Below are 72,089 nucleotides of genomic sequence, written 5' to 3'. Positions count from 1 at the left end.
GTAAATAGCAAGGTACAAGGAAGTACTTCTTTGCCGATTAAGGATAGGCCACACATACGGCACCCACTCTCATCTCTTGACTGGGGGCGATCCTCCAACTTGTGTTAAGTGCGGCAATAATCTCACAGTCCTCCATGTTCTTATTCAGTGCCCTGCAATAGAAACAGAGAGGAAAAAGTATTTCCCTGCTGCATATCGCGAGAATTTACCCCTTCACCCTGCCTTTTTTCTTAGCGATGAACCGCTTTTTAATCTGCAAACAGTCTTAGAGTTTTTAGCCGAAACGGACACCCTGAAAATCATCTGGCCAGGCAACTTTTAAGCACACGACTAACAGCCCTGCATTCAAGGGCTCTCTTAAAACTCTGGTATCAGTGTTATGTTTCACTGCATCACCGTTTAACGAATGACCATTGCCATAGTCCACATCACGTCTAGTCACCGTCATTATTTTAGCAGCTATATATTCCATTCCACTTACAGCGTAAGTTTTTTTAGGCCCTTTTACAGCCATATCACATCTACCATGCTGATTTCATTGTGCATGACATCGTCAACATTACCACCTGTCATGGCGCTCTTTCGTCAAACCTGGCCCTTGCGCCATAAAACACCACACATCATGATCATCGCCTATGCCCGGCTTCGTCGTCGTTTCCTGACTCTTGCGGGGAAGACCCACCTCACCCGGTCGAGATCGTATCAGTCGTCAAAAGGAAGTGCAGGCAAGCAATATATTAGCTTAATGATCCTGCTTGTAATGTTGATATGCCGCTCACAACCTATCACTCTTGAACGCTTGAGCTGGCGAAAGGGGAGAAAATGACAGCGGCAGGTCATCTACCAGGTCATTTTGTTGTAAAACGCGGCCTATGAACTTAAAGTTGGATGTTTTGCACACAGAATCACTTCGCTGGCCGTGATTGAGCAGGTTCATTTCTTTACTTATTTACGAACGCTCTTTCGTCCCCTGCAGAACACGCGACACCTTCACTATCATTCTATTTGCTTGAAGCGTGTGTAAGTTTGGCTCGCTGTCTCTTCACGATTATTTGAACAGCCAACGTCCCGGAGGAGCCCTGCTTGTTCTTTCTAGCAATGTTTCTTTAATACGTAAGCCGCAGCGTCCGGTAGCATCGAAGCAACAGTGTCATCCATTAGCCGCACATACATCATCGGAATCTGCGCGATCTTCCTGCCGGTCATACGCTCGAAGACGTGCTCCTTGAAGTTGCGCTGCCACACAACTAATGCGGGTGAAACATTTTCTCAGCACGGCGGAGGACAAGCTCACATCTCTCGGAAAGTTCTGGGTCTCAGCGCATCGAATCCAATGGTAGTTTCGCCGTGGCTTGCACGTCTGTAGCCGAACTTACAATTCGGTGCCAAGCAAGCCCCCGGGCTTATTTCCTCCTGCACAGGAACACTCCCACTCTGTGCCGAAGTCTCATGTGCTCGGTGTTCACGAACATCACCCGCAGGAAATTACAGGAAATCGCAGAACTGTCGTCAGTGTGTTAACAGACGATAAAAGTGACCACTTTTGAAAATTACTCGTTGGAACGAAAAGCAGCGCACTTTTCTGCAGTATCTTAACATAACTTATCCATTTTCGTTCAGGTTTTACTGTGAAAAGCGAGTATTTAAACATAACGGGCGCGAAACAGCAACACAATCACCAGCATGCGACGCGGATTTCGGTATAGGCCTCTGACCGCAGCGCCACTCCTGCTGTCATGATACGGAAAAGGAATTAACTACACCGGTCGGCACACCTACCTAGAGTGTACTAAAATCACCTACCAGTCTAGAAGTAAAACTGTGCGATTAACATTCCAGAATTCGCTTTTGGCGTGTGTTGACGGTCCTCGCGCGCGCTTTGTGCCGGTTTGAATAACCGTCACAGTCGACAGCCAAGAAGACGGCAGCGCTTTTCAGCTGCTGCACGCTACTACTTTCCACCGCTTCACAAAAGCACGCCGCCGCCTAAGACACTCGGGGAAAGGAAGGCCACACAGACAATGATGTCTTCTTGTTCGATGCACTCCGATGCCTGCGACGTCTACCTCTGCCGCGCGCCGATCCAGAACACGGTTTCTGCAAGCGCGAATATGCTGTCGTACTTCGCTTCAGCGTCCAAAAGCGTTTGCGGCGATTCGTGGGAGAAGCACTGGCTGGTGATCTTCGACTACCGCGAGGACGTGGTACTGATCTGCGATGCAGACATGGACCACGCTGGAGACCTGACGGCTCGCAAGTGCTGGAAGAGGCGGTCAGTCCTCATGGATTCCTACTCGTACAACGTCAGCACATACTGCGGGGCGGGAATTATGCAAATATATATGCTAGCAACACTAGGCAGAAGAATTGTGATTTGAGATCTTGTGTGTCTTACAAAAATTGTCCCATATGATATATTTAATTAAAACTAGAAGCACGAAATTTACAAACCCGTAGCACGGTATCAGAAGTAGATATCGTAGTTCTGTGAACTGCATCTATTACAGTATTTGATGCGGACACATTTGCTGTATGAATGTTTGTCTGACTTGACTGTCTTACAACGTTTACAAAGGCTTTGCCAGTTTACTACACCAATATGAGCCACGATGTACTTGAGACCCACTCATATTGCACCAACTTTGTGCGCTTTAGCTGTAGTATGATATGTATAGTTCACAGAATTGTGACGTATATTTCTATTGCCAAGGTATAGTTATGTACACCATGGTTTCGTTTTCAGAAAATATGGAATTTTGGACCGCGCTTTACAGCCTCCAGTGTATAACCAAAATTTGCAATGGGGTCGCGTGAGGGGACCTTTAATGAACCCAATCAATTTATTTGACCATTTCTCTCCGTCTTAAAGTGATTGTCCTTATTTTTCCATTTTTCCTGTTTAATTGCGGAAAGGTTTCCGAAGATTAGTTCCGAACACTGCATTACTTCATTTCTCAGGCAGCCCTAGTGTCGCTATGGGACGTTCAACTCTATTAGTGCAATGATAAATTGCGCGCTTTACCTTCCGCAACATGCGCAGCGGGCTATGGAAGACGCTCTAGTAAAATGGCACAAAATTGATTTTTTTTTCACTCGAGATTACTTAACGACCACCTAAGGCTGAGCGCTTTTCAGTGGCATAGCCAAGGGGTGGCCAACAAGACGTTGACAAGCAAAACAACACAAGGCGTGTGGGGGGCATATGTAAGCGAGCGAATTTTACGATCGCGCCTTTTTGCAGACTTCAAGAGCTGCGTAGTATTGCAATTGATAGCGACGTGAGCACCATCTTATCTAGCGGACGGTGAAATATAACCATTTATTGTTCATGATAAAACAAAAAGAGAGTTGTCTTCTTTTTATTCGCCAGACGTATATAAGATAAATTTTTGGTCTTAATGCTGTTGAATGAAATCAAGCTGCTTCTTTTTAATAGAAAAAAATTCGTACTCTGTTTTGTTCTCTCTTCACATAGTGGAGCTTCAAACGCTGCTCCCATTAACGCCCTTGCTGTATATATATATATAACGAGCCAACGAGAGAACTCGCACATTGCTCTGCAATTTCCGGTGAAGCATGCGCCATCTGCGAACCAACTTACAGGGGTCCCGAACCACCTATTATCGAAGCCTAGAAATGCATCTGAAGTTAAATTACATTATATCAGAAATACTTTGCCGTGAAGAGTTCTTCAATGCGTTGAGCAGAAGCGCAGTAATCGGCAAACACCGCGGTGCTTCCGTTTTAACTGATTTGCAGTGCGAAGTCTACGGCCATAGAGATAGGAGAAACACTGAGGCCCTACCCTTTTCGCGAGCTAGGGGAAAAGTGTGGAAGAAGTCGCGCGCTAATTTTTCTCGCTGTAGCGTTGTTGTCGTTCCAGAATGACGGCTTTGTTATATGGTTGTGTGCGCTCACACGTGCTGCTCCGTAGGTTTCGTACCGTGGCAGAGCCGTCGTGTGTGCAGGGCTGCATTAATCTCCGCGTTTGTTTCGGTGTGTTAGCTAGACCGTGCTCTCCCAGCTGTTGCTGCTTCCAGGTGGGACTGGAAGTAGTAAAAAAGCGTCAAATGAGCGCGCATGCAACACCGTACACCGCGCCGCGGACGAAGGACAATGGAGAATACAATACCCGTCTTGGGTGAATTCATGCGAACGTGTTACCGCAGGCTGAAACCGCTGTGCTTCACAATATGTAGGATATGCCGGCGTCCCGAGGCTGTATCACTTTCTCTGAAGGCTATAGCGATACAAGGCTGGTGGATGAGCAAATTTATTCATCCTCGAGGAAAGCTGTACGTGTCGAAGTGCCCGTAATACGTACGGACAGTTACAGCAGCGCTCCGCAAACTTGGCCACACAGATTCGTTCCATTCCTTAATATGTCGGTCAATATTTTTGCAGCCAACTATTGCGCACGTCTTCAATCCATATGATGATCGAGCACGGTGTGTTAGCGAAAACTCAGTTGCATTTCCGACAGCTGACCGCACAGAAGCAACGTGGAAGCGGTAATGGTTTTGTATTCGTTCGCTGTCGCTGATGCGACGTGCGGTGTGCCGCCGAAAGGGCCATCTCGTTTCTCTAAAACAAACTTCTCCGCGAAAAGTATCAACAGATTGCTCTGAAATTTAGGGAAATTAAGGCAGATAAAGCGTAATGAATGAAACTACAAGAGCGTCTGAATCCACAAGCACGAAGATCAGACAAATTGCAGCGCCAGAGCTCTCTCGGGTAGTTACTGTAAGAAACTCTATGGTCGTGACAATGATTCCCGCAATGTAACTAAGACATTCCGCGCAGTCACGTAACCAAGAAAGAGCGAAATGATGCTAGCGATTCGTCGGCTTTCAGGGAATAGAAGCATATCTGGGCGGGGCGGTGTAAAATAGGTAGCACGAAATCGTAGCGCACTGGACTTGCACACACGATCTTGCGATGATGATGGTAACTTATTGGCATCGCCTAAGAAACGGGGCGGTGCCAAATAGTCACCTGCCTGCTTGATTTGATCAGGTATGCTATACATGTTTTTCATCCTAGCAGTTTTGCATACATCTCCTTGATCTCCTTTTTTTTTTTCCTCAAAACTTCTCTCCCTATCTTGTACCGCTACCTATGCTGGTAGCTGATCCGGTCGTATAAATCTTTCCTGCTTTTTTCCCAAGAACTCTCTGAACGTCTCTTACTTATCTCGACTGCTGACCGATTGGTGCTTCCGTCCACGTTAAAACCAAGTTGTTCTGGAAGGCGTACGTTGCGTACTTGTCTCGCTGGGTGAATCCCTTCGCATTCCACTATAGGATGTGCTCAGTGGTATCTGGATATTTTCTGCAGCATACACATGCCCCAACCCGCCGTGGTTGCTCAGTGGCTATGGTGTTAGGCTGCTGAGCACGAGGTCGTGGGATCGAATCCCGGCCACGGCGGCCGCGTTTCGATGGGGGCGAAATGCGAAAACACCCATGTACTTAGTTTAGGTGCACGTTAATGAACCCCAGGTGGTCGAAATTTCAGGAGTCCTCCACTGCCGCGTGCCTCATAATCAAAAAGTGGTTTTGGCACTTAAAACCCCATAATTAAATTAAATTATTAGCCAGATGATTTGACGAGATACGAGACTGTTAGCGCCGATGTTACTGTACCAATTGACGGCGACGACGTGACGGCACTAGTAGACACTGGCGCGAACTTTTCAGTCCTACCTGAATAACTGGCGGACAGACTTCGAAAAGTGAAAATGAAATGGGCAGGGCCGCACATTAGAGGTGCTGAAGGCCAGCTACTGACACCGACTGGCAAGTGTACTGCAAGGGTGAACATAGGGGATTCGTCATTCGTCGTAAATTTTGTCATTCTACCCGACTGCTGCAAAGATGTAATCTTAGGTATGGACTTCTTACGCGAGTACGGTGCCGTCATCAACATATCAGAAGGTATACTAACCTTTTCTGGGAACTAAAGTGCATAACTGCAACGGAAGTCCTTGCGCGTCATAGACGACGTGACCGTACTACCGTTATCTTGCCGTCTTGTTTCCGTCAAGAGTGACAGAGAGCACGGTGGGGAAGGTATTGGCGAGCAGATAATTACGCTATTGCTCACTCAAGGTATTGGCACGCCGAGAAGTCTCGCCAAAGTAATGCATGGGCAAACAGAACTACTGCTAACAAACTTCAGCAAGCAACGACGACACATTGCAAAAGGCGCAGCAGTTGCTTACCTCGACGAGACTGCGGAATTCGGCGAATGCTTTGCATTGCAACAAGGAGAGCAAGACGATTCCGCACCGTTACCTGTTCTTGACGTGAGCGCGAGCTTATCACCAGCGGAAAGGCAGCGCCTTGTGGACCTGCTTCACCAGTTTCGCAATCGCTTCTCGTCGACATCCAGAGTTGGTCGGACCCCGCTGACGAAGCACCGGATTATCACGGAGGAGACAGCGAGACCAATCCGACAATACCCATACCGCTTAACTACTTCTCTTCTTCCTCATACTCAATTTTTCTTCTAAACTTCTACAGGCTTGCCTCCGATTTTTCTTTTAATAATTGGTTTTTCTATAAATTTTATTTAGGATTGCATAGGCTTCCCCTATTCATTTATTTTGATTGGTTTACGCCTTCCATACCTACCTGGTGGTGCGGGCTCCCCACATAGACTGCCGTCTTTCTTTTTGACCATCACTACCGGCGAGACCCACGGGCTTTTTGATGGATGGATAATGTCGTCATCGAGGTGCCTGAGCGATCGTTTTTCAGTTGACCTGCAATAAAGAGGCCTGCCCTTTTTATCAGTTCTTGCTGTTTGTGAATCGTGACAATATAATCGATTTCCTTAACTCTAATGATGTTCTAACATCTGCCCAGCATGGTTTCCGTCGTGGTTACAGCACTGTAACGCGATTAGTCGATTTTGTTAATGATATCGCGTCTAACCTAGAAATAGGTAATCAAGTGGATGCCACTTTTATTGACTTCTCTAAAGCTTTTGACTCTGATTCATTCTAAACTACTGGTAAAATTAAACGCCATATTCAATAATCCCTATCTTGTTTTTTGGATAGCCATTTTTCTTCGTTATCGCTCACAATTTGTTTCTTTTAACTCAGTGCAATCAACTCCTGTCGACGTTACGTCAGGCGTTTTTCAGGGATCCGCATTAGGTCCTTTATTATTTCTAATATACATCAGTGATTTACCTCGAAGCACCTCAACTAAAATTAGACTTTATGCAGATGACTGTGTATTACACTAATCTACTAACTACATCGATGACTACCACCGTCTTGGCCAATCCCTTATGTCTTTCTGCGCTTGGTGTTTGAAAACGTGGCAATTGAACAGCAACTGTGGTAGAACAGTCGTGATGGCATTTGCCAAGGGACAGAGCCCCCTCTCGTTCGATTATTCTCGGAATGGCATCCAACTTAAAAGAGTGTCTCAATGTAAACACTTAGGTGTCATTCTAACAGAACATCTTTCATGGTCTAAACATATTGATTATGTAAACGGAAAAAGCCCTAAATAAATTAGGTTATTTGCACCAAACTTTAGCTAAGACCCCCGCGATACTAAACTGCTATTATATAAAACGGTAATTCGCCCTGTTCTCGAACATGCATCTGTCGTTTGGTTCCCCTACAAACAATGTGAAATAAGCTCGCTCAGTAATGTTCAATGAAAATCTATCCTCTTTAACCTTTTTCTTCAACAGGATTTTCGAGTGATCTGAAAGTAAGCAGAGATACTGTTTCGCCAGATTTTGTGATGCTGCTGCTTCACTCAGCAATAATCCAAACGGCCCTTCAATCATCATGCTGGCTGTGGGCAAGCAAACACTGTTCTTCTCCCCGCGTCCCGACTTCCTGCCTGATCAACGCACATTCCTCGGTAAAATTCGGAGGTTTTACAAACGCAGGGTGGACAATGTCCATTGTCGCACGTGAGTCCCTAAGTACTTCACACGACATTCAATTCACTGCTAGGTCGCGAAGATAGGGTTCTAAGAAGGCCAATTTGTCATCGCCGCCGTTCACAAAAAAATATAAAAAACAAAAAACCATTCTAGGCTTCCGACAGCCGATCGCATGGTGTCCATGCTCCTGACAACGCAAAGAGCCGACCAGTTTTCTAGACTGAAAAACCTTTTCTGATTTCCTTTCTTCTTTTACTGCGGTGTTATTCCCTCCTGAATTATCGGGTTGAACGTCTTATGTCCCTCCTCCAGCCCTTTCGGGGTGAGGGGGGCGCCTGTTTTCCTCTTTACTGAATTCAGTGAATGGCTTGCCACGCCTTTTCTTGGATTCGCGACATGCGGAGAATTAATCTGCTAGAACTGCAGCACATTCCAAGTCTTTTTCGCCCGACCTCTCTTGATCTTGAATTCACAGGCGCATCTTTACACTCAAGGACCCATAGAACTGCTCCATGCAGATTTACTCAACAACCTTGTTGTGACAACAAAAGGCGTCTTCCCCTTTTAGCCACTGAATCAAATTGGCTTTCTGCTTGTAAGTGAAATCTTGAAAAGACTCCACCGGTGTTCTTGCTGTCTACAGAAACCGACTACAGAAAGCCTCCGCTGAGAGCCGACATTTCCTTAGCAACGCAGCTTTTACTTCATGATAATCACCTGCATCGTGCCTCTTTAGCCTTGCAGTTATTTCTGTTGCTTTACAAGGAAGGACGGTCAGAATCTGTTGCGGTCAACTCTCTAGTGTCAACCTGTTTTTCTTGCAGGTTCGTTCAAAGTAACGAGAAGCAATCCCATGTCATTGTTTACCTTGTACGACAGCATGAGATCCTTTATTTTTTTTCCTGCTTCACCTGAGCGTCTTTCATTTATTAAGATGTTATTTGCCTATTGCATGGCCAGATCCCGCTGTGCTAGTTCTCTTAGCTTTAGTTAGTGAGCTCTCTGTTCCCCTCCTTCCTTCTTTCTGCAGCTTCCCTTTGACTAGCTCTCTGCTGCTCTCCTTCCCTTGTTTGTGCAACTTCCCCACTGATCAGCTCTCTGCCTTTCTTCTTCCGCGTCTTGTTCAGCTTTTTTGCCAAATTTATTCTGCAGCTCTTTGCATTTCTTCTGCAGCGTTTTGTTCAGCTTTCTCAGCTCGTTTCTTTGTCTCTTCCCTTGATTCTGAACTTCCGTCCCCAAGAGCCCCGCACTTCTCAATCGCCTCAATAAGCTGCGGCTTTCTCTGACTTTTCCCGACCTCAATTCCCAGCTCTTCACAAATTAATAACTCTAACTTTCTCCATTTGCTTAAATCCAGGGTCAATCCCGAACGAGGACTTTCTTACTCTGCTGCTACGTGAAGTGGCTTCCAACAGGAGCCTGCACGAACAGAAACCAATTTGCAGTTTTGGAAGACACACGAGCTAAAACTTGGCAAATTCACAAAGAAAGTCAAGCGCTCACCATTCTGCTGAAGCCAGGACGAAGAGTGGAGTATCCCGTCGCTGCCAACCAGTTGATACGATCTCGACCGGGTGAGGTGGGTCTTCACCGCAAGAGTCAGGAAACGACGACGAAGTCGGGCATGGCGATGACGAAAAAAAGTAGAAAACATTGTATTCACTTCATTGGTACGTGGATGTTACTCATCCGAGTCTCGAGCGGTTCTGATTAACACGGGGGCAACCACGGCATTAAATAACCCCTGGCAGTCCTGTGGTCGTAGACGACTTCCTCTGGAGCTTGTGGTAGTATTAATGCTTTCGTCAGCTTTTGCAGTTGAGCTCTTGTCGTTCGGTTTGCCTTCTCTTGTTCCATGATTTTGTGTCAGCTAGGGGAAAAAAGGGTGATGTCGTTTCGGAGAAGAGTAGCAATTATGTCGACATGGAGACGACCACCTGAACGCTTATCACACTTGACAGGGCGTGGTCCAGGCTTACCGTAACCGCCTTTTCGGGGACGAGGCAAATCATCTTGTCATGGGAATGTACGCCTGAACGTCTCTCACACCCAACAGGTCAATTATAACACGACCAAGAACTTGGCTCCTGAGCCCACTTTCGAAAAGAAAAAGCCCCGTACGCTATGCTACATGTATTGTGATTGCTATGATGCAGTGCAAGGTATCATTCAAAGCCATAATTAAAGAAAAAGCTTGGTGTTGCTGGTTTGCGTAGGTGACCGAAGAATTATTTACCTAAATATTTATCGCATTCAAGTACACGTATATACGATCATCACGACTACAATCTATTACTTCGCATGCTATAATCTACTCCTCTCATCATACACCATCGAGCAACGTAAGGATCTGGCTTCTTTTTCTACAAAAACAAGTTTAGTTGTATTGTAAAAAGACATTGCTAAATTATATTTCAACTGTGTCTCGTTTCTAATGCCGCCGCGCATCACTTCTGCGTTTTCGAGCTCGTGAGCAGTGCATCCACGCGGCGTCTAAGGCCAATTCGTATCCGGCTTTACCAGAAGACGTAGACACCACTAAAATGAGTTTCATTTGAGTGAGTATCAAATATGTATTTTTTCATAAAAGAATATACTCGTATGTTTCAAAAATGGTGCCCGAAATAACTGATATCAATGATTCCATGTTTTCTCTGTATTCAATAAAGAAAACATGACACGAGCTTTAGAACTATATCAGTTAGAAACCAGCAATGGAGTGCATGCCGCTGATATGAAAAATATAATGGCCATGAATAAACAAGTTCAGGACAAATATTTTAACGAAACTTTGTCATTCAAGAACCTCGTTTACATTTTTGTACACTTGCAACGGGCTGAGAAAAAACTTAATAACGCTGTCCTTTGTTCAAATCCATTGTCACCAATGCTTTCAACGGTCGTGTATTGTAATTGCGCCTGTGTTATGGTCGCTACAGAGAGCAAATATAAAAAGCCGTTCAGCAATATATACGAGGGCGAGCCAAATGAAAGTGAGTCAATGCGAATATATGATAAAAGGGGTACCTTATTTAAAAGTAGTCTCCATGAGCATTTAGACATTTGTCCCACTGACTAACGAGTCGCGTTATTCTCGTCTCATAAAACTCATCGGGTTGCTGCTTCAAAAAGTCGGTAACTGACGCTTTCACGTCATCGTCCGACACGAATCTGGTTTTCCTGAGCTGTTCTTTCAATTGCCCCAAAATGTGGAAGTCGCAAGTGGACAGGTCTGGACTGCATGGCGGATGTTGCAGCGCTTCCCACTTGAACTTTGCTAGTTTTATATTAACCACATCAGCGACGTAGGGACGGCCATTGTCGTGGAGCAAGATGACGCCATTCGTCAATTTTCACGTCGTTTGTTCTTGATTGCGACACGCAGCCGACCCGGCGTTTCACAATATCAGAAGCGATTGATAGTCTCTCCAGGTTTAGTAAATTCGATCAGCAATGGCGCCTGACGATCGAAAAAAATATAACACCTTTCCGGCAGAAATGGCGGTCTTTGCTTTCTTTTGGGCTCGTTAATTCAAATGTTTCCACAGTAAGCTTTGCTGTCCTGTTTCAGGCTCGTAGTAGTGGCACCATCCTTCGTCCCCGGTCACAATTGCAGACAAAAAGTCGTCACCCTCATTGTGCTACCGGATTAGATGAGTCAAGGCAGGGCCGAACCTGTCCGTCTTCTGGCGGTGGTTCAAAATCTTGGGCATCCTATGCGCACATAAGAGCCGATAACCGAGAGGTTCATGAATTATGGTGTGACCAGAACCGTGACTGATGTTCACATGCCCTACCAGTTCATCGATGCTTATCCTTCGTTCTTCTCTAATGAGCTCATCAGCTTTTGCAATTGTGTTGGGAGTGATTGTATGGTGGTTTTGGCTCGGTCATGGATCGTCTTTGCAACTTTCACGTCCTTCTTTGAACCGTTTGCTCCAATGCTTCATAGTGTCCAATAAAATGCTATGTTCAATGTACAGGACAGCCACACGGCGGCTAATTTCTTTTGGGGAAACACCTTCAGCTGTGAAAAACCTCACGACACCACGCTGTTCATCTTTTAGAGTATCCATTATGTCACGCAACAATATTCAACCCAGTGTATGAGACCATTAATGAACATGTATCCTCACACTTGCATGTCACTTGTAAATGAGAGATGCTTGTGTTCTATGCGCATGGTTCGCAGATAACGAAGAGAACCATTATTGCTCCTGGTTGGTTGCCTCACTTTCAAGACTCGCCCTCGTACATTAAAAATGTGAAGATACAATGAAATATACAAATATGAAGATGCAGCTTCATAAAGAGCAAAAGAGTGTCACAGGAAAGAAAATTCCCTGCACGTATACACAAGATCTCTCAACATATTTAAATATACATGTCTCAAATAAATCTACCTATCTAAGGAAAAGGTAGTGTATATAATGTGCCAAACAAGACAAATGAAATGTTGCGCAACCACAGGTTCAGAGATCACAGCCCCTCTTCCCTCCACTCTCCCTGATCTATCGCGCGCGACAGGAGGCGGCGCGCTTCCTCCACGCTTTTCTCCCTTGAGCGCACGATACTGAGCCACCATCGTTGGCCCACCCATGCAACCCCCACCCACCTACGCTTTCACTTACACATACAACACGCGGCGCATGCTCACAGTGTTATCGCCCTTGCACTTTATACGGAACACGAGGGCGACGGCGATGGCAGTAAAATATAATAGGAGAATCCGGCAACTGAAGTGTCCCGTGGCCCATTACTTTCCGCAAAAGAAGTAGTAGTAACAAACTCGAACTTTCTACATGCAACAATTTGCTGCCCCGCAATGATGTCTTTTTTTTCTTTTGTGGGGTGTGGTCACGGAAATGAAAAAAGAAACGCAAAGGAAAGCATGTTGGCCACAATCGAATGTCTACTTTGGGCACTTAATGTGGCTACTGAAAGAATATCGAAGAAAACGTGAGACGCTTGGTCCACAAAGAACCATACGCATACTGCTCGATATCCTACACCGGCCTGAGAAAATTTTCCAGAGAGGTTGCGGTTACCGAACGCGTTGAAATCCGTCGATTCCCCGCGGCAGGGTTGCCAGGTTTTCGGAAGATAGAGTAGCCGGAAAAGTCCGAAAAGTAGCCAAAAAAATCGCCAACTGCGGAAAAAGCTTGAATTGGTAGCGAAAAATCTAGCCACGGTGCGACAAATGAACATTTGCCCATTTTTAATGCGAAAATAAAGAACAGGCCAGAAAGACCTGTAGTTGCCTGCTGCGCTGATGACAAAAACATAACAGAACAAAACTGTAATCACCTAATATTCTATCCTAACTTAATGTCTGACCAACTGATGTTCTTTGATAATTTCTGCCGCACACTTGCGTGCTGTCTCACAGCCGAAGTTGTATTGCCAGTTTCAGTAGAATTAACTTGCGGAACGCGGTCCTTGCACAGATGCTTATATTAACGCTATGCCACTATGACTTCATTCTAAACGTCCCCGTGCGAACTCTATGACGTCACACAGGTTCTCCGCTTCCTGGTAAGCAGTCGCATAGTCAGATAGACATTGGCACTTGTAATGTCATGGCTGCCATGACATGTTTTTCGTATTGCAGTCGTTTCTGACGCGAAGGACCATGGTCTTCGAGATTCTCTATAGAGGTAATAGTCGTTGGGGTGATATTAGGACACCACCTATTGCTTCCATCCTTCGAAGGACGCAAGAGCATTGTCTATAAGACTAGTTAATTCCTGTTACTCGGAGGGAGCTGCTTGGGCCTGTTCAATTATCCGTCAGTGACAGTCCCGAAATGCCCGAGACGTTGATTGCAGCCAATGAGCGTTGCATATGATGCATCTCGGGCTGTCCGGGGGAGCCCAAGATGACAAGTCGAAGAGGCCCACCGAACATATGGTGGCTAGGACATATTTTCAGCTCCGGAATTCGCTTCCGGAGCTTGAAAGACACATAAGCGTGGCCTTGAAGATCTGACGTTTCGAGGGGGCCGTCGTGGGCAGTGTGATTCGGCCACTACCTATACCAACTACCGCCTCCAAAAGGAGCCATAAAGTAGCGAAGTCCCTAAACACGATTTTCGGTCGCCAGGAGCTTCTAAAGGTAGCCAATTTGGCCAGAAATCGCCAAATCTGTTAACCCTCCCCGCAGTGATGACGGCGAGCGACCATGCAGTGTTTCTTTTTCTCGTCTGCCAGCCAGAACGCGTCGAAAACTCTGCCCGGCGAAAATCCACTCGGCCAGAGAATAACGAACGCGCATCGACGTGCGCCGCGCGATGGTAGGGGCAACACGAGAAAAGCGCATGCGCTCTGGCGGGCTCCGGCAGGCTGCGGGTAAAGAGAACAGAAAAAAAAAAATTGATGAGGCTCAAGTGTCCTCGCGAATAAAAGTCAAAGTAGAAAAATAAATTAGAATGTAGTTAACTTTGGCGCCTTTAGTGTTTTGACATGGTTGCTTTGGCACAGGTGAAAGAAAATGTTGATATTATTTTCTGTGACATGACGGCAAAAACAGCCCACCACAACGCTTTGTCTCATAGGACCTTGTTGCGTGCTCTGTCAACTTGTCTGATAGTGTGTTGATTTGGCTTGTCTCGTCGTATGGTCCGATGTAATACTTTAGAAAAGTCCAGGCACCTTTGGCGTCAAATGTTTATAGCAACATTAAACCCACAATAAAAGTTCCGAAATTGAAAATCTAAAGCGCGATTTCGGAAATGTCAATGCACCTTTCCTATCAAAAGTTAATGAGAACTTTATACTCATAAAGTGTCAGAATGAAAATCTATGCGCTGCGTAGATTCCGCGGCCTCCAAGATATGCCGCGATGAGCCCGCTCGTCATCCAAACTTTCTTGGAAACTGTGTTCGGATTGGGGCTCCTTGCCTTATGTGACTCCTGGTAAATGGGCGTTAGCGCGAAATCCCGCCCGATTTCGCAGTGTTCGCGTTGAAATGTCTTTTCGAGCGTGAAAGGACATTCTAGACAAAATCCAGAATGATTTCCAGCGCCGGGGTTTGTTTTGGTAGGTGGTTCATGACAGCACGAAAAAATTTCGGGGGGGGGGGGGGGAGGAGGGCTGAAGCCTCATAAGCCTTTCTACTAAACTTTTTTTTTTGGTGACGTAATGACGGGTGGCAGCAGCGGCCTCCACTTGTGGTCGTCTGCTGCCACGTGCGTGCACCCAGCGCCGGCAAAAAACTTGTCGCTTTGGTGCGCTGCTCCTGCTGCGCCGAGAAGGCCCGTCAAGGTGCAAACACTGCAGCACTCCTGGCGGCAAAGGGATGAAGCCCGGACGTAGTTGCAGTCGGCTCTCTCAGAAGACAGACGGCGCCGTTCAGGCACCTTATCTGTTCTTCCAGAGTGATTTCGACGTTGCTCGTGATCATCGACGAGGGTGCTGAGCATCTTCCGGCTGCGCATGCGCGTGGCATAGCCACACTGATCGCAGGAACGGGGCGAGCAATTAAATGCATCATGACGTCATGGCGTATCCGCCTCCTGAATGCTGAAATCAATTACCAAATATTGTCATAAATTAATTATGACGTATGCTGCGCTTGATATTAACATTTCTACGTTTCGATATTCAAGCAAATGTGAAAAAATAGAAATAGGTCAAACAAACGTCATCTCACGACGCTTCTTGTGGAAGCAGCAGCGCCATTATTAGAAATGAAATTAAGCCACGATGAAAATAAGGAATGCTTTATTCGCGTTTTGTTGGACTCACATGGTTACTATTGTTTAAGAAGTACGCTTCTCGGAGGCTGCCAAGAGGGTAAATTACCAAAGAATAACAAAAATCCTGTTTTACAGCATGTAACTTTTCAAAACAGGGGCGGCGACAGATTTGCACCTTTGCCGCCTGTTTTATTTGAAATATGGTAACCTTATTTTCATGTCCGTAAAAGTAAGGTGTCACAGTGATGTTATTAAGCATTTCTTTTCGATCATGTTTCACAATGCAAAAATTTAATTATGGGGTTTTACGTGCCAAAACTACTTTCTGATTATGAGGCACGCAGTAGTGGAGGACTCCGGAAATTTCGACCACCTGGGGTTCTTTAACGTGCACCTAAATCTAAGTACACGGGTGTTTTCGCATTTCGCCCCCATCGAAATGCGGCCGCCGTGGCCATTTCATAATGCAACCTTCCGCATTGTACTGAAGGTTGCCAGTTGAAAGTAGAGTGTCGTTTACTACTTGTTTATTATGTGTGTGTTTTTAGCATTTCCTTCCCGAATAGCAGTTTTGTAGGCGCATGACTTCGTTTATTTAACTCCGATCCTATTGAAGCAATTTTTGAAATCGACAGCAAGTATTGCATTTTTCTTTTAAATTCTGTATGCACTTGTGCCCAGTGGTCACAAGGCGGCAAAAACGGGTTTAAGGAAGTGAAAATTTTTATAGCACGTCTGGAAGTTCTTAGCTCGTCCGTAAATAGATTAATTAACCTAAACCGTACAGCAGGTTACCAGAGATATGGTCAGCAGCAACGGCGCTGATACCGACACTTTGCCTAACCAGAATGCGTTATAGTTCTTATGTTTTATCTTACATGGGTATTCTCGCAGAACCAAAATTTTATGAAGGATTTCTGAAGGATTTCCGTCGCTGCCGACGCCAGCAGCAAAGTACAATATGCTAGTTCCTGCAATGATACGCATGTGTGCTGTGTAGTTAAAGCTCTACGCCGCCCAGGCGGCCGCTCACGCCTGCGCCCCCGATTACTCCGGCAGCCCGGTACTACGCAAAAGGTTTGGGCGCAAGATAATCTCTAGACAAGCGTCTTCATCGATTGACGTGCGGCTGAGGTGCAGCGAAGCGGAGTCTGAATCAGCCGCGAAGGAATACGGCGCCATTCCTGCTGGTCTTGTTGCTCCTAAAGGAGTCCCATGGTCAAGACGAACGTAGCCACCCTCCAGGCGCAATAGAGCAGCGCAGACTCAATGCCCACTAACACGGTTGGCTCGATGACCTCCTCGACCACGGCTTGGGCGTCGCGCTCACCCGGGGGCGTCTGTATGCCCAGCCAACGAAGCAGCTCCTTGGCCCACTTCTGGCAGTTGTTCTTCGTCAGGTGGTAGCGGCCCGAGTCGCACATCTCCTGCATGACCACGTCGATGCAGGTCTTCGGTAGGCGGAGCTTTCCCAGGTACTTCTGCAGAAGACAAGCGAGTAAGCGGAAATAAATGGAGACGCCTTCTCCGGTGACCGTTTTTCACGCTGCTTTAAACTGTCACAGCCTTATCGACCAGTGCTGGTGGCGCCTTCGTGTTACTGGAACACTCTCGAATGTTGTCGCCGATTCCGTAGCGAGGTGACTATGTATAATCAAGATTACTCGCGAGACGCGCATAGCGGTGTATAGCCGTGAGCAAAAGTAACGACCTTTGCCAAGTGCTTGCCGAACTAAGCCCCCTGAACAGAACTAAAAGTAGCGACATCCCTTATTGCCCGACCTCTCCTTCTTGTCTCCTCGCTGCTCGCGCTTTCCCTTATCGCTAGCCCGAGCAGTTTGTCTAGACGTTCATTTGTGGGAGCGCCCGACGTTTGTGCACACGCGCGACTATAGAGCGGGTGGAGAGAGAAAATCTGGGGCTTTTTCTCCTTGAATATATGACTCTGCCTAAGCAGTACGAGGGAAGTTTCATAGCGCGTGTTGTATGCGTTTGACCCCTAGGCATGCCGGAATCGCGGAGTGGGGTCGAGTTTCCTTACGCTCCGCCGCTGCTAGCGCGCGCGGTGAGGTGGTGGCCATCACGGACGCCCCATTTGGTGATCGGTGTGTTTTTTACATCTCAACACCACCAAGGGTGTTAACTGAACGTTTACCCCTTTTCGAACCACCGCACCTCCCAACCAGACGTCAGCGCGGCGTGGACAACGAATAAAAGCGCTCTCCCGACCATTACCTCGAAACCGGCGGAAAGTATGAACGGTAGGGAACCACGTCGGCCAACGGACAGGCGCAGGTAATTACACGAGTCAAATCACAACCCATCCCTCGGCACTTGTCCAGCCGCCAAGACAGCGTGTAAATCGGCTGCTGCAGCGTTCCACGAAGGGACCTCAGCCCTTCCTTCACCTTGCAGGGTGAGCGAAGAACGGTGTGGACAACAACGAACGAACCAGGTGTCGCCGGAAGATTTTCTTCTTCCACAAATTCTAAACCAGTTTCTTCGAGGCGGAATTACTGCGGGTCATGGATAGCGTGCGCATGGTATCGCAACGGAGTCGGCGATGGTCATTTGCTGCGGGACAGTCTTCAGATTTTTTAGTAGACTCACCTAGGGAAGACGACAGGTTTAAAAGCAGATACCTTTCGAGATTGAGCAGAGTGTCCTGATGTGAACTGAGACCTTAACTTGCTCCTGCATGGAGTGGGCTTCCGCACTCGAGCCGTGTAACTAAGCTAAATAAACCCTTTTTTCCTGCATTCTATGTAACCTGACGTCGTAATCGATGGGCTCGGTCCATTCCATATCCCGGACGCCACATTAGCCGCAACAGTCTCAAGGGACGCCGGACATGCTTTCTCACGCCTGCGGCGCTGGTGCTGAGTCAGTCATGCCAGATTAAACCTTTTTTCCACCTTCCGGCGCCCTACCTTCAAAAAAAAAGGACATCGCCGATTCTTCCGGGGGGGGAGGGGGGTGGAGAGGGAGCGCTGGCAGGCTTTTCGCATGCTGCTGCCCACGACTTTTCAGGAGCATTCTTGAGTGGTCCCCTTTGAGTGAAATAGTGCACAGCGCCTTAGCAACCGAGGTTGAACGCCACTGAATGATCTCACACCGCGAGGATTATTGGCTTTGAGTCTCGCCCAGGTTAAGTTAGCTCATGTTTAGGTTACCTTAGGTTAGGTTATTATTTATTTATTCATCATACCCTCAAAGCCATTACGGCATAATAGAGGGGAGTGGTTACAAGCAAAGTGGATAAATTCAACAAACAGGAGTTACTAGTGCAGAAAATTATATATATATATATATATATATATATATATATATATATATATATATATATATATATATATATATATATATATATACAAAACTATATAACAAATTGCACCTAGATATACAATGTTAGCTATGGCGTTTGTGAGTACAGGTTGAACAATGTGAAGCAAAAGGTTCCTAGTTATACAGTGCTAGCTATGGCATTTTTGAATAATTGGTGATCTGCGATAGCGGCCATCAATCGCATTTTTGCAGGTGAGGGCTCTTGTATGCAGTTATGAAATGAGACTTCGAACTGAGGAAGGTGTTGGAACTGTTGAGTGCGCAGTGCTTGTGATGAAGAAATGTCATTGCTCTGGGTCTAGCAGAGCGAGCGATTCTCGGACGCTGATCGTGTTTATGACGCTGTGGCTCCGATACATCACCGATGACAGAGCAGCCATCTCAAACGACTGCTGCGATACGCACTCCTCAGAATTGTCGTCCCCCTCGGCGCATCGACACCTTGCAAGCAGCTACAGTGACGTGCCGATAATTATTTACTGTGAGCTACGTCGCCACAATGCAGGCAATGAAACCGTGCTGTGGGGCCATCTCAGCCCGAGAAGATATATGCATAGCCAGCGACAGTCAACGCTTTGTTTTTGATAGTAGTGCGCAGTACATCACCGATGACGGTGCGTTATGCGTGTTTTATGTCGGTGGTGAATATTGTTGATGCCTCTCAGCTCGGCACCGCGTCGCTGTTGCCGAAAGATAAGTTGGGCGGGGCCCAACCGTGGTGGGTGCGCGCACATGAGTAATACCCGTGTCACACGGGCAACTCGGATCTCCTTCAAACTTCCTTCCCTTAAAGGACCGCAAGGGAGTTTCACCTCAAAGGAGTTAGCTCCGTGTCACACGGCCTATAAATGAGTTTTTGAAAGCTGCCGCTGGGGACCCATTAGACGCTGCTCACCTCGTACGCAGTCATGAAAGAAACACGTTATATATTGGTAAAATGTTTTGGCTACTTGTCTTTTCTTACAAAATCGCGTTGACCAAAAGAACAAAATTGGTGCAGTCAGAGCAAACGCAGCAGCCATTTCGAGAACGCCCGGTTCGAGAGTCGAATGTAGCTGCTCAACTCAAATATCTTTGTCAGTGCTCAAATGCTACATTATATGCAATAAAAACAGTTATAATTGCTGGTAAAAGTGAAATTAATAAAAATGAGGGTGATTTCTTGACTCGAAATTCAAGCACGCTGGGAACAAGAGTACTCCCTTCAATCTGCAAGGGAGATCTTGCATCTCCTTTCGCTAGGAACTTCCTTAAGCTTCCTTTGCTAAATGACTGCCGTGTGACACGCCGCGCATCTCCCTCGAGATTAAGGCGTCCTTGGTTGAAGGGAGTTAAAAAGACTTTAGCCGCGTCCGTGTGACAGGGGTATTACATGCCTCGCGCGGGGCGTGACCTCTGACTTTGATTGACAGGCGAACTCGTGCTAAACTCTTACATCGCGAAACCCCCTCCGAGTTCAACTCGGGAACATATCGGCGGCAGCAGCAGCCTGTGTTATTACATCCAGCGGCAGCAAGCGCCAGTATGACCGTCTGGATCCGTTAACGTACATGACCGCCGTGGAGTTTCAGCGTCATTTTCGCCTGTCGAAGACATTAGTGCGCTGGCTGTGTGACGAGCCAGGCGAAGACTCTCGTCTATGGGGACAGCGTGGCGGGCTTCATTCGCTCACCGTCGAAAAGCAAGTCCTCTGCGCCCTCCGTTTCTACGGGACCGGGAGTTCTCAGGAAGGCGTCGGCGCCGAGCGTTACATTGGACGTCATCAAACTACTGTGAGCCTGTGTCAGACATGTCTGATGCGCTTATTGATGCGACAGTGCGGAATCGGTGGCTGGATTTCCCGAAGACTGCGGCTGAGCGGGCATTCATAAAAGAACGCTTCTTACTTCGCGGAAACATTACGAACGTAGTCGGGTGTGTCGACGGAACGTACGTAGGAATTAAGGCGCCTTCAATGTCAGCGTTACTGTGATTAGCATTGAAGCAATGTGCCAAATTGCCAAATTTGTCACTTCTGTGTAGCCACTTAATTATTGTGTTACCGACATCATACATGTTGCAGCCTATGATACTGACTTTTTAACTGGTTGCTGACTTTTTGCCGATTGTTCTACTTGTCTCAGGGTGCCTTCCAAATGGCTCACTTTTTGGGGAAAGAGGTTAATGAAGTATAAATAGATAAATGGATATCACAAATTGTGTGAAGTACCCTGTGGATGCTAATCTCATAAAGAACTTGGGTTTTTTTATGAGATTACTTAGTACTTAGTACAAGTTACTTAGTATGCATAATGCTGAATTTTAGTCATGCGTCATCTATCGGCCGCACTATGAAACAGCAAGGCATTGCACAATTCGTTGCAGTGCGAGATGCGGATGTCACGCCAAGCCAGTTATGCCTATGCATTTATGGCGAAATGAAAATGCATTGAGAATCTTAGTGTGCTGGTTTGCATGAAGAAAATACTTCAGAGTGTTTGCTGTGTTCACTGTTGGTGCATGTGCCAGTGGTTCAGTGTATTTTCTTTGGGGGGGGGGGGGGGGGGGCAGCGTGATTCTGTATGGACAAATGTTATATTTTCGTCTCATAATGGGGCTCTAATTCTTCAGCAGTAGAACAATGCAGATCCAGTGCTCTGCAGAACTCGGTGTGCGTGAAGATGTCATGAACCACCAAGGCAAAACTACATATTGGGAGAAATGTGGTGCAGATGCCAATGAAAAGTGGGTCTTTAACCCGCCATGATAAAAATAAACATTGCAGAGCAAATAGACCTTTTGTGCAGCTTTAGAGCAATGATTACACAAACCGTGACATGCTCAAACGTGTAAAAGCCTGCTGCAATGCCAAAGTAGGATGAGCGATGTGCAGCATATTTTGCCATTGAACATGTCTTGTAACTGCTATTTTTATTGTAAGCCTCGCTGTCATGCCTGTCTTTCGCAGCACTGTCTTTCCATTGGTGTCATGATGATAATGGTAACGGCAGCAGTAAGGCTGGTTAATGCTTTCCCCTTTGATTCCTGCACGTTTAGTGGTACAGAATATGGCACGTGCATACACCTGTGGAGCAAAATTTTACGCTTGTGGTGAATTGTTGGAGAGCTAATGCGTGTTGTAACATTTCAAAGATGTGCGCCATTGTGGCTTAATAACTAGAGCATTGGTGAGGTTGAAGACAGGATGTATTGGTATAGAAGCTTGAACTTAAATTGCATAACAATTCGACGGGACACAAAGAAGAGAAATACACACAGCAGAACGCTCTGCTGTGTGTGTTCCTCTTCTTTGTGTGCCGTCGAATTGTTGCGCGATCCAACTTCAAATAGAGCATTGGGCTTCTTTGGGGCAGGACCGAGGAAGTGTGAGCTATTCGACACCATGCCAGTGCCTTGCCACACAATTATGGAAGTCTGAAGGTTTGCAAACAAAGCTTTGCTTTCAAATCAATCTGCTCATGTAATACAAGCATTGATTGAAAGAACCGTCATACAAAAATAATGGTGAAATCGATGGCCTTTGAAAAGTAATTTGTATGTTGACACTAATGACATAATAGGTGCCGCACCGAACTCGACCATTGTACTGGACAGAGCAGTTTGTTTCCTATGTGAAGCACAAGCTTCCATTACATCCTGTGCATATAACCAAGCTCAGTTTGTTTTAACGTGGCACACAACATTCACTGTTTCGTTCACTGTTTTTGATTCTGAAGAAGTGCCAACAACCACCTCTTTTTCAAGGATGTCATGGGAATATTTGGCGAGACCTTTTTACAGCCCCTCATAATGGAAGTGTGGCCGGCCAACTTTGCTCGTGTGCCTTTATAGATTTCTGTTCCTGATCGCTGTGTGCAATCAAGTTGCTAAAGTCTATGCAACCAGTACAAGGCATTACGTGATTCTATAGTCGGATACAACTTTAGGAGGCCGCAGAATCTGCACTTCAAAAGCAGGTGAACACAAGCCTTCACCAATGGGCACACACACTACACTGACGTCGTGCCGCCGGACGCACTAATACCCGCTCATTGGAGAGGGACTATTTCTTTAGACGTGGAGGCAATCGGCTGCAGCGCTTTGGTCATCTGGGCGGGGCCTCTCCTGTCTTCTGAAGTTGTATCCGACTAGAGGATGCCGCTTTTCATACAACACAAAAGGACAAAGTGTACAATTATTTGGCCTATGAAATGAATACATCACAAGTGAGCTATGCATGGGCTTAAGCTGTGTGAAAATTAGTACATGCAAATATATGGCATTGTTAACATTGTTAAAGAATATGTGGTATTGAACATGCAAGTAATGGCACGTTTAAATCGGGGAGTGTTGCATTCATATGCACAGTCTATAGGTGATAGCATTATTAAGCTCCTTCTGTTTCCTGTCTTTTCATTGTGAATTACACACACCATTCATCTTGCGGCTAATCAACACGCACTGTGTTCTTGCACATAGAAAGAACAAACAGCACAATGACATGTATGCTGCATTAGTGTATTTTTCATTTACATGGTCCAAGAGTGGCACGGTTGTCTTATGTTCTTGCCCATGTTGAAGAGACGCAAGTGCATGTTACAAGTGTCCCAATATGCAGAGCACAATGTTTACTGCACTAATTTTATTCATGCTCTTGAATAATAAACAAAATAATAAACTGAAAGCTCCTTTATAAGGTGTGTTCTGGGGGCTCGACTGGAAAGCAGTGAGTGCAATGATCCGCTGTTGCAGAGCAGCCCTCTGGACCTTGCCACACTCTCAAGAGCATGTGCCTGGCGCTCGCCTACTGCCACCAGGCGGTTGAGTGCCGCCAGCAGCAGAATGTTTTGCTGCAAAAAAAGTGGATTGTTGGAATGAATCAACCGCATATAAACCATTATTTACAAAGAAAAATGCTCATTGCACTATTGGTACTAAATTCCCTTAACTGTGGAAGCCTTTAGTGTATGCATATTAAAACAATTTGTCGGGACAACGTTGCTTTATTTTTCATAACGGGTTGTCTTTTTCAGAGCCAATTGTAATGTTTATTAGTGTGCCAGCAGCTGAGGTGTCCTCGCACCTTCACGAGTCTCTACTGTCAGCACCACAAACCTAGTTTTGTTGACTGCAAAACCAATGCCGCTCCCTATAATCATGTCTTATGCGAGCTGATTGCATCCTATGCCTACAAACATATTTTTGTCCCATTACGCAATTTTCTACCATCCTCTGCTGCAGTTCTCTCTCCTTCACATCCATTCTGTCACGATTATGTAATCACCTGTTACGAATCGCCCGCCAATTCCATTTTCTTTCTTAATCTCAACTAGCATAGTTGCCACAGTTCACTACGCCACTGTCTTCCTGCCTTAATGCTATCTCCAACAATTTTTGTTACTTCGCTTTCTGCACAGTCCTCGACTTTGTTTCATTGTTAACCTCCAGGTTCATGTCCCATATTGCATAAGCGTAGAATGCAATGATTCTAAAAATTTTTCAAGGATATCGGTAACGTGGCGATCACGATTCGGTAAAGCCTCCCATGTGCTGTTCAACCCATGAAATTTTTGTATAAGTTTTCTGCTTTATATCAGTACCTGTTATTGATATTTCACCTGGATAAAGATACTCTTCCATAGATTCTACGGGCTGAATGTCACTGATGAATTTCTATTATCTCACCAAGTTAGTGAAGTTACCTTTATCTTTTCCATATATTCGCGGGCCCACGCGCATGTAAAAGCACGAACACTCATTGGTTCTCAATGCCTTTTTTAAACTGCTGGACATTAAGTTCGTTACTACGAAAGTGACTTAATCCGTGCACTATTGTTACGCTAAATATGAAACCGTAGAGATATACTTATCTGCAGCTTGTCGATGTCTCCTTCACTGTGTTGGTTGCAAGATCTATCGTCGGCACCATCTCCTTGTCGCATCGTAGCCATATCGGCTGTCTTCCTTTTGCACACACTATGCAATATTCGTGACGCTCGCAGTCACGCGGAGTAGAGGAACTCGGCGCACTCACAGAAGCAGCACCGCATAAGTTATTCAGGATTGTGCCGTGAACAGTAGGTGCGCGTTGCGATCTGTAAATCGCCGAAGGTATTGGCGGTCTTTCGGGGTGCACGGAAAGATTGCTCACGAAGGAACAGAACTGTCCAAGAAATAGTGGTCATCGTCGAGCCTGATCACTACGTCGCGCACTGCAAGCTCGTTGTACGAGTTTGTTTACACTGGGCCTCTTCGATGTTTAGCCGCCATGCTCGCCCAATGAATGTATGTGATGACGCCACCACAGCGTTCCCTCGTGGTATAATGCGAAGCGTACTAAATTACAAATTAGGCGAATACACATTCAGTGTACATCTTGTAAGCTTTAAAATACTTTTACACCATGTTAAGCTAACTAATAATGCTGTACTAAATGCAGTTGTTTTATAACTCGCTTGTGCATATAATGCACTCGGTGGAACGACAAACAAGTGAAAGAAGGCGCGACCATGCACCGACGGTATGATCACGTGAGCCCCAGTTTGTCGACCGCCCAGAAGGCAACGCCCAAGGAATGCTAGCCACCCAGAGTGAATATAGATAACCCAATGAAACTGGAGGCTTGTCGAAACATAAACTGTGTCTCGGTACCATTTGTGCTTTCATCTTGGGGTGTCGCCAGAGCTCGCGAAGATCCCGAGTTTCGCAAAACTCGGCGCATCCTGCATAGCACCCCTGGATCCCAGATTGAAGCAGCATACTCAAGTTTAGGTCGTATAAGAGTTTTATAGAGGATTAATTTTAAGGAAGAAGGTGCTTTGGAAAAGTTGCGTCGTAAGTAACCTAGCATTCTTTAGCGCTACTTATTATATGGGTGATGTGGGTACTCCAAGTAAGATCAGAGGTGATGTGAAGGCCAAGGTACTTGTAAGTTGTTACCAATTCTAATGGAGCGTTATTAAGGGAATGCACAGGTGGTTCACTGGTAGTTCGAGATACACGCATGAATTTACACTTGTTAACATTTAGTTCCATTAACCATGAATTGCATCATGCAGAAACGCGTTAAGGTCAGCTTGAAGCCTGGTTACATCCTCGTCGCGAGTTATTTCGGTGTAAATTACGCAGTCGTCAGCAAATAGGTTAATTTGAGATGAAACACAGGAAGGTAAGTCGTTAATATATATGAGAAATAGGAGGGGCCGAAGCACGGAGCCTTGTGGTACACCTGAATAAACAGGACTCAGATTAGAGCTTACTTCATTAGCTGAAACAAACTGTGAACGGTTAGTGAGGAAAACCTCAAGCCAGTACAAAATTTTAGGGTGAAGGCTTAGTTGTTTCAGTTTGTAGATTAATAAGCTGTGGCACACTTTATCGAACGCTTTTGCGAAGTCCAAAAAAATTAGATCTGCAACTGAAGAGTGGTCAAGCAATAGGTTTAGTTTATGCGTGAATGATACTAGTTGGGTGTCACGTGAATATGTTTTGCGGAAGCCGTGTTGAAACTCAGAAAAAAAGGAGTTTTCTTTTAATAAGTTGGCAATATGAGAAAACAGAATATGGTCGATAATTTTGCATGGTATACTGGTTAAGGAAATAGGCCGATAGTTCAGCGGGGAAATTTTAGTACCTGTTTTGTAGAGTGGAATCACCTTCCCCACCTTCCAATCAGCAGGCAGTGAACCTTTGTCAAGTGATTGCTGGAATATCTCTGCAAGCATAATGGAACAATATGTGCTGGTGTTTTTTAGAAACTTTGCTTTAATTAAGTCACAGCCAGGAGCGGATGAGAGTTTCAATGATGCGATTATTTTTTCTATGCCAACGGGTTCGATTATTAATGGGTGCATTGCGGCGTAGTCGTAGGATAGTGTAGTTGGGCGTGTTACATGAGCGTGTTTAGAAAAGTTACGCGTAAAAACGTCATTTATTACAGATTCGCAATCGGCAGGGGGAATTGCGGTATCGTTGCTATCAACAAGGGTTATGGCGTCATCATGTTTTGGGTTAATAGTGCGCCAGAACTTTTTCGTATCAGTAGTTAGCATGAATGGCAATGTATTCTTTAAGAAGTTATTTTTAGCTTGTTTAAGCGCTGTTATGTAGTTATATGTAGCGCGTTTGTAAGCTGCCCATCTTTCAGCATTTGCAGATGTTTTAGCTAGTCTGTACCAACGTTTCTTTTTGTTAGAAAGGCGCTTAATGTGGGTGTTGTACCAGGGAGCGTTCTCATTACAGGAAAGAGTATAGGTAGGGTTAAATTTTCCCGTTAAATCACGAATTTTAGTAAGAAACATATTCCCGTTCGATTGAACACTGCGGTTATCGAAATAAGGAATATACAGAGCTGGTTGTTAATTGATTCATAGTCAGCGCTCTTATAGTCGTGAATTGTCTCGATCTTTTTTTCTGATTTCGGTCGTGAAATGTTGATATTGAAATGCATAAGGGAGTGATCGCTTAAGGATGGTAAGTAAGTAATGTTCGAAATAAAATTGGGTAGTGCTGTTAGCAAAAGATCAAGGGTGTTAGCAACTTGTGGTGCGATTCTGGTGGACTGGGTTATGTTACGTTTCGCCTACGACGCGCGGTATAGCCGGCGCGGATGCAACGGACGCCGGGGCTTCGTTCAAAGCGGCGGACATTTTGGCCCGTTCGGAGCTCCCGCAAAGCCTCCCCGCCAAGCGCGTCCAGGCGTGTTTCAGTGCCACGTGTCTTCGTGTGTGCGTGTGTGTGTGTGCCCACGCTTGTCAAAGCGCGGCAGCCGGGGAGAGGAGCTCCCCAAGTGTGAAGCGAGGAGGTCTGACAGGCGCCAGCTCGGCGATGCGTCACTACACTCGTCTCAACATGTCTCTCAGCTCGTCCGTGCTCCGCCGTCACGTGGTCTCATCCCGTGACCTTCCTTCTTGCCCGCGACGCCGAGAGTATAAGAGCAGCTGCCCCCGGACGCCAGGAGAGAGGCTCCGATTTCATCCGTTGAGTTACGTGCTCTCCCGTCTCTCCACTTCGGTCGACCTGACCGCGCGCTCTTTTGCGATGTTAGAATAAACCAGTTGTTCTGTTACCAGTCGACTCATGCTTTGCCGGGACCTTCGGATGCTTCCAGTGCCCCAGGCCGCCAGGCCAACGCTACCCTTGGGGCTTGCGACCCATTTGCAATAACGGGCGTCAGCACTGAGGTTCCAACAACTCGTGCCAGCGGTGCGATTCCAACAGCTGGTTGCCAGCGGTGAGATCGCGACAACGGAGGCCAGCAGCGAAGAGATGCGGTTGACTGTATGCTGAGCAGCACAACGACCATCCGGGAGCAGTGCAACGAGCCCTGTGTGATGACTGGTTGCCTGCAGCGGAACGACTGCGCTGAATTCTTGGCTGCGAGGTTTGGTGAGTGCGGGACTTTCTTCTTCTGAGTTTTGCCAGGCTTTTGTTAGTGTCAGAAACAGAGCTGGTAATTGTGGTTGTCGTTGCTGCCGGGTTAGTTTGCGGCAAGACAATAGTAGGCAGTAGAGAAAGCAGCATTCAGGGCAGCCATGGATTTGAAGTCGTTGCGCAAACCGAAATTGCTTTAGCTTGCAAGAGAGTTGGGTCTGGATGTCTCAGACAAACTCAGAAAACCAGAACTGCTAAGGGCTATTCTTGAGTTAGAGGCTGAGGATGACGAGCTGTCGGAATGCCTTGAGACCATTGAGGAGAGGGAGACGGCAAAAAGACAGGAGCGCGAACTTCAAGAGCAAAAAGAGAAACAGGAGCGCGAACTTAAAGAACAGAAAGAAAAAGAAGAGCGCGACCGTCAACACGCTTTGGAAATGAAGCGTCTCGAGGTAGAAATGGAACGCGCTCGTAATGGAAGTCAGGCACACGGTGCAGGAGAACGAGTATCGTTCAAAATGACTGACCTGATGCGGCCGTTTAAGCTTGGAGAGGACATTGGTTTGTTCCTGGTTAACTTTGAGCGAACGTGCGAGAAGCAGGGGTTCTCTCGGGAAACGTGGCCACAGCGCTTGCTCACTTTGTTACCCGGCGAGGCGGCCGACGTAGTCGCTCGCTTGGAGAGAGAGGAGGCAGAGGATTTCGACAAAGTGAAATCGAGTCTGCTAAAAAAGTACAGGCTGTCAGCGGAGGCGTTCCGTCGGAAGTTTCGGGAAAATGAGAAAGGTAAAAGTGAATCATATACAGAGTTTGCCTACAGGCTTATGTCAAACATGCAGGAGTGGCTCAAAGAAGAGAAAGCGTTTGGTGACCACGAGAAAGTTCTGCAGTGTTTCGGGCTAGAACAGTTTTATAGTCGGTTACCTGAGAACGTGCGGTACTGGGTCTTGGATAGGCCAGACGTTAGTACGGTGGCTAGAGCCGCTGAGCTAGCCGAGGAGTTTGTGACGCGTCGCGCTCGCGGAGCTAAGGACGGTCAAAAGGGTGAATTTGGCTCCAAGTTTGAGAGGCCGAAGTTCACACCCATGAGAGCAAAGGGGGACACACGTAGTTCGGATGCGAGTGAAAGCAGTCCGACCGAACGTAAGGAGACGGCGGCAGCCGAAGCCGAACGCAGAAAACGGTTCGAGATGAGGCAAGCGCGCGTGTGTTATACATGTCAGAAGCCGGGTCACTTTTCGGCGCAGTGTCCAGAAACAAAAACAAAAGTCGTGTTTTTGTCTTTATGCAGCACTGACGAGAACATGAAACTTCTCGAGCCTTACATGCGAGACCTCCTCGTGAACGGGAAAGAGTGCCGAGTGCTTCGCGATTCCGCAGCTACGATGGATGTAGTTCACCCCTCCTACGTAGAACCCGATATGTTCACGGGCGAGTGCGCATGGATCAAGCAAGCCGTGGAAGCTCACAGCGTGTGTCTGCCCGTAGCAAAAGTGCTTATTGAAGGACCTTTCGGAGCGCTTGAGACGGAGGCCGCAGTGTCATCTATGCTGCCCCCCCAGTACCCGTACCTATTTTCGAACAGGTCCGATCACCTCCTGCGCGAGAAGGGGCTTTTGTTTGGTGAGGCTAGCGTTCAGGCCTTAACCAGATCGAAGGTTCGGGAGCTCGCTGCAAAGGCGGTAGTTGCGGGACCGACGTTGTCGAACAATGAAAAAGGGTCAGAGGCGCAGCAAGCCGATATTCAGAGCACGCCCGAACTGAATAAAATTGAGCCTGTAGCGTTAAAGGCACCAGATACTGGAGAGGAAATTCCCGATGCGGGAAAGTTAGAAGAGCTATCTGCAGATTTGCTCATCGCGCCTACGTTAGACGGACTTAATAGGTTGCTAAAAGTGAGCCGGTCGGCTTTGATAGCCGAGCAAAAGAAGGATGGCAGCCTAGAAAACATACGCTGCATTGTCAAGGAAGGTATCGCCAAGAAAAATGCTCGCTTTGTGGAAAGAGGTGGGGTCCTGTACCGAAAGTATCTAGACCGCAGGGGAGTGGAGTTCGATCAGCTGATCGTGCCTCAGTGCTACCGTCAGGATCTGTTGCGCTTGTCGCATGGGGGTTCGTGGTCCGGACACCTAGGAGTTAAGAAAACTAAGGACCGTCTCTTGCAAGAGTACTATTGGCCAGGGTGTTTTCGGGACGCAGACCACTTTGTGAAGATATGTGACACCTGTCAGCGGGTGGGCAAACCAGGGGACAAATCGAGGGCGCCGTTGAAGTTGGTACCTATCATTACGGAGCCTTTTAGACGGCTCGTTATTGATACAGTGGGACCTCTGCCGGTAACAGCCACGGGGTACAGACACATTTTGACTGTGATCTGCCCAGCGACAAAGTTCCCTGAAGCAGTGCCGCTTAAAGAACTCAGCTCTGTTGAGATAGTCAATGCACTACTGTCAATATTTGCGCGAGTTGGGTTTCCTGCGGAAATCCAATCAGATCAGGGCACAGTGTTTACTAGCGCTTTGACGACAGCCTTTCTCGAAAGGTGCGGGGTAAAGCTGTTACACAGCTCAGTGCACCACCCCCAGTCGAATTCCGTTGAGAAGCTCCACTCCGTCATGAAGCGCGTGTTGAGAGCATTGTGTTTTGAACATCAAACTGACTGGGAGCTGTGTCTGCCTGGGGTGATGTTTGCATTACGGACCGCGCCGCATGCGGCTACGGGGTTTTCGCCAGCTGAGCTGGTGTACGGTCGCTCGCTGCGATCTCCGCTTCGCATGCTTCGAGAATCGTGGGAAGGCAGGGGCGACGACCCAGTCGTGGTGGAGTACGTGCTTAAGCTCCTCGAACGCTTAAGAAGGGCACAGGAGTTGTCAGGTGAAGCAATGGCAAAGGCCCAGCAGAGGGCCAAGATTTATTATGATCGGACAGCCAGGGCCCGTCGTTTTGAGGTGGGCGATGAGGTCATGATATTGCGCACATCGCTAAAGAACAAACTCGCAGTGGGAGGGCCCAGCACGGATTGTTCAAAAACTGTCGGACGTTAACTACGTGGTCAGTCTGCCAGGAAAACGGAAAGCACAGCAAGTTTACCACTGTAATCTGCTCAAACCCTATAAGCAACGGGAAGCAGTAGTATGTATGATAGTAAACGCTCCCGAAGAGCTTCCGGTCGAGCTTCCGGGACTAGGCTCAGTGACGAACAGGAAAGACACCGATCAAGTCATTAGTGACTTAATCAGTAAAGCATCGCTGTCGCCTGAGCAGAAAACCGAACTACACCAGCTCTTACAAGAGTTTCAAGGTCTGTTCTCTGAGAGGCCTGGTAGGACTTCTGTCCTTACTCATGACATAGAACTTACCTCCCCAGAGCCAGTACGATCCAAGGCGTACCGGGTGTCACCCCGCCAGAGTGATATTATGGAGGCTGAGGTAAAGAAAATGCAACAGCTCGGTGTTATTGAGGCGGGTGAGAGTGATTATACCTCCCCTTTAATTTTAGTTGAGGTACCGGAAAGGAACCTCGTCCTTGCGTCGACTACCGCAGGCTTAATTCCATCACTAAGGATCAAATTTATCCGATCCCTAACATCGAGGAGCGCCTTGAGAGAGTGAGTAGCGCTCAGTTTATTTCCACCCTAGATCTTGTCAGGGGTTATTGGCAGGTTCCACTTACAGAAGAGGCTAGTAGGTATGCGGCGTTCATTTCACCAATGGGAACATTCCGTCCTAAAGTGTTGAGCTTTGGTTTGAAGAACGCGCCATACTGCTTTTCAAGCCTCATGGATAAAGTGTTGCGGGGACAGCAAGAATTCGCTTTACCGTATCTAGACGACGTAGCGATATTCTCCGCATCCTGGCCTGAGCATATGGCCCACTTGCGGGCAGTGCTAACCCGCCTGCGCGATGCGGGCTTGACAGTCAAGGCTCCCAAGTGCCAGTTAGCACAGGCCGAGGTTGTCTACCTCGGTCACGTGATTGGTCGGGGTCGTCGCCGCCCCTCTGAAATAAAGGTAGCCGCTGTGCGACACTTCCCGCAACCGCGCACGAAGACCGATATTCGGTCGTTCTTAGGTGTCGCCGGCTACTATCAGAGGTACATCCCCAGGTACTCTGATATCGCGGCTCCCCTGACGGATGCTCTAAGAAAGACATAGCCGCAAACAGTCGTCTGGGACGAGACAAAGGAAAGAGCTTTTAGCGCCCTAAAGAGCGCCCTAACAAGCCAGCCTGTGCTACGATCGCCCGACTACACAAAAGGGTTCGTTGTTCAGTGTGATGCTAGTGAGCGAGGCATGGGCGTTGTACTGTGCCAACGGGAAAATGGAGAAGTAGAACACCCCGTCCTGTATGCTAGTCGTAAGCTGACCAGTCGTGAGCAGGCGTACAGCGCCACCGAGAAAGAGTGTGCGTGTATCGTGTGGGCCGTTCAGAAATTGTCATGCTACCTAGCCGGCTCGAGGTTTATCATTGAGACGGATCACTGCCCTCTCCAATGGCTGCAGACCATCTCTCCCAAAAATGGCCGCCTCCTGCGCTGGAGCCTCGCTTTGCAACAATATTCCTTTGAGGTGCGTTACAAAAAGGGGAGTCTCAACGGTAACGCCGATGGCTTAAGTCGAAGCCCCTAACGTGGGAATCAGCCTCAAAATTGCTTGTTACTGATGTTTTTCTTCCTGAGGCAGGATTTTTAACCTATTGCTTTTGTGTAGTGTTTCAAAGTGATGATGTGCTTTCTAGTGCAATTTTCCGATTTGTGGACGCGTTCTGAGTGCTGCTAAACTACTGTAAGGAACTAGGCAGTAGTATAATAAGGGAAAGAGCCTGGCAGGGCTTAGTGAGGGTTGTGCCGTGCTTGCTGACTGAGCGGTTGAGTTTCGGCGTAGTTCTAACGCTTGCCGGGAACGAGAACAAAAATGTCAACTCTCCCGAAGTCATTTTGCAGTGTCCTGTGTGAACCTGAACGAGAGAACGAGGCCTTCTCTGTGCGCTGCGCTCAAGAAACGCCGAAGGACGACCGACTTCGGTTATGAGCATCATCAAGCGACATCCCTCCGGACAGCGGATGCAGTCCCCTGACCATCGGGATCTCCTTCCCACGGCGGGGCGGTCTGTTACGTTTCGCCTACGACGCGCGGTATAGCCGGCGCGGATGCAACGGACGCCGGGGCTTCGTTCAAAGCGGCGGACATTTTGGCCCGTTCGGAGCTCCCGCAAAGCCTCCCCGCCAAGCGCGTCCAGGCGTGTTTCAGTGCCACGTGTCTTCGTGTGTGCGTGTGTGTGTGTGCCCACGCTTGTCAAAGCGCGGCAGCCGGGGAGAGAAGCTCCCCAAGTGTGAAGCGAGGAGGTCTGACAGGCGCCAGCTCGGCGATGCGTCACTACACTCGTCTCAACATGTCTCTCAGCTCGTCCGTGCTCCGCCGTCACGTGGTCTCATCCCGTGACCTTCCTTCTTGCCCGCGACGCCGAGAGTATAAGAGCAGCTGCCCCCGGACGCCAGGAGAGAGGCTCCGATTTCATCCGTTGAGTTACGTGCTCTCCCGTCTCTCCACTTCGGTCGACCTGACCGCGCGCTCTTTTGCGATGTTAGAATAAACCAGTTGTTCTGTTACCAGTCGACTCATGCTTTGCCGGGACCTTCGGATGCTTCCAGTGCCCCAGGCCGCCAGGCCAACGCTACCCTTGGGGCTTGCGACCCATTTGCAATAACGGGCGTCAGCACTGAGGTTCCAACAACTCGTGCCAGCGGTGCGATTCCAACAGTTATCAGTTGATTGAAAGAGAACAGTGCGCACAAGTCAAGAACATATTTTGCCAACGCGGAGAAAGGGTGTATCACAATGGGTTCACTATGCCAGGCAAGATTTGGAATGTTGAAGTCACCCTGTAGAAACAAGGGTAAGGAAGGAAAGCGTGTTACGACGATATTGATTGTGTCTTGTAATTCGTTAGCAAAGGAGGCACCGTCAGCAGGAGCGCGATAACATACGCCCATTATAATTTTTTTCGTAGTTTATTTCAATAATTGCCCAGACTATCTCCATGTTAGTAGCAATATTTATGTGCTGAGGGTGTAGGTGTTTATTAATAGCCAGAAGAACACCACCACCTTGACGCAACATACGGTCGCAGCGATAAACTGAGAAGCCATGTGCGGTAGCGAAGATTTCATGGTCTCTAATATGTGGATGCAGCCAAGTTTCGGTAAATGCAATGATATCCAAGTTAAACGTGTCGACCGTGGAAGTGAATGAGTCGCGTTTGTTTTTGGTGCTTCGAATGTTAGTGAAAAGGACAGACACGGGGTATAAGTGACTGCCACTGCGCCTCACGCTTCCCTATGGACGATTATGTGGCGCAGTACACGGTTCGGTGTTAGCATACGTGTGTTGTGACGTGCACTCTGTCACGCTGTCTGTAACGGGATCGTACGTGTACTGCTTCTTAATTTGTAATTCTGTAATTTGTTGTATTGGAGATGAAACAGGGGTTTGCCCGGCAATTGTTTTGCAAAGGAAATCAGTTTACTTCGGATATGGCGGGTGGCAGGTGAGTAGTCATCACAGATCGTGATGTCTTTATCTTTTAGGAGCTTACGCACGGAAAGCACCTTTTCCTTTACTTTGTAGTTGCTGAATTTGGCTATAATGGGGCGGCATTTATCAGGTGAGTACGAACTGAGACGATGAGCGCGTTCAATTGCCATGTCGGGTAGACTGCCGATGATAGTTGCTAGCGTGTTAATGATGTGGGCCTCAGATTCTTCCCATGATTCGCGAGAATCAGGGATGCCATGCAAAATTTAATTGTTTCTTTGCGATCTGTCCTCTAGGTCGTTGAAGCGAGATTGCAAAGAAGCAAGCTGAGTGTTGCACAACGCTAAAGATTTCTGGAGACCTGTGACGTGTTCCTTAAGCTGATCTAGTGAAGTACCTTTATCTCCAAGAGGATCCAGTCTTTCTTTGATGCAGCCAATCTTGCTTTCTATATTTTTTTGTCAGGCTTTGATTGCTTTAACATCAGCAACCAATTCCGTCTGATGCTTTGAGGACTGAGCAGACCGCAACTGAACGTCTTTCAGAAGGAGGAAGAGGATGGCCATTTGTTCCGAGGGGTCATCAGGTAATGTCTGTGTATCAAGAAAATACTCTGAACGCTTGGTAGGCTCATGATTAGTTTCGATGTCACCACAGCAAAGTAATAACACAGACATATGGAAACATTCGCAAATAATATCACAAAGGACGTGTGGGCGTGGAAGTAGCAACAAGCAGAGATCATCGCTTTTTCTAGCGTACAGGGAAAAACGCTTACACATCTGCGAAGTGCCAAAAGGCGGAAGGTGAGCCATGATGCTGTTGCCACCCCCGCGCCCACTGAAGACGGTGTCGAACGGCCGGGAGTTTAAGCAGGCACCAGGGGTTGATGTCAACGCTGATGACGTAAATGCGCAGTAGATTGGGCAGGGCAGTCCGGATGGGTTCAGTTGGGAGTAGTAGACTGCGAAGTGATGACCGGCGGTTTCGTCTGGTGGTGCAGCATATTTGGAACGGTCAGCTAAGGCATCAGAGGCAAGCGCCGACCACAGAAGAAAGGATGCCAGGAAAGCCTGCGAAGTGCCAAAAGGCGGAAGGTGAGCCATGATGGTGTTGCCACTCCCGCACCCACTGTAGACGGTGTCGAACGGCCGGGAGTTTAAGTAGGCACCAGGGGTTGACGTCACCGTTGATGACGTAAATGCGCAGTAGATTGGGCAGGGCAGTCCGGATGGGTTCAGTTGGGAGTAGTAGACTGCGAAGTGATGACTGGCGGTTTCGTCTGGTGGTGCAGCATATTTGGAACGGTCAGCTAAGGCATCAGAGGCAAGCGCCGACCACAGAAGAAAGGATGCCAGGAAAGCCTGCGAAGTGCCAAAAGGCGGAAGGTGAGCCATGATGGTGTTGCCACTCCCGCACCCACTGTAGACGGTGTCGAACGGCCGGGAGTTTAAGTAGGCACCAGGGGTTGACGTCACCGTTTATGACGTAAATGCGCAGTAGATTGGGCAGGGCAGTCCGGATGGGTTCAGTTGGGAGTAGTAGACTGCGAAGTGATGACCGGCGGTTTCGTCTGGTAGTGCAGCATATTTGGAACGGTCAGCTAAGGCATCAGAGGCAAGCGCCGACCACAGAAGAAAGGATGCCAGGAAAGCCTGCGAAGTGCCAAAAGGCGGAAGGTGAGCCATGATGCTGTTGCCACTCCCGCGCCCACGCGGTTAGCGTAAAAGGCGTTAGGGTGGCGCGATGTTTTCGCACAGCGCTTACGTCATGCAGATCTTTGTCTTTGCGTCTCGGCCACGTGAGGTTAGGTTAACGTTAGGATACGTTAGGTTTCGTTAGCATAAGAAACGATAGGGTAGCGTGACGTATTCTCATTACGGTTGCAGGGGCGTCGAGCGTCACCGGCGGACTTTCAGCCACTTGCTCTAAACCGCGCTTGCTAAGGCGCTCTGACTTCTGGATTTTCAGTATATGTGGCCCGGCCTCTGCTACGGTACCTACTGCTCCTACGGAATCATCTATGATGTTATATTCAAGGTGCATCACAGTAAGGCGCAAGAAACCTCTGATCCGGTACGACTGAGACTTAGCACGAGCGGCGCAGGTACGAGACAGCCTGTAAGACACAGCGGACGCCAAATGGGGCGTCAGTGCCAGCTGCTTCACGTATTTCACCGCGCCGGCAGCCACCGTCCGAGCGAAAACTTCACCCCACTCCGCAATGCCGGCATGCCTGGGGTATAGCGCATAAAACACGCGCTAAGAAACCTCATCTGTAATTCAAGTAGCTAAAACCCCCACATTTCCTCTATCGCACCCGCTCTTACTCGCACCTGCGCGCAAGCGTAGAGCGATCCTTCAAATGAACGTCTCGTGGCAGTTGGGTCGTTCGTTTCGGGGCGCGCCTATTTGCGCAGAGAGTTACGCCAGGTGGGATGTTGGAGAGCTTTAGGTTAGGGGGACGTAAGCGTTGCGTCTCCCTAGCGCTTGGGGTGATGATACTGCGCATGCGCGTAGGCGTCTGCGCATGCGCAGTATCGTCATCCACGCGCTATGGGGTCCCCAACGCTTGCGTCCCCCTAATCTAAGGCTCTTAAAATTGTGCACGGACCCGTGTCACATAAATTCCGCTGCGATCGTCTTGCGTGGGACGTCTCCCAGCGACAAACCATTGCCAACCACAACCACGCAGGCCCTCCACGTGGCACAGAGGCGTTATTGAACTAACTGAATTCCTCGAAGTAAAATGCGGGAGAAAAATCGTAAGGTGTAACCTAAATACAAGCTACAGACGTGATAGCGTAACATTGTAATTTGAGTACACCAGAAAGCGTAACTGTGTTACGCGGAAACTCAAACATAAACCGCTTTTTCAAAATTTCGACCATTCATGGAGCGGCGCGATGCGCTCGGTTTCTTGCAACAACACCATCCAGGTGGCGCTTGCTTCCACGCATCCGCGGCCCACGCAAGGGGCTGCGTTTCTAGAAGAAAGGCTGCCTGCTCGCCTTCGTGCATAGCGTTCGCCACAAGTGCTTCCCGGTAAACATTAGGGTTACATTAGCTGCGGTTACAGGGAAGCGTGAGAAGCAGTCAGAGATCTTTGAATGCTATCGTTTTCCACTCGTAAAGGCGAAGCTTAAGCGTCCTGCAAAGTATTTACGGTATTTAAGTATTGTTTATTGTCTGTTGCGCTAGGAGCAATGATGGAACGCTATGGAGCAGATGATCTTTGTGCTTTTTCGGCAGACTAATTGCGCACTTGTTTTGCTGATTCGGGTTGGCTGCGTGCTTCCAGTTAGAAGCCTTTTTTGAATAGTTTCACGGACGAATTCATTTTAGTGTCGAGTAATAGCACAAAATTCAGAGGTCCTTGTCTTGCCAATAATGTATACGTAATGTACACCATGGAAATATACATGCCAGAGTTTTACTTGAATGTTATGTCGCCCACGACAAGTGTACCTGCAGGTGAAACACTGTGGCGGCTAGTACAAATCAAGCCGCTTCGCGAGTTATTTCTATTGCATTGATAATATTCTTTATTTGGCTTTGTAGAGGGACTTGCTGGCCGCGAAATGGCTGCGATTAAGTCAAGGTTTCACCGGTACGCGGGAAAGGCGATGCGTTCGCGTGTGTGTAGCCCTCTGTAGCACGTACTGATTTTACAACTCTATGTGTTTGCGCTGCTCGAAAGTGCGTACGCGTATACGTGCGTGCGCCCAATCGACTGCCGTGAGTCGAGCTTGTGCAGCTTCATAATTTAATAATGTTAGCACCGCGATGACCGAACGAAAGGCGCGTGAGACATTCGCCTGAATAACGCGAGCGTCACGTGGAAACGTGCTCGACAAACGCGAAGCATCTCGGCTATTCTCGTCGTTTCGTCATGACGCTGGCATCTCGGCGTACTGTGAAAGTGGTTCTACGTCTTTATTACAAACTGGTTGCGTCTCAAGCGCAAACGTCACAGTGGAACCTACTGGTACTTCTATTGTAAACAAATCGTTTGCAAGGACAAAGATACACATATAAATGGTTTCCATCAATGATCACCTTACAAATGTTGGACTTTTGCGCAGCAATGCGACTGTAAACCGCGTTAATTGGTTCTCCCTCTTGCGAAATATGTTTGCGGCACCTAACAAAAGCACGGACTGGCAAAGCTACGGGCTCTCAGTAGTATAATAATAAGGTGTTTTACGTATTTTAGCGCGATACATGACAGCAGTCAACCTACGCGCGACATAACATCATACACTTGTTGAGGACAGCGCAATCAGGAAAACAAATCCGAACAAGCACCGAGAATAGCACTCATGCTATCGCTTACCCATGCCTGAGCTCAGTACCACGTCAACAAAAACAAGAACAGTTCCTTCCATACCCTTAAAAGCAATCCCTAACATACAACGAAACAAAAACAGTTCTTCAATGACGGGGGTAGTCAGAAAACTTAGCCAGAACATGCCAGATCCCTTGCGAATGCCAACTGTCAGGGTGGCGAGTGCACCAAGGTGCGGGGAAAAAAAAGATAGACAAACGGCTGCGAAAAATACCACGTGACTGCACTCAACCAATGGGGGGACGTAGACCTTCTCTCCTGGATTTCATCCCACGCTTTGGGAAATAATCTCTCTGAACTGGTGTCCTCCCGCAAATTCACTTCGAATGGACACGTCTTGCAATCTCGCCCAGTAGAATTCGTAGATTTTAAAACGTGCAAGTAATCGACTAAGAAATGAAATAGAATTTCTGTTAATTAGTTAAAGATGTTTCGTTTCCTCGTGCTAATAATGTCCTCCTCTACGAATAATCCAGCTCAAGGACAAGTGTGATGCTATCTGCCACAGGCGATCTTAAAAAATTCCGTAAAGCTTAAAAATCATCACCCCATATATTAGAAACCTTTGCGTATTCCGTGATGTTTGCGTCGAACCTCGAAAGTATAGGTCAACCAAATGTACAAAATGAAACACCGTCATTACAATAACACATGTGTGAGCTTTGTCAGAAATCAGCGTTACAAGAAGCCGCCTCTGGCGTTGTTTGCTAGTAAAATTTGTTACATAAACATGCAGGGTGGTCGCAAGCAGGAAACAGGGTAGGAAATTCAAACGCAGCGGAGTGACGAAGTGATTAGCGTGTACGCCTTGACAGAAACGCATCTTCGAGATTTGGAGCTGCCGCCTGTCATTGACAATTTTTTGTTGGCAGGGCACAACAGACCCTGATTTCGGTGAACCTGCGCGAAGCTCGAGTCCCGACCTTTACTTCGGCCACCCTGGTGTACACGTGCCACCGTTGGCGAGGGTCAAGGTAAGGCGGAGGTGTAGCATTGCTAATTAGGCGAGGTCTGAAGTGGCAAAAGGTAAAACAGACATGTAAGAAGCATTTCTAGGTTAGTGGCACATGGCAATTCCAAAAGTCGTGGCTGGCAATAGCTTTTCTGTAGATAGGTAGCGACATAAAGGAGAGCCAAAAAGAATTCATTGATGGTGTTCAAGAAATCGCGCCAGGTGGTATTAGTGGGACATATGAACGCGCTCACGGACGATTTAGACGCATATACTGATTACAACGGTTCTCTAGTGGTGGATCTGTGCGATGAACAGGGGCTTATAGTAGCTAGCAGGGAGAACGAGTGTCATGGACAGGTAACGTGGCAGCGCGGAAGCAGGCAGTCATACATCGATTGTCTTAATCCCAGAAACGGTCTACGAACGACAAGACCAAACGTTATAGGTGACCACGAAAAAGATAACCTGGGTAGCGATCATAAACATTTAACCTTAAAATTCGAGAGAGGTGCTAACGCAAAACACGAACCAATAGCAGCAGAATTTATAAAAATGAATGAAAAGCAAACAACAGACTGTAAAAAATACAGAGAACAAAATGGAGGCGTTTCCTACAAAGTTCTGGGAATATAAGGAACTGGCAGACGTTATGCAGCAGAATACAAGAGAGACACAGAGAAAAATTGTTGGATTGGAAAGAGGAAACCAAACAAGTGGTGGGCCAAGGAAATAAAACAAGATACAAAAAAGCGTAAGCAGGCACCATCGAGAAGCCACGTTGGCATTACTCGAAGAGGTGCTTCTTAGACGGAACAAAACCGAGAAAAGAAACTCTAAGCTCCAAATAAAAAATTCGCAAACGGCACGAAAGAAAGCTTAGTTCAGACAATGGATGCAGCAACAACAGAGAAGCCTGAGAGATGAAAATTTAACCTAGAAAGCTTTTATTGGAATGAAGTAGAAGAAAATGCCCGAAGAACACCGTCGCAATACCCGTTGAAATCCCACCCTGCACAATCAATCACGAACCTCGTTCCAAAGAGCAAGCCACTGCTGACTAATGCCGTCTTACAAGTGATTAAAACGAGGAAAATTCCACTTGGATGGCGTCAAAGTTAGATGAACCTCATCTACACAAGGCAAGGTGATCAGGATAACACGAGGTCGTACAGGTCAGTCACATTAACAGTCACATTAACGTTGATCCTATAAAAAACGGCAATGCAAGCCATAAAATTCTACCTGTCGAAATGGGCGGGAACGAATGACTCAGTGCACAGAGATATCAGTAGCTCAAAGTAGACGTTTATGGATAGCGTTTCTAGATATTGCTACGGAACAATATGTGCGATCACGAAAAGGCGAGCACTGTAAAGACGACGACGACGATTAGAAGCTAGCGCGGGCTGTTGCCTATTGGCCAAGCGCAGCGTATTTTCTTGTAAATATACTTGTACATAGTTTTTCGTCTGCATCTTCCTACGTAACATATATGGTAGAGTTGGGCATTCCCTGTACCTCGTCACGGAGCATCGCAGTGGACGGTACATCGAGCCTTCCTTCATGGCTCCCGGCGACGACAACCCGACTTCGCCGGCTCCGACACCTGATGCCACTTCGACGACCTACACCACTCTCCCCGCTCCCCGTGATCCTGGCGTATTCTCGGGCAAAGATGGGGAAGACGTCGATGACTGGATCAGCCTGTATGAACACATCAGCCGCAATAACCGGTGGGACCCTACTATTATGCTCGCCAACGCAGTTTTTTACCTCGGTGGCACACCTAGAGTTTGGTATCGCACGCACGAAGATGGGCTCACCAGTTGGGATTCACATAAGGCACAGCTTCGAGACTTGTTCGGCAACCCCTACGGTCACCAACTTGCCGCGCAGAAGGCGCTTTCCGTCCGTGTGCAGACGTGAACAGAGCCCTATGTCACGTACATTCAGGACGTCTTGGCTCTGTGCCGCAAAGTTGACACCAACATGACTGAGTCAGACAAGGTTGCCCACATCCTCAAAGGCATTGCCGATGACGCCTCCAACTTGCTCGTTTGCAACAACGTAGCGACGGTGGATACTGCTATAAAAGAGTGCCGCCACCCGGAACTCGCTAAAAGCCGACGTATTGACCAGCAGTTTGCCCGTCTGCCCAACACCCCAGTGACATCTTCCTGTGCCGACACTCCTCGACCCAGCAACACTGCCGATGTTACCAGGATCGTTCGGCGTGAGATCGAGGCCGCCTATCCGGCTGCCTTCGACTCCAGTCCCACCAACACATCTGCAGTCACGGTCTCACTGATCCAGGCAGTTGTCCTCCAAGAGTTCGAAAACATGGGTCTTCACACCATCTGCTCGGTCCATCGTCCTGATACCCGCCCGGCTTCTTCGATTCCGCCCCGTCCCGCATCTTCTTACCCACCACGTTTCCGCAACCCATCTGAATGGCGCACTGCTGGCGACAAGCCCATTTGTTTCCACTGCCATCGAATCGGGCACATTGCTCGGCACTGTCGCAGTCGCTGGAGTTCCCCGACCCGGTCTACTTATACTGCCAAGTCTCGCCTCCCAGGTGGCCCTTCTCGTCCCTATGCCGCACGCTCCGATAACACCACCGCTGATTCTCCTGCACCGAACCGCTCCTATTCTCGTTCGCCTTCGCCCCAACGACGACAATCTCGCTCTCCCCAGCCCCGTCGCTCCTATTCGCCGACTCCCTTCGGACGCCGCTTCCAGCCGGAAAACTAGACGATGCAGCGCCTCGACGTGACGCTGCATTGCTCCCTACGCCGCCAAATCCTCTACTGACGTTACCTACTCATCTGAACCTTCTTGACGTACAAGTGGACGGTGTTTCTGTGTCTGCACTCATAGACACTGGGGCGCATTTGTCCGTAATGAGCGCTGACCTTCGTAACCGGCTCAAGAAAATTATCACGCCCGCCATGACGCCTGTTGTCCGTGTCGCCATGGCGGAACAGCCCCCGTAATTGGTATGTGTACCGCCCGCGTCTCCTTCACCGATCGCTCAACAATCGTGCTATTCACAGTCATCGCCCACTGTCCCCACGACATCATCCTCGGCTTAGACTTCCTCTCCGCACATTCTGCTCTCATCGATTGTCTCGCCAGTACTCTCCGCCTTGACCTGCCTGTTCTGGATCCTGCGGAACCACATCCCAGTCGCCTCAGTTCCGTCGACTTCATTCGCTTGCCACCTTCGGCACTGACCTACGTTGACCTAGTGTCATCCCCACCAGTCCCCGACGGTCACTAAATCGCGGCTCCTATGCAAGACGTCCTCCTTACACACGGGATCACAGTACCTCATACAGTTTTATCTATTACGGCGAATTGCGTCTGCCTGCCAGTGGTCAACTTTGGCTTGACGACACAAGTGCTGCCACGCGGGATGTCTCTGGCCCAGCTTTGCTCATTCGAGGATCACTCAGTAGCATCCATTGCAGTAGACGACACTTCATCCGATACTCCTCTACCATCGCAGTCGGCAAATTGTACCATCGCTGACTTACAGAAAATGATTGCGCCCGACTTGCCGTCCGAGCACGCTCGCGAACTCTACCGCGTTCTGTTTTCCTACCACGATATTTTTGACTTTAACGATCGTCCTTTGGCCCAAACTACAGCTGTCAAACATCGCATTAATACCGGCGATGCCCCTCCTATTCGTCGCCGCCCGTATCGAGTGTCACCAGCTGAGCGTCAGGTTATTCACGCAGAAGTTCGCAAAATGATTGCCAAGAACATTATTGAACCATCATATATTTCATGGGCGTCACCTGTTGTACTGGTCAAAAAGAAGGATGGTTCATGGCGTTTTTGCGTGGACTATCGGCACCTTAACAGGGTTACCAAAAAGGACGTGTATCCCCTACCTCGGATTGATGACGCCCTTGACTGCCTGCACGGTGCTCGCTATTTCTCCTCTATTGACCTTCGCTCCGGCTACTGGCAGATTGCCGTGGACGATCTCGACCGCGAGAAGACTGCTTTTGTAACGCCCGACGGTCTTTATCAATTCAAAGTGATGCCGTTAGGTCTATGTAACGCCCCTGCCGCTTTTGAACCACTTTAACCTTCTTCAAAGTTTCAAATGGTCCACGTGCCTGTGCTACTTGGGCGACGTTATCGTATTCTCCCCAACGTTCGCTACGCACCTCGAGGGCCTCTCAGCAGTCCTGGACGTTTTTCGTCGAGCCGGTCTGCAACTCAACGCATCGATGTGTCAATTCGGCCGTCGCCAGATTACCGTCCTTGGACATCTCGTTGACGCGAACGGAGTGCAACCGGACCCAGGCAAGATACGTGCTGTTGCGCACTTCCCTGTTCCGAAGTGTGTCAAGGATGTGCGCAGCTTTATCGGCCTTTGTTCGTACTTCTGCCGCTTCGTGAGAAATTTCGCCGCCATAGCACGACCACTAACGAGCTTTTGAAAAAAGACGCCCCTTTCCAGTGGGGCGATAACGAGGCCTCTGCATTCTCGCATCTAATCGACATTCTCACAACGCCTCCCGTTCTGGCCCATTTCGATCCTTCTGCGGCTACCGAAGTCCGTACTGATGCCAGCGGTCACGGAATTGGCGCAGTACTGGCACAACGCCAGCATGGCCACGACCGTGTTATCGCTTACGCCAGCAGGCTCCTCTCACCCGCGGAGCGCAACTATTCCATCACTTAGCGTCGGTGTCTGGCCCTAGTTTGGGCGGTTGCGAAATTCCGCCCATACTTATATGGCCGACCCTTTTCCGTTGTCACAGACCATCACGCGCTTTGCTGGTTATGCTCACTGAAAGATCCTACAGGAAGACTTGGTCGCTGGGCCTTACGCCCCCAAGAATATTCGTATACTGTCACCTATAAATCTGGCCGACTACTCAAGGACGCTGACTGCCTGTCTCGCTACCCGGTCGACGAGCCTGACGACGCCGACATTAGTAGCGCCAACGGCATTTTCTCTGTGTCTGTCTTCGCTAACATCGCCGATGAGCAGTAACGAGACCTATCGCTGCGAGCACTTATCGAGCGTCTGCGCTCTAAACCTACCGACGCATCCGTTCGCTGATATGTCCTCCAGGGCGGCGTTCTGTATCGAAGGAACTTCCTCCCTGACGGCTCTGATCTTATTCTTGTGGTGCCAAAACAGCTACGACAGACTGTGCTCTTTGAGATGCATGACGCACCCACTGCAGGACATCTTGGGGTAACCCGCACGTACGACCGCGTCCGCCGCCGCTTCTATTGGCCTGGTCTCGCTCGCTCCGTTCGACGCTATGTTGCTGCCTGTGATGCCTGCCAGCGTCGGAAAGCACCTCAGGTGCTACCTGCCGGTCATCTCCAGCCGATCACCGTCCCTGTGGAACCGTTCTTTCGTGTTGGATTAGACCTGCTCGGTCCCTTTCCCACGTCATCCTCTGGGAACAAATGGGTAGCCGTCGCGACTGATTACGCCACTCGATACGCTATCACTCGGGCTCTCCCTACGAGTTGCGCCACTGACGTCGCGGGCTTTCTCTTGCGTGACATTATCTTGCTTCATGGCGCCCCGCGACAGCTGCTTACTGACCGTGGTCGAAACTTCCTCTCGAAAGTTATCGCTGACCTTGTGCGTTCCTGCTCCATTCAACACAAACTGACTACCTCATACCATCCTCAAAGCAATGGCCTGACAGAGCGGTTAAACCGTACTCTTACTGATATGCTGCCCAAGTACGTTTCCAAAGACCGCCATGACTGGGGCATTGCCCTTCCTTACGTAACATTTGCGTACAATTCTTCCCGGCACGACACCGCTAGATTTTCTCCATCTTATCTACTGTACGGTCGCAAACCTACCTTGCTCCTAGACACGGCACTTCCTCCTGCTGCGATCTTAACAAGCGAGTATGCGCGCGACGGCATCGCCCTCGCCGACCATGCACGCCAGCTTGCCCGTGCTCTACTGACGGCCTCACAAACCACTCAGCAGTGTCAGTACAACGCCCGCCATTGTGACGTGCAGTTTTCGCCTGGTGCGCTCGTTCTCCTGTGGTCGCCCTCTCGTCACGTCGGACTTTCAGAGAAGCTCCTTTCGCGATACACAGGGCCCTACCGCGTGCTGCGCCAGGTGACGCCTGTGACTTACGAAATTGCTCCTGTGGGTTCAACCTCGTCCTCTCCTCTGGAATCTAGTGATGTCGTGCATGTCAGTAGTCTAAAGACCTACTACACTGCTTCCGAGTCCGATCTTTAGTCGCTCTAGGACGGCGCTTTTGCAGCCGGGGGTAGTGCTGCGGAACAATATGTGCGATCACGAAAAGGCGAGCAGTGTGAAGACGACGACGACGATTAGAAGCTAGCGCGGGCTGTTGCCTCTTGGCCAAGCGCAGCGTATTTTCTTGTAAATATACTTGTACATAGTTTTTCGTCTGCGTCTTCCTACGTAACAATATTAAAGGAGCCTACTACCGCGAAGTCAGGTAGTTATGGGATACTCTCAAGCCCGAAGGCTAGATTCTATCTTCATATAGACATAGACTCGTAAACACCCATTTTGGTTTCAGACTCAGAAGCAACTTTCTTGTATACGAAATGACAGGGGCCTTTGCAAAGCGTCCTAGATTTAGGAAAAGCTCAGTGCCCTTCCGCTCTGTGAAGAAGGATGACCAGCGAAGCTGTGCATATGGGCCCCTTAAAGGCGAACTGCATCTGCGTCACGGGACGGCCAGGCATTCCATTATCCTCGGTATCGGGCAACGTATGAGCAGTGCTTAACGGCTGCTTCACCTCTGCCGCGGGTCGGCCCGGCATTGCACTGTCTTCTGGATCGGCCCTCGTATGGGGAGTGCTTAACGCGTGCTTCAGCTCCGCCGCGAGGCGGCCCGACATTGCACTTTCGTCGGCATCGGCCCAGGTATGGGGGACTGCTTAAGGCGTGCTTGCCTCCGCCGCGAGGCGGCCTGGCATTGCACTTTGTTCGGGATCTGCTCACGTATGGGGAGTGCTTAACGCATGCTTCACCTCCACTGGTCCGCCCGGCTTGCCACTATCTTCGCTGTCGCCACACGCATGGCGAGTGCTAAACGCCTGCTTCAACTCCTCCGCTGGTGTTCAGGATCGGCCCACGTATGGGGAGTGCTTAACGCGTGCTTCAGTTCCGCCTCGAGGCGGCACGACATTGCACTTTCTTTGGGCTCGGCCCACGTATGAGGGAGTGCTTAACGCCTGCTTCACGTCCGGCGTGGGGCGGCCCGGCATTCCACTACCTGCGGGATCGGCCCACGCATCGGGAGTGCTTAACGCCTGCTTCAACTCCTCCGCTGGTCTTCGGGGTCGACCCACGTATGAGGAGTGCATAACGCGTGCTTCACCTCCGCCATGTGTCTGCCCGGCATGGCACTTCCTTCGGGATCGGCCCACGTATGGAGAGTGCTTAATGCTTGCTTCATCTCCGCCACAGGTCGGGCCGGTGTTGCACTTTCTCAACGGTATCGGCCCACGTAGCGACAACGTGGTATCGGCCCACGTGCAGTGGTATCGGCCCACGTATGGGGAGTTTTTTGCTTACCACGCCAACGACACGAAAATTTGCTTGGACGGTAGAGGTATACACCTTCGCTGTAAAATAGCTTGTACACATGCCTTGGATGTGATGGAAGGCACTGATGTTTGGGTCTTGCTATCTCGCGTTGCATTCTGGTTTTCAAAGGTATTGGCTTCGCGGTGACGTTAATTCATTCTGTATATCATAACTGGTTTCCTAAATAAAGTTACCATTTCCTTGTACCGCTTTGCCATGAGTTTTGTCAAGTGTTTGTCATAGCGCTTTCTCACGCAGCCAGCATGCGATCTCAAAGAAATTCGACCCCAGTCCGCAATACCGGCACGCCTGGGGCAAACACATGCAACATGCGGACAGAAACTTCTCCACACTAGTGCCTAGGCAGCGTCAGATGTTCAAGAACCAAAGGCCCCCAGATTTTCTATCTCGCACCCGCTCTTGCTCGCGCCTTCGCAGAAACGTCGAGCGCGTCGAGAAACGCCACGCTTCGCGGCACTTACTAGCAATGCCGCCGTGTTGCGCGCAAGTTCGCGTGCCGCAGTGATACGACCAACAGATCCAACCAACTGTGTACTGCATGGCAGCAGAACCCGTGGCAAGCCCATCTGCAGTCACTGAGAACAAACACGTATGCGGGACAAGAACCGTTTCGCTTTATTGAACACGTTTCGGGCGGCCACACACTGCGGAGACGTGAGGAGCCACACAGCGCCGACGTACACTGCGGCAGAAAGCGTCGTTACGCGTTGAAATGCGCCGACTGACGTCTGAGGTATCTAGGTCACTCAGTGTGCCCTATAAAATTATAAACCTTGTTCCCAAATGGCTGAAATGGCAGTTATATTACGCTATGATACATTCTCATCTTCACTATTGTATACTGATATGGGGGTCTACAATCAAAACTAATCTTATGAGGTTGATAACATTACAGAAAAAAGCGATACGATATGTCGAAAATCTCTCGTATAACCACCGTACAAGTTTGTAGTTTTTCAAACACTCCGTTCTAAAAGTTAATCAATTATAATAGTTTAAATTGCTTTCTTACGTCGATAACGAAATCAAGCTCGAGCCTTATAAATATCTTGAATTTCACTTTAATAGTAATGTGCCTTACAAATTAAGGCACGACCATTACAGAACTCCACTTGTGAGGACCAACTACGGAACCCAAATGCTTTCATACTTAATTCCCGGTCTTCCCAACAGACATACACAGGCCATAGGAATTATACAGAAATGCGTGTACCTGAACTCTTTCAAAGAGAATGTTAAAGCTTACCTCCTTTCCTGTCCTAACAATCAATAGTTTGTGTATAAGAATTATTTTATGGTCCTTGGGTTCCTTATCTGTACGAATTTTGCTTTAAGATTGTAAAAGCTTGTACCTTGTTCGATTTTTTTTACTTTGTATGAGACTGTGTTGTATATGTGACGGTAGTGCATTATGGTCTTTCTGTTGCCACACGCTCTCAGTGTGTGTATTCGGGTGCTTGGGTCCCGTCAGGCAGAACACATCTGCCTTTTACCCTTGCATCCGAGACCTGGTTGTTTGAAATAATAATAATAATAATAATAATAATAATAATAATAATAATAATAATAATAATAATAATAATTATTATTATTATTATTATTATTATTATTATTATTATTATTATATTGTTCTCGGGTTGAGTGAAGCTTCGTCCAATGTTCTGCGTTCCCTAACACTAAGCGCGCATGCGTGCGGCTAGTGGTTTGACCGCCCCTACGTGAGGCCATCAGCCATTTGATGTGCGCTGGGGCGCACATTCTTCTGTTGAGGCTTGCTCTCTCTCACCCGTCCCCCGAGCACAGAGATAACTACGGTAAGGGGCATGCGTCACTTTACCATGGGGCTGAATCTTATAACGGTTTGGAAAACGAACCATCCACTTCGCCGCTTGCGTCAATGTGCCACTCCCAAGCCGGAGGTGGAAGAAGGGGTGGACGCGGCCAATGGACGAGAGGGTGCTACCTCTGGAGTGTACGTCATCATATGACGAGCTAATCGAGGAACTGCAGATTGTTTCTGTTTGCAAATTAAATATAAAATATAAATTGAATATTATACGGCAAGTTATCAAGTATAACCTTGGGGTGCAGGGCGTTGGCGCAATGCAGAAGTACTTTATTAATATCGTTGTTTTTCATTCTCAGCTGACCGGCGGTATCGCAAGCGTAAATGAGTTGGCAGAGCGCAGCGCTATGTCGCCTGCTACCAGGATCTCGCACCATGCACGCAACAGGAATGCACTGCCAGCGTTTTCTATGTAGCGAGCGCGACAAAACCGCTGAATTGGTTCTTAGGGTAACATTTACTGGCCAAACATATCAATTTTCCTTCTTCTTTCGCCCTTCGTCATCGGCTCGGACATCACTCGCTCGCCGTCGCGCTGCCGCTATTCCTGCGATCTGCCACACGGCGCATCGCGTGATAGAAGCGATGGAACTTGAAATCGAACATTAAGATATACGGCCCCTGCATTGTCGGCGCGAAGTAAACTCGAAGAGTGTGGTGCTGGCCGTGCGCGGTGTGCCGTGAAATGTAGGAAAAAAAGCGCGGCACTCCCGAACGAGAGAAAAAAGGGCAGCCAAATAAGAGATCCCCACGGCATCGTCCCGTCCAGTCTGTATAGTTTTATCAGCCTAACGAAGGAAGCGCTGGACCAGCCTAGGTTGAACCCTTCTGATTGGCGAGCGGCGATCTGCGAGCTGTTCACGCTGGCGATAGCACTGGGAATTAGATTTCAGCAATTCAATATCTCCTTAGCATTGGCTTTGAAGCGAAAGTCAAGGGAAAGCTAGCCCAGCCCTTCTATCTCCGAACACAGCAATTGCGAGAGCAACTTCCTGGACAGTGTCGTCAGCAGAAATATAGGCCATTCCGATGAATTCTTCGCTTCGGACAGTCCCCTGGGTGCTGTACGGTGGTGGCGATGATCCGCAGCGCGCAATATGCCTTCCTCATCGTGGTATGACCTCTGGTGCGCTTGCACACGAGTCTCCTCCATTTGATAGTAATCTGCAAACGCTCTAGTTAGAAAGCCGGCAGGGGCGGTGCAACTCATTATCCGTCATTTCTTCGAACACGTATCGCACTTCCAGCCCTGGTCGTCACCGAAAGAGCAACGCCAAGCAGACGACAAAGGCAAGTAATAGCCTCCGAAGCAACCAACGCACGCGCGCACGACGCCCGTGTGTCTCCGGGTTCGCACGATCGGCGCGTGCGGCCAGGGTCGCAGGCAAACAGCCAAGCCACAGCAAAGGAACCCAAAGCGAACTGCCCTTTCGCCGGTTCCGCTCTTAGCCAAAGACGGTTTCCCCGCTTTGGAAATGATTGACAGATGTGTGACGTTATGATAATTTGCGGCGCCGCCCCGCTGTGTCTGACAGCCCCTGGAGCAATCAAAATTTTGGCCAATCAGATAATGCCAAGTGAACCGGTTCCCTTCCGAACCGTTTTAAGATTGGGCCCCAGAGCAGCCGCTTCTTTCCAATCCTTCCACATGGTGGTTTTACGTGCGACAATTGCATCGTTCGCTGTCAAAAGCACGTACATTGCACAGGGGTCCCTGACATGCAAGGATTTATCGTACATATTCTGAAGCGCAGCGGCTTCACTCTGTAATGACGCGTTCGCATGGATTCACCGGAGTTGGGAATCATATTCTCAGGTCGTCCTTCGTCCGCGGCGCGGTGTGTGTCGTTGCATGCGCGCTCGTTTCATACTGCTTTGCTTGTTCCAGTCCCACCTTGCGGCAACTTCCGCTGGGAGTGCACTCTCTATACAACACAGCAGAAGAAAACACCAAGACTAACGCAATGCTACACACACGACGCCTCTGCCACGGTACGAAACCTACGAAGCAGCACGTGGGGGCGCACACAGCCATAACAAAGCCGCCATTGTGGCAAGACAACATGACCGCTTAGACGAAAAAAATTATCACGTGACTTTCTTCACACCTTTTCCCCAGCTCGCGGAGAGGGTAGGATCTCATTGGATTGGGAAAACGTTTATTGAGCAGCAGTAAAGCGCGCAGGCGCACTTCGGACGTGGCCTACGTCGTCATCGTGGCGGGTGCTCTGCGAGAATCCCCGCTCGCCGTTGCCGGCTCGCCAGGCTTCTGCCTAGCCAGCGCCTCGGCCACCTGCTGGACGGCCTGGAGTTGTTTTTCTTAATCGTGGCTCCGCATTGCTTCTTCGAGCTGTGGCGGTATACGTCCTGAGTTAGCTTCGCTTGGAGGTTTGAGCAATGCCATGGCATGTTCTCGAATGTGGCCGTCTCCCTGCAGCACGCTCTGTACTTGTCATCGGGGTGCGATTCTGGATACATCCTATGCAATAGCGCCGGGCTTGGAAGCGTTCTCGTTTGTAGTTGCCTGAACAGCACGGCCTGCGACCTGCTCACCCCTTTGTAGGGCGGCGGGAGAAGCCTGCGGGCCAGCCGAAAAGCCTTGGTCAGTTCGTTATAGCTGGTCATCCTGTCTTTGGCGCTGAACAACAGCGGGCGACCGTTGCCTTAGGGGCGGTCGGTTAGTCCTCGCACTGAGGCGTGTGCTGTTTCTTTGCGATTGGCACTCTTCTCCGACGCTTATTCTGCCTGCACCAGGAACCACTTGATTCGAGTCATCTTGTCGCGGTCTGCCTGTCGGAGCAGGATGTGTGCTGCCGTTGGGGCAATTCTTCCTTTGGAGTAGTTCATCACCGACTGTCTGGAGTCGCTGAGGATCGTGTGGCATTCTCAGTCTACGATGGACTCAATTTTTTTCCTCCTGCGTGGCCGTAGACTTCGCACTGCAAATCATTTAAGAAGGAACGGAAGCATCACGGTGTTTGCCGAAAACTCCTCCTGAACGCATTGAAGAACTCTTTGCGGCAAAGTATGTCTGAAATAGTGTAATTTAACTTCATATGTACTTCTAATAAATGAGTGAATGTATGGTGTTTATTGGCGCAAGGGCCAGGTATGGCCAAAGAGCGCCAGGTCCGTGGTGATGAGTTCGCAGTGTAGTTATGAGTTCTATGAAGTTGATGTGACGTGGCTCATTTCCAGTGAGTAAAAACTTACGGGTGCCAAATGTGTGTCCTATTCTTAGACGACAGAATAGGACATCTGTTCGGCGTGATTTTTTTGCAGAAGACCAGAAACCTATTTGTGGCTTTATTACGTGCAGCTTATTATTCGATTCAGCGTCCCACAGGCATTCTCAGTGGTTTCGTAGTTTCCTTCGTAAGAAGGGCTTCAAGTCTGTGACAGGCACTGCAGTGCTAGGATTAACGGCATGCGATGAAATTGATTTGGCCATATCGTCCGCTAGAACGTTACCCTCGATGCCTCTATGGCCAGGCACACAGCATATAATCACATGCTGGTTATATATATATATATATATATATATATATATATATATATATATATATATATATATATATGCTTTACTCAGAACGGAATAGAGTTCATTAATTACTGGATTTTCATGCTTACAGAATCACATCAAGGCCTCCAGAACACTTAGTGAGTCCGTATATATAACCAATTTTTGAAGCATTGATTTCCTTATATGCTTCACTGCCTACAATTGTGCGCAGGCCTCAGCCGTAAAGATACTTGTTTCTGGATGTATTACATCGGACTCCGAGAAGGATGGACCGACGGCTGCGTAGGACAGTCCCGCATGTGACTTGGAAGCGTCTGTGTAGATCTCTATGCACGAGTGCTTCTACTGAAGTTCTAGGAAATGCATTCGGGTTTCGACCTCTGGAGCGTGCTTTGTACCTTTCAGAAAGGATACGTCAGGTTCTATCACCTGCCACTCCCAAGGAGGTAATAGCTTGGTTAGGTGCATTAGGCGATGCTCGAAGAGACGGACATGCATTATTTTATCGCTAAACTCCTTCACACGCAGCGAGAAAGGCTGTCTTAAAAGGGACGATTGCGGAAAAGTGTACCACACCTCATGTCGGTAACGTTATTAAAACATGGATGTTCAGGGTTAGATTGCACTTTAAGGAAATATGTAAAGCTGATGTAAGATCTTGGCGGGTGGAGTGACCACTCATTCGATTCAGCATATAAGCTTTCAATCGGGCTTGTTCTGAAAGCGCCAGTGGATAAACGGATACCTAGATGGTGGACAGGGTCCAGCATCCTTAGCGTGCTTGGGGCGGCAGAGTTATACACTACGGCACCATAGTCCAATCGTGACCGAATTAGGCTCTTGTGGAGATTCGTTAGACGCTTCCTGTCGCTACCCCATGTAGTCTGAGATAGAAGTTTCATTGAGGTCATTGTTTTTAGACATCTTTCTTTAAGATATTTAATGTGTGGAATGAAAGTGAGTCTGTAGTCAAGTATAATACCTAGAAATTTGTGCTCTTTGCTGGCAGGTATTCGTTGTCCACACAGTTCTAAGCAAGGATCCTGGACCAGGCCTCTCTTTCTTGTGAAGAGAACACAAGAGCTTTTGTGAGGGTTGATTTTGAATTCATTTTTCTCTGCCCACTTTGTCACTATGTTCAGGCCATGCCGTACCTGTCGCTCGCCCACTGCGAGGTTACATGATTTGAAACCTATTTGAATGTCGTCCACGTAGACGGAATAAAAAATCGCCGGTCGTAATAAAGCACGAAGTGTTGTCATGTTACCTATAAAGAGTGTGCAGCTGAGCCCGCCTCACTGGGGTACACCAGTTTCCTGTATAAAAGGACGTTACAGTGCATTGCCGACTTTTACCAGCAAGGTACGATTCGTCAAATAGGTTTCTATTAGGTTTAGCATATTGCCATGAATGCCCATTTCTGACTGGTCTCTCAAGACTCCGTAGCGCCATGTTGTGTCGTACGCCTTCTCCATGTCGAAGAATATGGATAAGAGAAACTGTTTGTGTACAAATGCGTCACGGATATATCCTTCAATACGTACAAGATGATCGGTTGTGGAGCGCCCTTCTCAGAATCCACACTGATAGTCGTCAAGCATTTTGCTCAGTTCAAGGAAATCGATGAGTCGCCGATTAATCATTTTTTCAAGTACCTTACAAACGCATCTTGTGAGGGCTATCGGGCGGTAACTTGCCACTGAGGAAGGGTCTTTGCCTTGTTTCAAGACAGGGACGACAATGGCTTCTTTGCATGTGGTTAGAAGGTATCCTACAGCCCGAATAGTGTTGAGAAGGGCGAGTGGTGTAACTTGCGTGTCATTGTGTAGGTTTTTGATCATTTCATTCATGATTCTGTCAGATCCCGGTGCAGAGCTCTTGCATGCGCTCAAGGCAACTCTCAACTCGGCAATACTAAAACGACGGTTGTACGGTTTACTCTGTCGGCATTTTCCTATGAGTGGCTTGCATTCTTCTATTTGCTTATATTTGAGACAGGATTTTGAATAATCGGTTGAACATGACACGCTCTCAAAGTGCTCCCCAAGTGAGTCTGCCTGATCTTTCAAGGTATCGCCCTGTGTGTTTGTCAAAGGAAGTGAATATGTTTTTCGCCCTCTTATCCTATCAACCCTGTTCTAGACTTTGGACTCATCTGTATACGAGTTGATACCCGATAAAAACTTCTGCCAACTATCTCTTCTGACCTGGCGGCGCGTTCTCCTGCCTTGGGATTTTAATTTCTTAAAGTAATTAAGATTCTCCGCAGTGGGAGAGGCGCATAGCAACCCCCACGCTTTGTTCTGTTTCTTACGAGTGGTCCTATATTCGTCGTTCCACCATGGGACGTGCCGTTTGCACGCCAAGCCATTTACTTCAGATATGCATTTAGATGCGGCATCTATTATGAAGACTGTAAAATACTCCACAGCACCATCAATTCCTAACAAAAACATGTCAGCCCATGAGATACTAATAAAAGTTCGGAATTTCACCCAGTCGACTGTATCAGCCTTCCTCCTAGGAGCATGTGGTGGATATTCCTTTTCTTTACATGTTCTTAGCAGTATGGGGAAGTGGTCGCTCCCGTAAGGGTTGTTGGTAACTTCCCATTCAAGTTCAGGCAGTATACACGGGGAAACTATGCTAAGATATATTGAAGAAAATGTTCTGTTTGCAAGAGAGTAATATGTGGGTTCCTTCTTATTCAGCCGACACGCACCAGAAGAAAAAAAGAACTGTTCAACAAGACGACCTCGCGCATCTGAACGACGGTCGCCCCACAGGTAGCATTGTGCATTGAAATCGCCAAGAACAACATAAACTTCTGGCAATTCATCTACGAAGGACTGAAATTAATGTTTGTTTAATTTGTAATGGGGGGGGGGGTATGTAAAGCGAGCAAATAGTGATAAGTTTGTTTAGGAGAACAACTCGAACCGCTACTGCTTCAAGGGCCGTTCGTAGCTGTAAACGTTGACACGCTATGCTTTTTTGAATTACAATGGCAACACTGCCCGATGATGCGATAGCATCATCGTAATCTTTGCGAAAACTAACATACTGTCGAAGAATGTTGGTGTGTTTTGAGTTTAGGTGTGTTTCCTGTAAACACACCACTCTTGGATTATGTTCGTGGATGAGTTCTTGTACATCATCATGGTTTCTTAGAAGACCTATGACGTACGTTGCATTGAATAATTTGTGTATCCATAATAAAAGTAAATTGGTGCTGTGTGTACAGAAACAGAAGTGGTGCCTTAGACTACAGAGCCCTTCCGAGGCCCTGTAACGGGGGTTTTGTCCTTTCTGGAGCGTTCGAGGGTACCTCGAGGGCGCTAATGGGAACAGCATTTGAAGCTCGACTATGTGAAGAGAGAAGAAACATTTAGTAATAATTTTTTCTAATAAAAAGAAACAGCTTGATTTCATTCAACAACATTAAGAACAAAAATTCTAGTTTGATATACCTCTGCCGAAGAAAAAGAAACACAACGCTCTTTTTCTTTTATTAGGAACAATAAATACTTCTATTTCAGCATCGGCTAGATAAGAGGGTGGTCACATCGCTATCTAATGCGTCCGCTAGATGAGAAGGCGCTCACGTCGCTATCGATTGCACTACTATGCAGCTCTGGAAGTCTGGAAAAATGCGTGATCGCAAAATTCAGTCGCTTACATACGACCCTCTCACGCGTTGTGTTGCTTTGCTTGTCAACGTCTTGTTTGCTACGCCACTGAAAAGCGCTCAGCCTCTGGTGGACGGTAAGTAATCTCGGGAGATAAAAAAAAGCAATTTTGTGCCATGTTACTACAGCGTCCCTGATAGCCCGCTGTGCATTTTCCGGAAGCTAAAGTGCGCAATTTGTCATTCCTCTAATAGAGTTGAACGTCGCAAAGCGACACTGAGGCTTCTTCAGAAACGCCGTAATGCAGTGTTCGGAATTAATCTCTGGAAAATATTGCCGAAATAAATCGAAAAGATGGCAAAATAAGGACAATCGCTATAAAATGCGGGAAATGGTCAAAGATATCGATTGAGTTCATTAAAGGGCTTTCTCACGTGGCCCCATTACAAATTTTGGTTATACACTGGAGGCTGTAAAACGCCGTCGAAAATTACAAACTTTCGGAAAACAAGATCATGGAGCACACAATTCTATCTTGACAACAACAAAAATTCATCACAATTTTGTGAACAATATATACATATCACACTATAGCTAAAGCGCACAAAATCGCTGAAGTATGCATGGATCTCCAGTAGACCATGGCTCATATCTGAGTAGTACTTTTGCAGAATCCTTGCAAACGTAAGAAAGTCGTGTCAGATAAACATTCCTACACCAAATATCTCGTCTTCAAATATTTTAATAGATGCAGTTTACAGAACTGCAATATCTGCTTCTGATGCCGTGTTATTGGTTTGTAAACTTCGTGCTTCTAACTTTATATAAACATATCATTTGAGACAATTTTTGTAAAAAGCACAGGATCCTACATCACAATTCTATTGCCTAGTGTTGCTAGCATAATTAGACACATTATTCCGGCCCCGAAGTATATGCTTACCTTGTACCAGTAGGTCTCCTTGAGGACTGTCCGCTTCTTCCAGCACTTGCAACCCGTCAGGTCTCCATCACGGTCCATGCCTGCGTCGCAGATGAGTACCGCGTCCTCGCCGTAGTCGAAGATCACCAGCCAGTGCTTCTCCCACGAATCCCCGCAAACGCTTCTGGACGCTGAAGCGAAGTACGACAGCATAGTCGCGCTTGCAGAACCGGTGTTCTGGATCGGCGCGACGCAGAGGTAGACGTCGCAGACATCGGAGTGCATCGAACGAGACATCGTCTTCTGTGTGGCCTTCCTTTCCCAGAGTGTCTTAGGCGGCGGCTTGCTTTTGCAAAGCGGTGGATAGTAGTAGCGTGCAGCAGCTGAAAAGCACTGCCGTCTTCTTGGCTGTCGGCTGTTGCGATTATTCAAACCAGCACAAAGTGCACGCGAAGAGCGTCAACACACGCCAAAAGCGAATGGTGGAATGTTGATCGCACAGTTTTATACCTAGACGGGCAGGTGCAGAGTGTACCACACAATGCTCGAGTGAGCCAAACGGCGCGCTTCTGCTGATGCGCCGCGTGTGGAAACATGTGCGAGGGCCCTGCGAGCGAACTGGATACAGGACGTTTAAGCAACAGATAGCCAAAGAAAATATTTACGATAACTCTAAGGGGAGCTCATTGTTGTTTGAGGCCAGGACAGGTGTATTGCGGACTAAAACGTATCGAGCCAGATACCAGGCGATAGATTTGTTGTGCGGTAGGTGTGCAGATTCGGAAGAAACGGCTGAACACCTGATACTCGCTTGTAAACCACTTCACCCTGCAGTTAAATGTAACGGGGAACTATTCAAAGTTTTGGGTTTTAAAGACAGTGAAAGTAAAATAGGCTTTGAACAGGTAGAAATAACTAGACGGAGGCTATCTGATTGGTGGATAATATCAACGCAAAAGTAAAGAAGTAAATGCATAGGTATGCATATGCATATGGTGCCATTCAAGGCTAGGTGGCGCGCGCCGCCGCCGCCCGATTCAAAGGGTTCAGCCTCATCCATCCATCCATCCATTGGTGCGGAGACGTCCGGACGCCAAGTTTCACCCTAGACGCCAGCCCTCGTTTCTACCCCGGCGGAACAATGTGTGTATGTGAAGTGGTTTTAGAAAAGGAGGCGGAAGAGATGAGTGCAGCGCCGTAACTGTCTCTCACAGGAGGACACCTCAACAGCACTGCACGGGGAAGGGCGAATGGGGAGAAAAAGATGAAGGAGAGAAAGACAGGACGAACGTGAGGGCACAAAAAAAAAATGCGAGCGCGGGGCTCAGAGCCGCGCTCTCAAGTGCGTCGCATTGCAGTCGTCTAGCAGTGCCGAAAGAGCGTGCTTCACTATGGACGAGTGGGCTGCAGGGAATAGCAGCGCGCTCGCCGTATGTACGCATTCATTCAATAAACGATGACGCGAATTTTGGTTTCAAATTTGTTTTCTGGATGCGTAGTAGTTTCGTAAAGTTTAAGTTTGACATGCGATCGTGCATCCACATCGGACGCTATGGCACGTTCGTGCTTTTTGTGCCACCCAAGCCCCGAAGTGTTCTGGCATATACCTTCACATGTAAGTAAATGAATGTATCTTCTTGTTCTGAACATCACGCGAGCAGACAGCTCTTGTGATGCACCACAATCGTTTGAGAAACGTCACGGTAGAGCATTTTTTTACATGCGGAGCGATGTTTTTATTGGCCGGTGTCCCTTCAGAAGGCAATTGCTGGACAGGTACACCAGCGCAGCGGAATTGTACATGCGAATCCACAAGCAAGTCACAGAATCTGTTTAATTGCATGCTTCTACAAAGGTCACAGCAGAAAAAGAGCCTGATGCCGAGTATTTCTGTGCCATGAAGCAATCAAGAGGCGAGTGCCTGATACGGATGAAATCTAGTGCATGAACCCACATAATATTAGCGTACGCGTTTTATTAACTGTGCAATATTTTAAACAATTCCTTGCATGCCATTTCATGTGGCATATCTTTTCTGGTCACAAATGTGTGCAGCGAATCTATTTGCATGATCAACTCCGGGCCTGTGGGACCGCTCACATCCAGTTGATGCTGAGTCTTTTACATGTATCCATAAACTGCAGATATGCCCATCACATCCCTACGAGCGTTTCCAAATTCAATTACTTTAGACAACATGCACATATGCAATACTGACATTATCTCAAGCGCCACTAAGCAGCTGGGACAAATTTTTGTTGAGTATACTCGCAGGTAAAATAAGTTGATCATGTCCCCGCAGGGGCGTCTGCGTCAGAAGGCGTTTGGTGTGTTGCGACACCACGGACCCGAGCACAGGAGGGTTGGACCCTCCCGCGTGTAGCCGTGCGCGGCTTAGCCGTGTCTGGGGAAAAGGGGATCCTGGAGGTTGAGCCGATGCCCGGTGTTTGGACCTTTAAGGCCCCCCGGCGGAGGCAACACACCTCTTTGGCCTCTGCTTCACATAGACGGCACCCCCGGACTGACCCACCCGGGGGAAATCGGTAGTTGCCTTTTCCTGTCTCTCACTCTCCCTCCAACCTTCGTCTTTCTCTTACTTGCCATCTTTCCTGTCTTCTCCTAACTTCCGCTCACTTCCAATTTTCCAGGCAGCAAGGGTTAACCTTGTGTGAATAATCAACCTAGGTTATCTCATATCTGGTTATAGTGATAACGTACAGCTGGCGTTTGCAGGACCTGTTATTAGTCCCTGTAGCGTCCCCTTGTAGGACTCCACGGTGGGTGGCTGGCGTTATTGCCGAAAATGAATACCTTTATGGCAACCTCTTTCCCTCCGCTTCCTGATCGCCCTCAGAAAAGAGGGCGCACCGATGATGTATTCCAATTTTTTGGTCGGCAAAAAGAATCCTTCCCTCGTTTTCACGTGATCCACTCTGAAAAACCAGCTAAGCAAGTGCGAACAATCTCCTCGTTCCTGGTATCTAAGTCTCTTACCGAAGTTTTTGGTCCAGGATATAAGGTGTCGAGGATGGCTAGCGGAGACCTCCTCTTGGAGCTCCGCGATCAGAAGCAATTTGAGAAACTGCCTCAGCTAGTATCATTTGGGGAGACCCAAGTAGTAGTAACCCCGCACCGCACGATGAATACCTCCCGCGGCGTTGTCTCGGACGATGATTTGCTGGAGCTCACTGAGGCTGAGCTCTTGGAGGGCTTCAGCGAACAGAATGTCATAAATGTCAAAAGAATCAAGATGAGGCGAGACGGTAAAGAAATTGCGACCAAACACCTAATACTCACCTTCAATTCAAGTGTCCTGCCCGAGTCAATCGAGGCCGGGTACATCAAGCTTCGTGTAAGACCGTATGTGCCAAATCCCTTCAGATGTTTCAAATGCCAACGTTTTGGCCACAGCTCGCAGAGCTGCCGAGGCCGCCAAACATGTGCGAAATGCAGTGCCCTTGAACACTCCACTGAAGCATGTAAGAACTCTCTACACTGTGTAAACTGTGATGGGGATCACGCTGCGTACTCGCGGTCATGCCCCTCCTGGAAGAAGGAAAAAGAAATTGTAACCATAAAGGTAAAAGAGAATATATCGTTCAAAGAGGCACGAAGGCGGGTAGCATACCTGCCAAAGAAAAGCTTTGCCGAAGTGGCGCGTCAGGGGGCAGCGTCACAACAGCCTCCGGCGGCTGTCCGACCCACAAGCAGTGAGTCGGCAGTCACGCCATCTGCCCCCGCGGCGGTTGCAGCTAGCGCTGCTCCGTCAACCGAGGAGAAGGGACCATCGACCCCGCAGGTGGGCGCAGCCGAGGCTGCCTCAACCTCCCAATCCCTCCCAGCGCTGGCAACGGCCGGCGTAGCCAAATCCCTCAGGGAGCCCCATCAACCTCCGGGCTGGTGGGCGCAGGGGTCTTGCCCTCCAAGGCGGGACTCCCCCTGAAAACTTCTCGCTCGCAAGAGCACGTGTCCGGCGCCTCACAAGAGGCAATGGACACAACACCTGTCCTCAAGGCGCACCAAGCGCCTAAGGAGCGGCGAGGCTCGCTCGAACGCTCCAGAAAGGGCAAAACTCCCGTTACAGGGCCTCGAAAGGGCTCTGTAATTTAATCACTGTAATTTCCATAATCACTACTTCTGTTTCTGTACACACAGCACTCCCAATATGGATACACAAATAATTCAATGGAACGTCAGAGGTCTTCTCAGAAACCTTGATGATGTGCAGGAACTTATACAAAAACACAATCCAAAAGTGCTGTGTTTACAGGAAACACACTTAAAAAACAAACACACAAACTTTCTTCGACAGTATCTAACTTTTCGCAAAGATCGCGATGATGCCGTCGCATCATCGGGCGGTGTTGCCATAGTCGCTCATAGAAGTATAGCGTGTCAACATTTACAGCTACAAACACCCCTAGAAGCAGTGGCGGTTCGAGCTGTCCTACTAAACAAACTCATCACCATTTGCTCGCTTTACATACCCCCGCATTACCAACTAAACAAACACTAATTTCAGTCCTTGATAGATCAATTGCCAGAACCTTATGTTGTTCTTGGCGATTTCAATGCACACAGCTCTCTCTGGGGCGACTCTCGTATAGATGCGCGAGGTCGTCTCGTTGAACAGTTCCTTTTTTCGTCCGGTGCGTGTCTGCTGAATAAAAAGACACCCACATATTATTCTCTCGCAAACAGAACATTTTCTTCAATTGACCTCAGCCTAGTTTCCCCTTGTATACTGCCTGAACTCGAATGGGAAGTGACCAACAATCCTTACGGGAGCGACCACTTCCCCATACTGCTAAAAACACATAAAGAAAAAGAATGTCTACCACAGGCTCCTAGGTGGAAGATCGATACAGCCGACTGGGAGAAATTCCGAAACTTAACTAGTATCTCATGGAATGACATGTCTTCTTTAGGAATTGATGCTGCTGTGCAGTATCTCACAGCTTTCATTATAGATATTGCATCTAAATGCATATCAGAAGTAAATGGCTTGGCATGTAAACGGCGGGTCCCGTGTTGGAACGACGATTGTAGGATCGCTCGTAAGAAGCAAAACAAAGCGGGGGGGTTACTACGCGCTTCTCCCACTGCAGAGAATCTAGGCAACTTTAAGCAAGTAAAATCCCAAGGCAGGAGAACCCACCGACAGGCCAGAAGGAAAAGCTGGCAGAAGTACCTATCGAGCATTAACTCGTTTACAGACGAGGCCAAAGTCTGGAACAGGGTAACTAGAATTAGAGGGCGACAAACATATTCACTCCCTCTGGTATATACACAGGGCGATACACTGCAAGATCAGGCAGACTCACTTGCGGAGCACTTTCAGAGCGTGTGAAGTTCAAAAAATTATTCGCAATCTTTTCTCATATATAAGCAAATAGAAGAACGTAAGCCATTAATAAGAAAAAGTCGAGAGAATGAGCCTTACAACCGTCCTTTCAGTATTGCCGAATTGAGAGCTGCCTTGAGCGCATGCAAGAGCTCCGCACCAGGATGTGATAGAATCATGTACGAAATGCTGAAAAACTTACACAATGAAACGGAAGTGACACTACTTACACTTTTCAACGCTATCTGGGACGCAGGGTACCTTCCGACCGCATGGAAAGAAGCCATTGTGGTCCCTGTTTTAACACAAGGGAAAGATCCTTCCTCAGTGGCAAGCTACCGCCCGATAGCCCTCACAAGTTGCATGTGTAAGGTATTTGAAAAAATGATAAATCGGCGACTGATTCATTTCCTTGAACAGAACAAAATGCTTGATCCCTATCAGTGTGGCTTCCGAGAAGGGCGCTCCACAACCGACCATCTTGTACGTATTGAAAGAAATATCCGAGACGCATTTATACACAAACAGTTCTTCCTCTCGATATTTCTCGATATGGAAAAGGCGTATGACACAACGTGGCGATACGGGATCTTGCGAGATTTATCGGAAATGAGCATTCATGGTAATATGCTAAACATAATAAAAAGCTACTTGTCCAATCGTACCTTCCGAGTGAAAGTCGGCAATGTGCTGTCGCGTCCTTTTACACAAGAAACTGGTGTGCCCCAGGGAGGCGTGCTCAGTTGCACACTTTTTATTGTTAAAATGACAACGCTTCGTGCTTCCTTACCACCAGCCATTTTGTATTCCGTCTATGTGGACGACATTCAAATAGGCTTCAAATCCTGTAACCTCGCAGTATGCGAGAGACAGGTACAGCATGGTTTGAACAAGGTGTCAGGGTGGGCAGAGAAAAATGGTTTTAAAATCAATCCTCAAAAGGGTTCTTGTGTGCTGTTTACAAGGAAGAGAAGCCTAGTTCCGGATCCTTGCTTAGAAATGTGTGGACAACAGATACCTGTAAACAAAGAGCACAAATTTATAGGTGTTATAGTTTACAATAGACTTACTTTCGTCCCACACATTAAACAACTCAAAGAAAAGTGTCTGAAAACAATGAACCTAATGAAACTTCTATCCCAGACTACGTGGGGTAGTGACAGGAAGTGCCTAATGAATCTGTATAAGAGCCTCATCCGGTCACGATTAGATTATGGTGCCGTGGTATATAACTCTGCCGCCCCAAGCGCGCTAAAGATGCTAGACCCGGTTCACCATCTAGGCATCCGTTTAGCCACGGGCGCTTTCAGAACAAGCCCGATTGAAAGTTTATATGCCGAATTAAATTAATGGTCTCTCCACCTACAGAGATCATACAACAGCTTTACATATTTTCTTAAAGTACGCTCAAATCCTGAACATCCATGTTTTGATACCGTTACCGATATGACGTGCGCTACACTTTTCAGCAATCGCCCCTCTATAAGACAGCCTTTCTCGCTGCGTGTGAAGGAGCTTAGCAATGAAATGCATGTCCCACTCCTCGAGCATAGCTTAATGCACACAATCAAGCTCTTACCTCCTCGGGAGTGGCAGGTGATACAATGTGACATATCCTTTATAAATTTACAAAGCACGCTCCTGAGGCCGAAATCAGAATGTATTTCCTAGAACTTCAGTACAAACACTCCTGCGCAGATTTCTACACAGACGCTTCAAAGTCAAATGCCGGGGTGTCCTATGTAGCCGTCGGCCCATCCTTCTCGGAATCCGATGTACTACATCCGGAAACAAGCATCTTTACGGCCGAGGCCTACGCATTACTCTCTGCCGTGAAGCACATAAGAAGATCAAAACTTTCAAAAGCAGCGATCTATACAGACTCTCTAAGCGTCGTGAAGGCCTTAATGTCACCCTACAAACATAAAAATCCCGTATTCAATGAACTGTATTCGGTATTATGTAAAGCGTACTCATCTAACCAGAATATCATAATATGCTGGGTCCCTGGCCATAGGGGAATCGAAGGTAACGTTCTCGCGGACGAGATGGCCACATCTATCACATCGCAAGCTGTTAACCCTACCGCTGATGTGCCTGTCACAGACCTGAGGCCTTTCTTACGAAATAAACTGCGAAATCACTGGCAGTGCACGTGGGACGTGTGCAAACAAATAACAAACTGCACGTCATAAAGCCCCAGTTAGGTTTTTGGCCCTCCCCAACAAAATGTCGGCGAACAGATGTCCTATTCTGTCGCCTCAGAATAGGACACACATTTGGGACCCATCATTTTCTACTTACTGGAATTGAACCTCCAAACTGTGGTAGATGCGGTGAGAGGCTGACCGTCCTCCATGTCCTCTTGGAGTGTCGGAAAGCCGAACCTGAAAGAATGAAACATTTTCCGCTTGCATACCGTAATTACATCCCTCTACACCCGGCTATGTTTCTTGGTAAGGAACCACTTTCTAAAACCAAGGCAGTCCTCGACTTCTTAAAGGGTGTAGTTCTACACGTTATAAGCCCATTAAATTCGTAGAGCATCCTCGCTCCAGAGGATGCCGCTGCGATAATTGTTTTGAATAGCACATGCCTCCAGGCCCTTGTGCTTCAAGGGCTCTAAGGAGGTAGTAGTGCTCTAGCATCTCTTATAATCTGATGTATTTTACCTATCGCATCATTCTTTTTATATGCATCTATATGTTCATAGTACAAGTCATACGTCATCGCCATAATTTTATTACACATATTTTACGCACTTGAGAGCGTATATTTAAGGCCCCTTTACAGCCACGTCAGACCAATTTCATAGTAATCATAGTTACACTGCACACCCACTACCACAGACATGGCGCTCTTTGGCCATACCTGGCCTTTGCGCCATAAAACCCCGATCATCATCGTGAAGTTGATCATGTGGACAGCTCCAGCTCATTTTCCTTGAATCAGTGTGTACAAGGGGTATGCAAAAATAATGTTTTTCTTGCGCACCAATTATTTTGCTGTATAAGCAAGAGAACCCACCACATTAGTGTAACATATGTTGTACATCACACTAATATGAGCTTTAATTTACGAAGTGAGATGAGTTATATTTATGGCTCATTCAGTCAAATCATACTGAGAGCTGCATTCATCAATCTTCCATTGGATTTTGCAAATGCTTAATGAAGCATATTTCCCTGTTATGCAGATATGCAATGGGAAGCCCTTCTTTGTGTTCCAAAGGTAAAATTTAAGCTCTAAATTAAAGTAGCCATTTCTAGTCAGAAACAACAAGCCCACGGAACAGAAATTCAGAAGTGTCAAATGATTTTAAGGAAAGAATGGTATTTGAAAATGCAAGACTCTTTAGTGGAGGTCAAACAAGTCAATATAGGTAGACTAATCTGCGAAATTATGCGAGTAATGGGATAGCAAAGAATGGGTCAGGAAATGTGTTGCTTTTCTGCAAAACGAAAGCTAATGATTGTCATTACATGAATCACCTTAGCGTCATCAGACTGCTGCTTGATAAATTCAGAAACAAACGAAAAAACATGTCATGCAAAAAAGCAATTTAATGATGTTCTCTCCACACTGGGGTTAATAATAAAACGGATCACATCTAATGTGTACATATCAGACACGTTGTGAAAGAATAAAAGGAAAATTCAATTTAGAGCTATCGTACTCGCCCCATAGATTTGGGGGCCTTGAACCAACATCTATGGGGCTACAGTTAGTGATAGTTACAACTGCATTTACAAATTGCATGCATCCATGCAGACAAGGATGAGTCTTAATATTTTTGGCTACCACTTCAAATGCCTCCATCAGGTGTTAACAACACTGCACGCAGCCATACCAAGGACCTCGCAGCAACACCTCTAGGTAAAAAGTAAAAGCAGTAAAGTGCTTATGCATTCTGGACACTATATTTGAACACTTCTCGGCAAGAACAGGGCACGAAGCAGACATAAGAACTGTATTTATTTCCATAATTTCCCATTTAAATGGCCTTTTGATGTCAAGATGCCATACAGACACATGCAAGTAAGAGGCAAGAAGCAATGGCACTCGTATGGACATTTATCCAATTCCTTTATTTTTCTTACCTTTAGGCAGCCAGCACACCTCGAACAACTACTTTAACTGCGGGTGTGGGACCCAAGTCGCCAAGGTAGGGTTTCAGAAAAAGTGACAGGCGATGAAAACGGCCACTTCTCCATGTAAACGATACTCGTTTTCTCAGATGACTCCTACACCTTAGCATACATGCCCACGTGTGCAGACTCCAACAAAAAAATGCCGCGGAGGCATGTGCAGGTCTGAGGCAAGAAGCAATGGCGCTGGTGTCGACATTCACCCAATTTCTTTTTCTTACGCTCAGGGAGCCAGCACACCTCAAACAGCCACCTTGACTGCGGGTGTGTCAGCAGATTTCTGTTGTACATATGCTCATAATAAACTTGAACTTGATAATAAACTTGGAGGCACATGGGACATTGATGCATTGCTTTTTTGAACATTTAGTGTACACATACATGTTATACTTTGCAGCACTACAGAGCATATTTTGATGCTTCCCTCTGTTTTTTGCCTTTAATTATGGATGCTTTGTGTGGCCCTCAATGCTGCAGTTCATGTTGTAGCAGCCGCTTTGTGTATTGCACACTGGATAAAGCTTGTGATATCTACATGTGCAAAAGGCCTATGCTTTTCTGACAAATACAAAATGAGGTTTTACGTACAGTTCTCACTGTTAAAATGAAAAAAAGTAAACAGTCGCATCGCGGAATTGTGTTTATTACAGTAATTCCTATAATAGTTATTGACAAGTTGACAACTTGAACTGGCCAACCTGTCAAGCCGGCAACCTGAGCGGTAGCAACAGGGCGGCGCTCTTGCGGTTCCTGATTTCAATCCATGGGCCCTATGGGTAGCTTGTCCTCTAGAGTCGGTATAGTAACTCTATGATTAAATGCATCATGACTACATGGCGTGTTCGCCTCCTGGATGCCCAAAGCGAAACTGTTTCACAAATGTTGCCGTAAATTAATTATGGCGTATGCCTCGACAATAGTATCTCAAGGTTTCGATGTTCATGTAAATGTGAAAAAGAAATAAAAATAAAATAGGTCGAAATAATGCCACCTCAAGACGCTTCTTGTGAAAGCAACAGCGCCATTAACAGAAATGAAATTAAGCCACAATAAAAATGAGGAATGTTTTATTCACTATTTGTTGGATTCACATGTTTACTATCGTTTAAGTACACTTCTCGTAGGCTGCGAAGAGGGTAAATTGCCCAAGAATAGTGAAAAAGCCATGAAATATGGTATCCGTATCTTTATGTCCGTAAAAGTAATGTGTCACAGTGATGTTAATAGGGATTTCTTCCCCATGCCATTTCACAATGCAACCTTCCGCATAGTACTAAACGTTGCCAGTTAAAAATATGGTGTCGTTTATTACTAAGCACCATTGTTTAATAGGTGTGTGCTTTTAGTATTTCCCTCCCGAACAGCTCTTTTGTAGGCGCATGACTTTTCTTTTTATTTAACTGAGATCCTCTGAAGCAATTTTAGAAATCGACGGCAAGTATTTCATTTTTCTTTTAGATTATGTATGCACTTGTGATCAGTGATCACAATGCGGCAAAAATCGGTTGAAGTGAACTAATTTTTATAGCAGGTTTGGAGATTCTTAGCTCCACCGTACATAGATTAATTAATCTAAGCCGTACAGCAGGTTACCAGAGATGTGGACAGCAGCAACGGCACTGATACCGATAATTTCCCCAACCAGAATGCATTATATATTTTTTTGTCCTTCATGGGTAGTCTCACCGAAGCGAAATTTCACGAAGAATTTCTGAGGGATTTCCGTCGCTGCTGACACCAGCAGCAAAGTACAATATGCTAGTTACTGCAACGATACTACGTGTGCTGTGTAGTTAAAACTCTACGCCACCTAGGCGGCCGCTCACGTTTACGCCCCGGTTACTCCGGTAGCCCGGCACTACGCAAAGGGTTTGGCTACAAGATGGAATTCTGTGCCCACGGATCGCTTATCTCTGGACAAGCATCTTCATCGATTGATGGGCTGTTGAGGTGCAGCAAAGCGGAATCGAAATCGGCCGCGCAGGAAGGAATACGGCGCCATTTCTGCTAGTTTTGTTGCTCCTAAAGGTGTCCCCTGGCCAAGAGTTAACTTCGCCGCCATCCAGGCGCTATAGAGCACTACGACGCAGAAGCCCACGCGGGCTGCTGGCTGGATGACTTCCTCGAGCACGGCTTGGGCGTCGCGCTCACCCGAGAGCGTCCGTGCCCAGCCGACGCAGCAGCTCCTTCACCCACTTCTGGCAGTTGTTCGTCACGGTGTAGCGGCCCGAGTCGCACATCTTTTGCGTGACCACCTCGATGTGGGTCTTCGGAACTCGGAGCTTTCCCATCCCAGTGGGGGCAAGCTCCGCGGTTTCTGTGGCAGAGGTATTTGGCGCCATCTCTGTATTGGGCGAACCCGAAATCCGTTTTCCTTGCATGGCCTCGTAGATCGTCGCGCGCACGCGCGCCGATCCAGGTGGCCGAGCCCTTGCCCCCCACTCCTCTCCAATCGCCCTCCCAACTCCCTCACCTTCGACTGTCTCCGCGCACACGCCGTGCGGCCTCGCCCGCCCGGCGCCAGCTCAGCCCGCTGCATGACGTTTCATGTTTCGTTATCTGCTGTTATCGTGAAGCGTGCGCTGCTGTGGGTTGACCGGCGTGGGTAGTTTCGTCAGTTTCGTGGTCCTCGGTAGCTGTGTGCTTGTGCTCCGCGATGTTTCACCAGTTTCACGACTCGTACCGCTCGTGCATCGTGCAGTGGTGCACAAATACCCCAAAAACAAGCCCGGCAAGGTTGTTCAGGGTGCCTAAAGACAACAGGTGAGCGCTCAGACCCAAGGACATCAGAAGGCGCATGTACACGAACACAGCCCTGTCCATGTGTGTGTTCCATGAGGCTCCGGACGTCGTTGCGCCTTGATTGTGCTACACTTGCCTGTCCCCGGTAGAGAAAGCTGACAAATAGATGTTCCTCCTCATTGTCACCTAGCCTATGACTTGTGTTTTGCTGTGCCAAGTCTCATTCTGTAACTTCAGTAACTTGCCCAGCTTTCCATAGCGCCCTCAGTGCTTTTTCTGTGTGTCGCGTTCTACAAACGTACTAACAGCTGAAAAATTACTACTCGTGTTTGTGTACTATCTCAGTAACCGCCGATGGGAAACTCGCGCGAACAAGCTTCATGTGTAGGCATGATACGCTTTTTTTCTTCTGGAAAGCATGAGCATTGCAAGTGTCCTACATGCAGATTTTTGCAGTTCGTGTTTGTTAAACAAAGGAGTGCCCAGTAGGTACGACTTAGTGCTTTAAGTGGCGTAACTTTATTGCTAAGCATTGCATTAGGGTCGAAAGAAAAGTCGTGTTGTTGGCTTACTTTACCTGGTCTTTGATTGAGGAATAGGCCTTTCTGCGAATTTTTTCGATGTGCTGCTGCAAGAGCCGACTACCTTCTGTTCCTCCTTGCCACCGTTACTCAAGTTGTGGCCAAGTGCAAAATAATGTGATAATGTGTATTTCAGTGTTTAGTACAATGCTATTTTTGTTCTGCCATGTCTTTTTCAATTTGTTCAGCAGTAATGAACATGTCACGCATTTCATATACTTTCTTGCAGATTTATATTTATAAGTAAGTTCTTTTTTTTATGGCTCTCAATCAAACAATGTTAGCATTTTATTCTATTTTTTAGGTATTTTGCGTGTCATTGTTTTTGCCGTTACCAGTGAGTTTTCCCTTTTTATAGTTGGCATGGCTTGGTCATTTTGTGCAATACCTTAGTGCATATATCAGAAGCTCGTCTACATTGCAGTCTTGGGGGCGTTATATAAGTCTTTTTTGTGTGTGTGTACATGAAACGGCCTTCGCGTTTTCCAGCGCTTTCTTTTATATTATTTTACCGTCTGTGAACTTTTGTGTTTAGTACTCTTGTATATGTCGTGCACCTTTCACTTTTGCTCATTTTTTGAGCGTGTATCACCACCACGTTATAAAAAAATCTGTTCTCGGAAACGAAGCCAATAAAGCGAGGCTAAACATCTGTTGTGTTGGAAGTGGAATTTTTTTTATGTCCCGGCACATGCTGGTATAATATAAGTATGGGCAAGACTACGTGCGTGCCAACGCATAGCCCACAGCGTACCACGCGCCAGCTCGCAAGCAATGCCAGTACGCTGCGTAGCGCGCGCATTGCTTACGAGCTGGCGCGTGGGGCACCGAAGCACGCGCCGCGCATAGGTAAAAACAAAAGAAAGGTGACCGCCGAACGCGCCATGAGGGAAAGGGTGAAAGTGAGCGGAGCGGGTCGGCATAATAAAAACAAAGAAAAGAAAGATGTTAGGGAGAGGAGGCGCCGCGCGGCTGCTATTCCTGTAGCCATGACAACGTAAACAATCCTGTGCGCCGCCATTCTGCTTCTGCGTCGCCCATTGGTTAAAGGGCCGTTTAAGGGCCGTTTATAGTCCGACGTAACGCCCGCGCGCGCGCGCGCTACGTCACGTCGGCGAAAACGACCCCTCTATAGTCGGGCGCACCGGCGCAGCCAACGTAACCGGCGGCTTCCGACGCGCACCGACGGGCCCGGCGCCGATATGGCTCGTGAGCCATTCGCGCGTCGGAGTCGGCGGACCTCTCGCACTACAATGCATTGCGCGCGAAGAAAAAGGCGCCAACACAACTCCACAGACTGCTTTTGCGGACAGCGCGCGACTTGCCGAACGTTCTGCGCATGCTCCGAAGATATCAGCTGACGGCGCGCGCGTTGAAGTATAGAGGGGATGGCATCTCGGCTGGCGCAGCGCAACCGACGTAGCGTGACTGACCGCGAACGACGCTCGCCCGCGCGCCGATAACGTCGGAGTATAAATGTGCCCTAAGGGCCGTTTATAGTCCGACTTAACGCCCCCGCGCGCGCGCTACTTCACGTCGGGCGCACTGCCGCAGCCAACGTTAAGGCACGTTTATATTCCGACGTTATCGGCGCGCGAGCGAGCG

General features: G+C 47.8%; 1 protein-coding gene across 1 annotated transcript; it reads right to left on the bottom strand.

Annotated features, from left to right (window-relative positions):
* Positions 1–15,622: 15,622 nt before the first annotated feature.
* On the bottom strand, positions 15,623–58,227 carry LOC126538081 (uncharacterized). Its single transcript, XM_050185118.2, has 2 exons — positions 57,691–58,227; positions 15,623–17,095 (listed from the first exon to the last, which is right to left on the bottom strand). The coding sequence occupies exons 1-2, from the start codon at positions 57,964–57,966 to the stop codon at positions 16,817–16,819; spliced, it is 555 nt and encodes a 184-aa protein (XP_050041075.1). The 5' UTR covers positions 57,967–58,227; the 3' UTR covers positions 15,623–16,816.
* Positions 58,228–72,089: the final 13,862 nt, after the last annotated feature.

This window comes from Dermacentor andersoni, chromosome 3 (genome assembly GCF_023375885.2).
Source record: "Dermacentor andersoni chromosome 3, qqDerAnde1_hic_scaffold, whole genome shotgun sequence".
In the NCBI taxonomy this organism is placed as follows: Eukaryota; Metazoa; Arthropoda; class Arachnida; order Ixodida; family Ixodidae; genus Dermacentor; species Dermacentor andersoni.
Note: the sequence above shows the minus strand (reverse complement) of the source record. Positions and strands in the feature narration are given on the sequence as shown.

Bases quoted from the DNA above. Each gene is read 5' to 3' on its own strand.
- LOC126538081 (XM_050185118.2), bottom strand. From the start codon at position 57,966: ATGTCTCGTTCGATGCACTCCGATGTCTGCGACGTCTACCTCTGCGTC. The intron at 17,096-57,690 runs GTAAGCATATAC...TGTCTTCTGCAG, and splicing joins AGGAGACCTACTGGTACAAG to AAGTACCTGGGAAAGCTCCG.